The following is a 72,089-nucleotide window of genomic DNA, read 5'->3' on the forward strand; positions in this document are numbered from 1 at the left end:
GTTTTTGTTTGTTTGTTTGTTTGTTTCTGCCAAACTTAGTAATGTTTAGGCCATTAATTTTTCTGCCATTTTTCATCTGCTCTCAATCTGAGATAAAAATCACACGTATTTTAGACCACTTGATTTTTTCCCCAAGTTTTTCTTTTTTAAATGTTGTGTCCATTTACCATGTAGGATTATTTCTATTAATATATCTCTAACTTCATGAATCTTTTCTTCTGCTCTCTCCAACCTGCTGTTAAGCTAATAAAGTATTCTAAATTTTCAGTTATCATTTTCTGCTCTAGAATTTCTGATTTTCTTTTCCATTTTCATTTTCTGTTTAGTTTTCTATATTTTTATTCATTAAAATATTTTATCCTTCATGCTTTTGCATAATTTATCATAGTTGGTTTAAGGTCCTTCTCTACCAAGAACTTAATCTGGGTCATCTCAGTGTCAATTTTTGTGAATTGCTTTTTACCCTGACTATAGATTATATTTCCTCATTCCTTTGTATTTCTAAAAATCTTAGACTTTATATTAGATACTATGAATGATATTTTGCAGATACTCTGCATTTTGTTATCTTCCTCTGAAAATTGTTAATATTTTTCCAACATGCATGCAATTAACATCTGTGGACTTAAACACCAAAATCTGGCAATCGTGTGATGCACAGGAGCTACAATACTTCATTACTTCCAGAATTTCAGCTGTGATTTTCATGTGCATAAGCACTTTAGGGGAGATAATCCTGGGGTTTAGTGTAGGCACACACCAATTATGGAACTCACCTGTCTGTAAGTATGTCCTTTCTAAGATTCCCCCACCTTCACATTGCCACTATTCTAGTAGCAGTTAGATGGGGATTTTTGTTTGTTAATATGAGTCACCTTGCACTGTGAATGCTGGTGTGTATTTTAAGGCATTAAGTCATAAAAATGCAAAATTTTACCTGAGTTATCACCTTTTCATAAATGGTCAGTTCACTTCTAGTTCCTGTCCGCTTGTGTGCACTCTTGAATGCTTTCAAATATGTGTTTTTGTATTTTGCCCAGATTTTATAAGTTATCTATGAAAGTTAAGTTCACCACAAGGAACTCCATCTGAAAACCATTTTGATATTTTCATATTAACTTCAGCAACACAAAACCATAGCATTAATAATCACTATTCAAAAAATATGTATGATTAAAAAATTGATTGCAAAACTCTAAATGATTAAAAAACAGATTGCAAAACACTAAACTTAAGTATCTGGATTTCCTTTGGGAAGCTGTAAATATTTTAAAATACAGAGCAGAATGAAGCAATTGAAAAAATATTTTACACTCTAACTGAGATCATTCAGTTGGTCAATAGCATAAAAATTAGGTGAAATACTCACCTCGTGCAGGAAAGTGTGTTTACTGGAGGACCGTAAAGAAATATAAATATTAGTGGGCTGCTCTTCAGACTGTCTACATATGAAATATTCACTTGTCTTTGATTATTTCCTTAATTTAAAAGTTCCATTTTGGCAAATGAATCTCCTATGAACATTTCAGGTCACTATTAATATAATAATATAAACTGAAATTATGAAAACCAAATTTTGTGTTGCTCAAGTGAGTACTGCCTTATATTAACTGTAAAGTATTATAGCTCCTGAACTGTGAGGACTATAAGAATTATCACATTTGTACCTAACAGGTTTTGAGCTACTTACATTAGCTCATTACATAAGGTGCATTAGACTTAGAGTTTCTAACAAACCAAAGTACCTCTGAGAGTTGACTTATATTGCAACCTGATTTACCTTAGAATATGATCTGCAATGCTGGATTTAAAAAAAATATCAAATAATCTTACCAGGCACTATCATATTAAAACTAATTAACTATCATCTAGAGAGATATCATAGTATCTCACATGATAAACCACCAAGTGGATTAAATATGTATAAATTTAAATTGCTTAAATAAATCAGAGTATATATGCACCATTTTATTACATAATAATTTGCATTATTTTAAAATTTAGTATACTCTTGAAATGTTCTTTAACTTCTGAAGGTAGTATTATGAATGTGGAAATACACTGAAATGTGTTATGACTGATTTGTATTGATTTTCTGTGACCACACGTTGAAAAATTTACACTAACATTTTATTTAGAATTCAGATTTATTAAAATATGTCTAAGATCTTCTATTTCACAGTTTTGAAAGTATCTATGCAGAATACATACATTTCTATCACTGTTACTGTTTAACATGTTGATAGACTTCCCAGACAATCCAATGCCAAAGCGGGGGGAGGGAAACAGAAGGAAGGAAGGAGGGAAAGAAGGAAGGAAGGAAGGAAGGATGGAAGGAAGGAGGGAAAGAAGGAAGGAAGGAGGGAAGGAAGGAAGGAAGGAGGGAAGGAAGGAAAGAGGGAAGGAAGGAAGGAGGGAAGGAAGGAAGGAGGGAAAGAAGGAAGGAAGGAAGGGAAGGAGAGAAGGAAGGAAGGAGGGAGGGAAGGAAGGAAGGAAGGAAGGAAGGAAGGAAGGAAGGGAAGGAAGGAAATATGGTTATATTTAAAAAGACAAATCTCTTTTTATTTTTCAGACAATAAGATTTCCTCTTAGGAAAAAACAAACAAAGCAAGAACACAAAAAAAGAATAAACCCCAAACTGGATCAGGTAATTATCAAAATCAAGGCCATCTCCTCTAGCACACACATAAATTTTGGTTATTTATGTATTCTAAAATAAACTGTGAGGTGGAAATTTTAGGATACCATACAACCTAGGAACAAGGCAAAGGGTTATTCTACTACTACCTTTTTATTCATCAAACCACTTAAACAATAATCAGGCGTTACCACTCCAGTGTTTTTAACCCTTGGTTTGTATGTGTTTAACGCACTGTTTGTGTAGGTAGAGATTTTTGTTTTCCCCAATATCTAAGTAGGTTTTGATCCTGAATCTTTAGATCAAGAATCCACAAAGTTTTATAGGTGAAGGGACAAAGTGCAAATATTTGAATCTTCATAAGACATTAGGTCTCTGTTGCAACTACCCAACTCTGCTGTTAGAGCATGAAAGCAGTCATAGACAATATGTGAATAGTGGGCATGACTGTGTTACAATAAAAATGTGTTTATAAAAACAGGTGACTGGTCATAAAGTGTGCCCAATACTGCTTTAACGAATGAAATAAGAGAGATTTTTGATGCCAGTACAACATCTACTTCCAAAGGGTTCTGTGTATTTTCATCATCACATCTTCTGATGTAGATAAATTAACAGGAATCATATCCAATTGCTATTTCACTCTTATTCACTTATTTCACTTTTCTTTAAAGGCAAGGTTAATAAGAAAGGCTCTTGTTCTTTTTTAGTTCCAGCCCAAATCATCAAGATGGAATCATTTTGGGAAGGAGACTTCTCTCATAGTCTTGACAAATGCTGTAAGGATTCATCTGTACCAGACTGTGGTATGTATCTGAGTGAGAAATGTGTCCAAAGATCCTAGTGTATCTTACCTACAGACGATATTGAGTGGCAAAATTTGCCAACAAAATATATAGGCAATTACACAAATTGGGCTTCAGGTCATTAAGGAAGAATTTTACCAAGGGTCCATCTGAACAAAAACTAATAAGAAAAGCCATCAAGATGAATATCTCCAAATTAATACATTTTTTGAAATAGCAGCAGTTGTTATTACTGGGGAAATTTTAAAATTCATAGTAACAAAGTTATTTATAAAGGCTTTGAAGTAAACCTAGGATGTGCAAAAGTTATATCAATAAAAATATGAAAATTGACTAGTAGATGTAAGATGTAAATAATGGTAAGATATATTTTTTGGTTTTTTTTTTTTGGTAGCATTGTCTCAATATTGAAAACATTTAAATTCTTAAATGTATTACTTAGATTTAAACCACCAATAAAAATCTCATTCAGATTTTTATAAACAGTTGTCAAATTTACCTTAAATATTTGCATAAAGAATTTTGAGCATTTGGGGAAAAATGCAACAATAATGGCATCGGTCTAATCTAAAAGACAGCTAAACATACTACAAACATCAAAAATAGAAAAATATATACAAATGAAGTATCCACAACTCTGCCTTATATTTTCACAGTAAAATACCAATTTATTAATGAACAAAATAGAAAATCTTACATAAGAGGTTAATTAATTACATGGAGGTACTAGAAATCTCCACAAAACCAAACATATAAAGAAAAATGTTTATTCCCTCAAATATTATGATGCTAATATGATAAACTATTTCAGATATTGTTAAAATGCAAATATAAAACTTGGAGAAAATATTACAACATATATGAAAACAAAGAGCTAAACTTCAAATTATTTAAAGTATTTGCATAAATGAGTAAGGAAAAGAAAACTAATAGAACAAAAATGGACAAACGTGAAAAAACAATTTACATGGAAAAAATGGTCACAAAATTTTAAGGAAAAAATACTCAAACTTATCAATCATCATTTATAATAATGAGATAATATGCTTCACTGATTTGACCCATAAAATAGGAAAGAATGATAAACTCCAAACTTCTCTTACTTTTGAGATTTCAAATTAATATAATTGTGTGCAGGATAATTTGGCACTATCAATCAAATTAGAATTTATGTGAAACATTAAATAATTATTTCATTCCTCTAAATATCTGTTCTAAAAGTAATTAAAGGTATACAAAGAGATATGGCAAAGAGGATTGCTTCAGCATGGGATGTAACAACATCAACAGGGACATGGTTAAATGAATTTTACATCTATCCTGTGGACGGCTATGCAGCAGTTAAAACTATGTGTGGTGACATGTATTAACTAGACTTACATGGTGATCATTTTGCAGTATATACCAATAATGAATCGTTATGTTGTACACTGAAACTGATACTATGTTTCTTGCCAGTTATATCTCAATAAAAAGAGTAACATAAACTAGATCTTTTTTGTATTAACATGAAAACGTCTCTACAGCATAATATAATATGGAAAGCTAATCATCCTGAATATATATGACATAATTTCTTTGTTAAACAATACCTCTAAGGGCGCCTAAGTGACTCAGTTGATTAAGCGTCTGCCTCTTGATTTCTGCGCAGGTCATGATCCCAGGGATGTGGAATCGAACCCCTCACAGGGCTCCACACCCTCTGCCCCTACCTCGCTTTAAGATTCTTTTTCTTTATCTCTCTCCCTCTGCCCCTACCTCGCTTATACGTGTGTGTGCATGCATGTGCTCTCTTGCTCTCCCTCCCTTTCAAAATAAATAAACAAACACATAATATATCTAAAACATATTTCTGCAATTGTGTCAAGTTTTATGGAGTACTACGAATACTAATACAATCAGAACTGATTACATAATTCAGTTAAAAATAATACCATTTTAAAACTTGGAAAAAATCATGTAATATATCTTATTTGTATAATATCTTACAAAGACTTCATAGAAGAAATAAATATGCAGTCACTTCATACTGTCAAAGACACACAAGTCATTGTCATACATATTAGGCATTCTGAGGAAATGCATACACCTTGGTGTTATCATTCATATTTTACAATCATATTTGAGGCCTGAGTGTTCTGATCTTAATACAAGTTGCTAAAATTGCATTTACTGACTCCTGTGTTTATGGAGACACAACTCAGAAACTACAAGGCAACCAGAAGAACCTATGGTACCTTTTTTATATGTGGGTATACAACAACTTACAAAAAATTTTCAGAGCTACATCTGTCATGGTAATGAAATATATACCATTGGGTATTGAGTTGACAAGGTAAGACAGTGTCTGGCACTTAATATTAACACCACATAAACGTTTTTATCACTATTGTTGGAGGAAGTCATCAAGACGACAGGACCACTGGTTGACCTGCAAGCTGGACCCAGGCAATTGGAAGCTCCTCGCCCCCTCCCCTGTCCTTGAAAGGTACATTCTTCCTACTGTTTGCACAATTGGGGCTGTTTTCAAGGGTGCAGTCTTAAGAGAGCAACGTGTTGTTGAGACCATCTGTATGGTTTATGTGACTGAACCTAGTTAAAGCCTCTAGATAAACTCTTAAGATTCTGGTGGTGGGTGAGATGTACTCATCTTGCTGCTTTCCTTTCTTGTTAAACTACCACCTTCCAGTCTGGAGTGGCCTGTCTCTTTCTTCAGTCTTTCCTTCCCCTCATGTACAAGGGCCAAGTTTAGTTTGCACCCATGCAGTGCACAAGTTTGCAAGCTGACAGTTACCTATATTTGCATCATGATCATGATCATCAGTTACATTAATATTCCTAAAAAGCATCAAGCGAATTTGACTATATATCTGGATGAACTATTCAAATCAAGAAATAACCTTCGCTTTTTTTTACAGCAAAAATATTTAAGCATATAAATCCTGTTATTACCCATTAATTGTGGTTAATCTGCTGTGTTCATTTGATTTAAGCAAAGCCAGAAGTGACTTGAGATTTCCCATGCTTTGAACTCGACTCTGGTTTGAAAAATCCCGAGATGATTTTCTGCAGAAAAGTGCTTTTGATCAGTATCAGGAATGTTTCCACAAAATAATAGTATGTAAAATGAGGTCTCCTTCTATTGTGAAATTCTGGGGATTTGTTTGTTTGTTTGTTTGCTCATTTGCTTGTTTATCACAAAGAAGATACAGGTATTTACAGTGAGGAGGGACACTATGATGTTCTATTCTGAATTTATTAGTATATGACCAGAATCTTGAACAGATCGTTGTTTTGTTTTTTTTGTTTTTTGTTTTTTAAGTATTCCATATTTAGCCATTCAACAATCTGGTTTATCTCTTAGAGAGTTTCTATTAAGACTGCCAGTATGTTCACCCAACACATAAACGTCTGTAAAGTCACTAGCAATACAAATTCCTCATTTCACCTCCTTCTATATCTGTGGCAACTGCAAATTCCATTCTCATTGATCAAAGTCCAAAGCAAAGAATAATCCCTAGTAATTGCTTACTTATTCAATTTGCTTTCTAACTCAATGTTCTAGTGAGATTCATTTTGAAAGGTCAGCAACTTGTCTCCAATTCATTTCATTAAATATGAGAGGGAAAGAAAGGAGCTTTATATTATTTAGTAAGGACAAGGTGCGTAATCACAAAGTGAAAGGTGTTAATATCTATTCTTACCCAAAATGGATTATAGCAGTTTTCATCTTCCATCAGAACTTTAATTGGCATTTGAATGAGAATATCTTATAAAGCCACTGCATGGTAAGGCAGACAATAGTTAGCAAGAATCCCCATTATTGAAGAATTCTTTTCAACATCTGAAAGTGGAAAAGGCTTAAAATAGGTTATTAAATGGCTATGGTTATAGTTGTAGCAGACCAAGAAGTTACTAAAAATGTGGACTCTTATTAGCAAACTCTACTTAAATTTGATTGAGAGATTAATAAAAATTTTATTCATATATTGCTTTTTTTTTGAATGGGATACAAAATCTCATTTCTATTTTTATCTCAACACCAACCATATGCTCCAGCAAGCACTGGTTAGTGTTCAGAGGTTAAGATTTAGATCTTAGATCAGACCCTTTCTGGCCACAAGATCTTATCAAGTTGTGGGGAATAAATTTAGAAATTTCCTGGGCTTACACCAATGGGCTAACAAGGCATAAAGAAGTACAAAGCCATAGGTTGCTCACATCCAAGTTTGGGTAAATAAGACTAGGTGAATAAGGATTGAGGGGGGCGGCTAAAGCCCCCAGAATAGAGAGGGGGCAAAGGTCTCCAATACAAAGGTATATGAAGTAAGCAAGATTAGGTATTCAGGGCAAAAGTGCCCCCCCCCCCAATTTAGTACTATAGCAGAAAGCTGCTTTTACAGGAGGGAAGGACCAAGTTAGGTGAACAGGCGAATAAGGCTATAGACTACTGTGCTGCAGGTGAAGCTGCCCACAGTAGAGATGATTTACAAAAGAAAAGGTGCCTTGTTAAAGGTTATTACCCCTGTCTGTCTCATCCCCTAGGCTAGCTAAATGAAACAGACATTGGAGCCTCCTGTCTGCTGTTAACAACCATCTGCCCATCCGACTGGCACCAGGATTTTGTTTTATATTGACCCAAACCCCAAACACTGTATATCTTCAAAACCCCCTTTCCCTCATGCCCATGAGTTAATGTTCACATATTCATTGCCTCTTTGTGCATGCCCACCATTTATAAGCCTTCTGATCTTAATAAATACGGAGCAAGGATCCTTATTCGGGGCTCTTGTCTTTTCCCGGACTTTAGCCATCACTTGTTTTTCATCCTGCGTCCACTCTTTTGTTGGCCAAGAGAGAACTTTAGACTTAGAGCCTACAACATCAAGTTATTTATCCTCACTGAGCATGGATTTTCTTATACAGAAATAAGATAATGAAATGCACTCTTGTACCTGTTTCATAAAGTTGTAGTGAACACTAAATCATCCATGTAAACTGCTTTGCACAGGCTGGTGATGTAGTCATCATAAAGATGGAACTTATTAGCATTGTTATCCCATAAGCACATCTTTTTTCAAAACTTTCTTCTATGCTCATGATGATATAGAAATGGTTTCCTTGAATGCTCTGCCATGCCTCTCCTCTCACACAAATGTTTTCAGCTCCTTTAGTGAATACCTATCTGATTAACCCGCAGTGTTTGTATTATCAATATTACATTCTTTGCAGTCTTAAAAGTCTCTCTCTATTTGGATAGTTTCTCTTCCCATATATGTTTACCTATTTCTCTACAGTATAACTTTTAAAACTTTCACTCCTTGAAGCGGCCTGGGCGGCTCAGTTGGTTAAGCATCCAACTTCAACTCAGGTCATGATCTCGTAGTTTGTGAGTTCGAGTCCCAAGTCTGGCTCTGTGCTGACAGCTCAGAGCCTGGAGCCTGCTTCAGATTTTGTGTCTCCCTCTATTTCTGTGCCTCCCCTGCTCATGCTCTCTCTCTCTCTCTCTCTCTCTCTCTCTCTCTCTCTCTCTCAAAAATAAATAAACATTAAAAAATTTAAAAATAAAATAAAAATTTTATTCTCTTGAGTCTTAGTTTTTGTTGACAACTTGATGAAAGCTGTGAAATATTTTTTTTTGGAAAAATGTATCAAAAACATGTATATATGATATATATGTGTGATATATATGTATATATGTACGTTATATATATATGTATGTATATATATTTGTACAAGCACACATACATAACTTTTTGCACCCAATTTCATGGGAGTTCATAACCTGTATCACATCTCAAATCCATCTAGAAGTCATGTAGGGGTCCATGAGCTCAACCTTAAATATTGTTGTGAAATCTCTTGATTTCTAGAGTTCTTCCAATGGAATGCATCTGATTCTGGATTAGAAGGCTCCAGTTTCTTTTTGCTTAAAATTACAGAAAAATGCAGATATTGTATAAGATACTTGGAAATTCAATGCAAAGTCAATTTGAGACCAGAGTGGATATTGTCTTTAAAAGAGGGAACTAAAGTCTTACAAAGGAGCTGAGGGATGTGAAGATATAGCAAGTACAGACAATATTGTGGAAAGGTTTAAGGAAAGTGAAAAAAGACATACCAGTACCTTGTTCAGAATGGAGATACAAAAGGGTGCCTGGGTTAAACATCTGACTTCGGCTCAGGTCATGATCTCACAGTGCATGGGTTCAAGCCCCGCATCAGGCTGTGTGCTGACACCTCAGAGCCTGGAGCCTGCTTCAGATTCTGTGTCTCCCTCTCTCTCTAACCCTTCCACACTCATGCTCTGTCTCAAAAATAAATAAACATTAAAAAAAAAGGAATGGATATATAAAGAAAGAGGGGTCCACCGTGGATGCCCAGCAGAAGAGATGGACAGGTTTGGGGATGTTTGTGTGTAGGAGGGAAGCTATCGAAGGGTAGTGAAAGGTAAGCATATGCAATCACTTTTCTGTTTCTGTATGTTGGGCCAAGTCAACAAATTCCAACTGTAACTGTGGGCTAATGCATCAGTGGAGATTTACCAAGACTATTAACTCTTTGGCACATGAAAACATGTCTATTGGTGGAGATGTTTGCTGCAAGACATTAATTAAGCAAATATTATCCCTCATTTTACTTCTTTTTGTCTGTCCTAGCAACCAGTACATATGAATGCTCATTAACTATTTGTTGAGTGGTTTTACTAAATAGACATGTGCCTGTGCAAAAACCAGGCCGGCTCCACCATATATTAAAAGTTGTCCAGCTTATTTTTGCTTTACAAGAATCTTTCTCATCAAAGAGAGGCCCAGGGTTTTTGGAAATCAGTGTGGAAAGACAGTGAAGAGCCAGAGAGAGTGAAGGAGTAAAGTGCCCCTATGTCTAATGCACTCATGTGGAAAATTAACTGTTCACCATCTAGGTCATTAGAATGACTTGGGAAGACTCAGGTAGGCTTACTGATTAGGCCGCTGTAGTAGGAAATTCAGAAACCTCAATTTTGTTACTAGCTTTCTGCCTTTTGACCTTTTGAAAAAGTAATTTCAGATCTCATTTTCTCTGGCTCTTAAATAGAATCATACTTGTCCATAAGGCAATTTTAAGATACTCAGATGAATGATGTTACACATGTTTAAATGCAATTCTCTACTGATTCACTGGAAGACATATATTTCTTTATTTGGAAAGTGTCTTATATACTTTCTTAGCTCTTGCTATATAAAAACATCTGACATAGGCTACTGGTAGAATCCCCACTTTGCTGATATGTAAACTGAATTATCGGAGTACAGATAAAAGTCTCAAAAATCAGAATCTCAAAAATCATACTTTGTCATTTATCCCCAAAATGACAGTGAATAAAAAACTTTGATAAATCACAACATTAAACTCTGGATAAAATGTCGTCCTGTCCACTATACCTACTTAGGGTTAATAACAATAGTTAACACAAAGCAGTGATTATATATGCAGGCACTGCTCTGAGTATTTAACATATATTTAGTCAGGCACTCTCACAATATTTGACCCTGGGAAAAAGGATTCAGAATCTGGCCTCCTACTTTATGCATCTATGCATCTATGCATCTGGCTGGATTGCTTTCATAAATTGTTAGGTCACAAATCCAAAAGTTATTTCTATTTCAACATTGCCTACCAACTCACTTCAACTACTTTAAAACTTGGTTAAAAGTATTTTTTTAAACATGAAATAATTTAATTCCTACAGTGTGTAAGGGGATAAGTTGTATATTAACTGAATGAAAAGGTAAATAAGACAGTGTTGATTTCTTGATGTTTTCTACATCCTAACCAGAAACAAAAGACCCCACTATCAGCAGGAAGAGAAGATAATAGCAGAGTCAGATATTTACTATTAAAATGGACCAAATTACCCCATCGCCCAAGATTTATTGATTGATATAATAAGACTAGGGTGTGAAACTTATGAAGCATATTAACAGTTCCATGAATATTTTGTTTTGTTTTGCTTTGGCTTAAGACTAAGTGTTTCGGGGTGCCTGGGTGGTTCAGTTAAGCATCCGACTTCAACTCAGGTCATGATCTCGCGGTTCGTGAGTTCAAGCCCTGCGTGGGGCTCTGTACTGACAGCTCAGAGCCTGGAGCCTGCTTCAGATTCTGTGTCTCCTCCTCCTCTCTCTGCCCCTCCCACGCTTGCTCTCTGTCTCTCTCTGTCTTTCCAAAATAAATAAACGTTATAACAAACAAACAAAAAAACACTAAGTGTTTCAACGATTTTCCTAAGCTCCACTTACTTAAGGCTCACATACATTTTAAGGAAAACTATTGGAAGTGACACTTTGCATTTTAGAAATATGTGACAATAACCCCAATATTTTAATTGCTGGTGTGTTAATGGCTGATTCAAAACACAGGTGGCCCAAACATTTGTAACAAATGAGTGTATAATCAAGCTGACTTAGAGAAAGCATGTTTGGACTCACCGCTCTCAGCCTATAGCTCATCCACTGCCACAGGCCAACTCTACCTAATTAAAACTTGGTTTCAAATTCTGTAAGGTTTGCCAATAGATTTGAAGGAGTATTATTTATGTGAACACATCTCAACAAGTTCTTGTAAATTTGTTTCTTAAACGAGCCCATGACTATCCTTTATTAAAATGCTCATAGATTTTCTTTTTTTTTAATATTCTAATCATAATGGGTGGCTCAAATTGCTTCATAAACCATATTTTCTAAATCACTTCAGCAGCTGAGAGGTCCTGCTTATGTGTAAAACAGTGCATTATTTTCATGTGTTTACTTTTGTTCACAATAAAAAAGATTTTGAGGAAATAATTTCACCAAAATTGTTTTTTAGCTACCATACAAAGTGCATACATTATTTTAGTTTCCAAACTGTGCCAAACTATATTCCTTGGCTTTCCATTTTGAAATCTTGTGTGCACATAAAAATTATTCTACTTTTTTTTTTGTTGTTCTACTATACAAATTATGTGCAGCTATTTACTTGAAATTGTGTTCAACTTGTTAGGAATGAGGTATAATGAATATAATTAACTGAAATTATATGCATATTTTTTCTCTCAATGGCTACAATTTGTATTTAGGATACTACTTATGTAGTCTGGATATATTTATGTGTTGCTTCTTAGAGGAAAATGAGAGAGCGAGCACCACAATTTCTAAGCAACTTAGATTACAGTGTGAGACAGGTATTGGTCTTTCTAAGATAATGTGGTATATGGTGCATGACCAGTTAGTCTCTTACTTAAATTACAGACTAATCCATATTGCATAATGCAATGGAAGTAGAAGACTTTGATTCAAAAATGGTAATTGTGGAGTACAGGTTGTAGGGGTTACACTCAATAACATAAAGGCAAATATCAGCAGGGACACATTATTTCTGTTTTTCTTTAGTAATATCAGATGCAAAGAAATACAAAGCTTTGTGTAATAAACACTCAGTGCCTATATATAGAATAATGTAATAAGGCAGGTGCAATAGACATAGGTCTGTAATTTAAATAAATAGGAAAACCAATTTGGATATCTGTCATGGAATATAGGTCTGATTTTACAAAGATTGGAGGAATAAATCTTATGTTATAGCACAAAACCAAATAACCATAGAGTCTAAATTCTTAAGTGGATTCATAGTTGAAGCAAATTGTTACTTCCACACTGTGAATAAGGACATGTAAGAGTTTTCTATACTGAATCTGGGGAAAGTGGCACACCTTTTCCCTCCTATTAGATGTTACAGCCTCATACTAGTGGAACAGACAGATGTGCCTTTTGTGGCTTTCCTCTGACAGAATGAATACTATAATAAATACTAATAAAGGAGTTCAAACCAATTCTTTATGTTCCTTATGATTTCCACTATTACAGCTTATCAAGTCTCTTGTTCTTTCAAACTGGATACTACTAGACCCTCAGAGATAATACAGCAGTGTTCTCAATCTGCCCTTTGAATGGGTATATTGAGCAATGTTCCATCAACCACCCTTAGTTGTATGGGAAAAAAATTACCACTTCACACAACAGACAGGATTCTTCTTTTGAGACCAATGTATGGGGCTGCCAATAGACCTCATGCTTCTTTGCTACTTGTGCCATTTATTTTATTTCATTTTTTCTAAGATGCTTCTGCAATTATCCCATGGGCAGCTGCATTGCTGTGCTACAAATAAAGAGTGATGCTGCACAAACAATGGGCATGCTCAATACAACTGTGTTAAATGTGTTTGGTTAGCAGTTCAGAAGAGTTACTTGAACTTAAGGCAAGTGCATTCAAGTCCAGTTCTGCCACTTTAAGCAATATAACATGGGCTCATTTATCTCAACTGCACGAAAAGGATAATGATGCTTAAATATGTTGTTACGATGGTATGATGATAAATGTGGTAGTATACGAGAAAGAGGCCTTGTGACCTCTAACGTGGATCTGAATTTAGCTACTTAAGTGCCCATTTTAAATTCTACATGTAATTGTATTTTATAAAATACTTTGCATTCATACAAATTATTTCATCTATGAGCTGCTTTTATTCATGAACATCATAAAAAGTTTAATTTTTTAATATAGAAGCATCAGTCAACTCTTCCAAATTTTTACTAGGTCAGGAACCAATGAATTTATATTGATTCACTTTGTCTCCAATTTTGTATGTGCAAAAAACCAACAACATTAGTCAAGAGTATTTGTGATTGTAAAGAGCCCAAGTATTAAATGAATTGTTTTCAAAGTGTTAATTCGTTCTAATATAGCGTTATTAAGTTCTTCACTCAAAGAACAAATATGCATGAATAAAGAGACACAATTTTTTGAACCATTCTCTGTCACAGAGAATTAATTTTTCAAGACATAAAAACTATTAGCACAGTAAGAAGCAGTCAATAGTCATCCTAAGCCAGATAATACGGCATTCTAAAGAACAGGCAGAATCATTTACTTTACTTGTTTCTATGTTTCAAGTAAATGTGACATTGGCCATCAATGTCTTGTTTTGAAACTACAAAAGAAAATAGTGGGCATCACTTATTCTGCTCAATGGGTATTAACTGTAGAGATATCTGTATTTGAGAACAGGACTTGAATTGAACTATTCAATTATCTGGAGTTTAACTTTTGGTTTCATTTTAGTACTGAAGGAATGCATTCAGGCAGAAAGACAATTTATAGGTCTTATAGGTGTCTTGTTCTTAGGACTAGTAGACTTGTATCCAGAGGCAAACGTCTTTTTCTTTGTTTTAAAAAAAATATATTGCAATAACCCTGTATGGCGACAGATGGTAACTATACTTGAAGTGGTGAACATTTCATGACGTATATAAATGTTGAATCACTATGTTATACACCTGAAATAATATAATACTGTATGTCAACTATACTTCAGTTTAAAAAAACATATGCACATAGTATAAAGAAAAATAAACAAAAATATTTTATATTTTCACTACTATTCTTCTGACATTACACGCACACATAAGAGTAAATACTCTGCAAAATTATTATGTGGCAAGCATTTTTTCCCTCCTTCATGCTACTCCTGACTGCTTAGACTCTTCACTACAGTGATATCTTTAGTGTGTCGCTCTACAGAAATAATTCCTGAATCAGGTCCTTCCCACCTTGTAAGTACTTGTCAATCCTGTATCTCCTATTCTGTGCATGGAAAAGAAAAACGATAATATGACATGATTTTTTTTTTTTTTGAGGCAGAGAGAGACAGAGCATGAACGGGGGAGGGGCAGAGAGAGAGGGAGACACAGAATCGGAAGCAGGCTCCAGGCTCTGAGCCATCAGCCCAGCGCCCAAGGCGGGGCTCGAACTCTCCTACCGCGAGATCGTGACCTGAGCTAAAATAGGATGCTTAACCGACTGAGCCACCCAGGCGCCCCATAATATGACATGATTTTTAAGGAATGGATTCAAACATTATACTGCTCTGGCACGATTTTTTAGAGGATTTCAACCCTTTCTCCAGTGATCACCAATGTAAACGTGATAATTTGGCAGGAAAGTCAAGGAAATATTCTTGGGAAGGAGGATATATGCTTTTAAAATCTTAATGAAAACACTATCATATATGTACATATCAGTATCATATCTTCTTCTTTCCAATTAAATAATGAATCATTGATCTTAATTTATACTTATGAAGAACAAACAAAGGTTAATTGGCAAATAAACCTTCGCATTGTTAGCTACCCACTTTAATAATACTGGCACAGATTTTTATAAATCATAGATTTTAATTACCATGGAGAGGAGCTATCTAATATTTTGCACTACTGAATATCTTTCCTTTATGTTTCAGAGACACTTTCTCTTTTAGAAGACAAGATATTATGTTGTATTTTAAGTTAACCAGTATCTCACATGGCTCTGATTCATTTGGAATGATTGTACTGAATATGGACAGAAGAACTGCGTTAAGTACCCATTTTTCTCTCTGAGTAAATATAATTCAAAGAACTTTCTTTACTCTGTTATCTCTCACAAATTATTTTTGGTGGTTTACTATAAATATTATATGTATAGGAGCTATTATGGTAAAAATAAAAAAGCTATAGTCTGTAGGAAAAGCTAGGAGAAATATTTTAAAATTCATTTTTGAAATCATAGTCTGTGTCATTGATCATCATTGACAATGAAAATATTGAGGTGTAAAATGTGGGACTGGAAACTAATTTCTAAAGTTTCAATGAAATCCTGATATCTTTATGGAAACAACAGACAAATATTTGCCATAAGAAGTACATATGTGGCCATCTCAATAAGTATCTAAAAGAGAGATCTCAAATCTAAAAAGAGCAAAGGAAGCCTGTCTTTTTTTCCCACAATGTAGATGTTTTAATAAATACTATGGATAAAGTATTGTGGATAGAATAATGATCAAATTTTCAGGTATGAATCCTAGTTTGAAATTTCCTATGCACCCAGACATTTTATGGAAAGGGAAAAGCAAAGGGTGGATTAAGTAAACAAACATACAAAAAAACGAACAAAATCAAATGGAAAATAAACAATAATAAAAAATAAACAAATTACCTACCTAACTCAAATTCCTATCTTATTGTTCACTCCCCCTATCCCAGGAGATGTCGTAACAGAATTCTGGAGATTGGTCAAGTACAATAAGATTATTGCATATTATTAGATGCACGGAGGAGATGGTCATGCCAACTATTAGAAGATATAATCCCTGTTATATTGTAGATGAAATTGTTTTGGAACATCTGTTTCTCTCTGTTGTACCCTGGAAATGGCAGTGTGATGCAGAAAACACTGTACATGATCCTTCATAACTTCTATATGAATACACAAGAAAAAAATTGCAAACACAGAAATGTATTTCTCTACCTTTCTTTTATTCTATCATGCCAAAGAAGATATGCAATGAGTAGAAGAAAGTAGTTATAAATACCAGTTATAAATACCACCTATGACCATGTCATGAGTTACAGAAAGGTGGACTATAGTAGTTCTGATTTAAGTATGTTTGTATATTTATTAACCAAATATTTTTTTCTTCTCTCCCATTGTCCTCCTACCTAACATTGAATTTTTTAAATGGCATTTGTTTATATATCAGTATTTATGTTACAATATCAAAAAGGAAATGTGAATCAACTAAAAGAATGAATGAACATCACCCATCCACAAAACAAGGACTTTGTATACATTTCTCAGGGAGTTGTTATCATTTCCACATGGTAATTGAATCATGTTAGATGTAAGCATGACTTTGTTGTCTTTCTTTGGAAATAAAACATATTCTAAACATAGATGTATGAGTACAAATTTGATAATGGGTGTACTGCAGTGACTTTGTCATATATTCACTAGACTAGGTTGAATTACGTTTCTTAGATTAATTCTCTTTCCTTTATGTTTCCAATTAGGAAGAGAAACAAACAAAAAAATTGCCCGAGGCTTGGAAAATCGATAAGTCAGGGGCAGTTTATGTAGACCCAGTAGGGTAAAGCTAGCTGGGTTCCCAGTGGATTGGCTTATTTGAATAATATTCACAAGCTCCAGAGCATTCAGGCTAGCCATAGTTGTCTGAAATGTGGTCCCAAGGTGGTTAAGGCACAATGGCCCAGAATGTGAGAGTTCATTAATGGAAATGCTTGGAATATGGACCAAACTAGCTACCCAAGACGGGGAAAACATCTGCCTCTAGCCAGTGGCTCAACACGGAGTCAAGCCAGTATTAAAAACAAAACAAACCAAGTTACACTGCAGTTGAATCCTTGATGTCTTGAAATCGAATTTTAGCTTGAATATTTGGGATATTTGAGTGGCCAAAATAAGACAGGAGACTTTTAGAGAATAAGGTAGAAGTTGCCTTAAACACCATGGAGAACATCTTATTTTGAAAGTAAAAAGGAAGAACACAACATGTAGAAGTATAAAGAGTCTTTGTAGGCCAACCCATTGCCATGGAAACATTTATACAACACTAGCCAAAAATAAATAAATACCAGATTTAAATTTTGATGGCCTCAAACAGTATCTTGATGGAGTTGTAATGTGTTTAAAGTAGGAGTTACGCATTTATGATAATAACATATTGGTATATTCCTTAGATCGAGGTTGGAGGTCTTGCAACTTCATTTTTAGAAGGCATGAACTAAAAGTTCAGTAAAGTATATGTAAAAGCTAGTTGTATTCATAACCAAGAGTAAGGGGCACATGTAGGAAATAGGCAGAACCTCTTGATAGCAAGCAGGAGGGGAGTAGAAGATGGCACAAAGCAATGGGAGGTCCTCTCCTCAAGAGGCTGAGAGATATGCCTATATGAAGAGATTGTTGCCTCAGGAAAGCAATAATTTCCACTTAATTTTAGAATGGCTTAATTCCACTTAATTTTAGAATGGCTCAGGTAGTGGCAACCTGTGTAAGATTCTTCTCTTAGGCATGGGGCAGAGTGTAGGGGTATATGTTCTGGAAGAGTGCAAGGTTCATGGGCTAAGCAAACAATGAGCTCAAGAAACAGAATCCCTGATATCGAAAGAAGAGAAGCAGTAAATGCAGTAAATGTCTTGTGTCCAAATTTGTCAGTGTCTTAGAAGAAGCAGTTTTGGATTAAGAGAGATTAAGACCCAGTTGGTAGGTTATTTTGTTTGTTTCTTTGTCTTTTTGTTTTTTTGTCTTTTTTCTAAGTTGTTGGGAAGTCAAGTAGGCATCTCAATCAAACTGGATGCATGGGACCTACTGGAGAAATAAAAGTTCTATTGAATGCCTTTTCCAAGAGCGCAGCATTGTGTATTTTGAGAAGTGAAATGTGTGCATGGGCACTAAAGTTCATTGATGTCTGAAATGCTGAAGGAGATAGGTAGAGTCCTAGTGAGTCCTTGTTTTGTCATCTGACCATATGTGGAGACATTTGTGACTTTGATTTCTATTTTGGGCATTGTGAGACAAGAGATTCCCAGAATTCCTTAACCTGAAGGGGACACCTCTTCTCTTAAACTATAGTCAAGAGTTTGTACAAATGTGCAGATTGCACCATTTGCTCACAAAAGCCTTCAGTCTTAAGAAGAATTCCCAGATTTTCACCAGATGTGCTGATCTAGGGTCCCATCCTCTATCAGGGGCATCCCAGTTAAGGGATGGTAAGCTGCAATATTCTACTGAACTATATAAATTATGATGGCAGAAATATCATTGGTACAGTATATCGACTGATTGCTGTTCACTCAGTTTGTTCTAAGGCTTCCCAAGTAGCTAAGGGGTGTGGGGAAAAGTGATCTCCAGCACCATGATATTTGGCAAGGGACTGAGGACAGGGAAAGCCACTCCATCCTACAGGTGGAATATACCAGTAGCTTCAGATTTGGCTCTGTCCTATTTAAGAAGGCTTTGTTAACCTTGCCAAGCTTGTAAGGTGCAGTTTTAATGACCCAAGGAATAATGATGGAAAACTAGGTAAGGAGGGTTACAGTCTCAGAGTGTGTGGCAGCCTCTCTTTTCAGGAGAGCCCAGACTCTCCTGGGCTGTTGCCAGCAATCTGCACTCTAATGGTGCCAACAAGGGCAGTTGATTTTTGTTTGTTTTTTCTTTTGTTTTTTTCTTGTTTTTGTTTTTTTGCCTCAGAACCCCATATGCAATTTATGGCCATCATAGGTGGTCCAGAGACTCTAGGAAGCAGACAAGGAGGTTGCTAACGTCTTTACAGCGAAGAGTCTCTGAGAGCACTAATGGGAGTGCCTGTTGATTTTGATTTGGATGGATTCTAGAGCCTATTTTTCAAGGTAGGTTGATTTGTAAGTAGCACCATTAGTGAAATTAAGTAACATCTGTAAATGAGGAGTATAGTGCTTTCAGTACTCAAAGAGTTTTTAAGAATGTGCCAAATGCATTTCCTCAGTGGAGGATATCATCAATGTGACGTCATACCTGTGCTCCTGAAGAAAAGTGGATGCAGTTAAGATCTTGTCTGCAAAGATGGTGTGCACATACATTATAGGGAGGCTAGTAAAGGTGTGTGTGTCCTCTGGAGGTGAAGGTTAACTGCTGCTGAGAGGTTATTAAGTAAGGATGTAGTAGAACATAAAACATATTAGCCCAGTATGTAATAGCAAAATATTTACTGGCTACTGATGAATAGAGTTAGTAATTTCAATACTATTGGGTGTTGGGGACTTAATGGATATGACCACAGCCTTAAGGTTGTGGTAGTTTACCATGACAAGCCATTTAATCTTTCCTTGTTTAAGAACAGGCAAAACAAGGCTGTCAAATAAAGAAGCAATGGAGATAATCACCCATTCATTAATTAGGTCTTATATAATAAATTCTGATCCTTGAAGACCCCGTTTTGATTTATTTGGGGATGTATTAACCATTCTAACTAGGGGCTCATGGGGTCCCATTTTATCAAGCCAATTTGTAAGTGTCAAAGACTTAATTTAATTTAAATTTATTACTCAATATGTCAGAGTGTTTATGTCTAAGATGAGCTATTTCAGGGCAAAGGGTACTATGACTATGGGAAATTTAGCCAAGGTCGTAATTAAAATGAGCCATGGCTATTTTTTTGTCTAATTTATATTTAGTTATTTTCCCAAGATTATTTGGGATACCATGTTTAAATTTAGTGGGATTCCAGGTATAATTATAATTTAAGGCCCAGTATTGATTAAGTCCATGAATCCTTGTCATTGGTGCATTTTAGCAAATGCAGTTAATCTAGAATCTATGTAGTAGAAACACAAAAACCACTTCCTATTCTTATATATTATTGCTATATACATTTTTAAAATAAATTTTGGATTTTTAATTGGCTCACATTATGGATTTTTATTTTAATGAATTTTGTGCATGTGTATTCTGTTGTTAGTTCCCCCACAAGTATCTTGGGTTTTGGTTCTATTTAATCCCTCTCCCCTATTTTTTTTTTCCTGTTTTGAACTTCTAGCAGCCTAAAGCCACAGTGTTCAGTTTCTGTGTCTGTCTGCTAAGTCATAGTGAGGACTTTCTGTGTGATTACAAGAAAGGGGAAGGAGAACGGTAGCCTACCTCATAAGCAGCCATCTTTTGTTCTCACCCTTCCCAGTCCACCTCCCAGGGACTGGGGTCTATACTTAGAGAGGTGTAGCTGGCTATCCTTGGGACAACACAGCCCCTTATCCAAAGTGTCAGTCAATCCACATGTTGACATGGTGTGGCACTTTGTAAAGCACAAGTACACTGGACCATGCTTTTTTTTTTCATTATTTATGCAATTGGGTAACTTTGGCAGCTGTGGGAGGACAGAGGTAAGATATTCAACTCTGGTCTAAACATTGGGTCACTGACATAGATGCAACCCACAATACCCCTCAGGATCTGGGCAACATGAAGTTAGTTGGCAACAGCAAGGTGTGTAGCAGCACAGAAGATGGGCCATCTAAGCAACATCAACAAAAACAGAGTGTCATTCCTCCTACTCTGAGGAAGTCTGGTCGATATCTTCTTCCACAGGAGTCACCAGTGCATGGATAAACCAGAAATCTGCCTCAAATAACAATAAAATAAAACAAAAACAAAACAGCACTGGTGTTGAAAAAGTGACAAGACCCTGAAATAAGCCTCTGCTAAATGTAGGAAATGACCAGAAAGATACTGGAAAACTGCCCCCAGAAGTGCAGCTCAAGTGATCCATCATTCCTCCTGCCCTAAGGGAGGACCTCACTTTGGCCGGTATGCAACCAGTCCCCTGAGTTTAGTCAGTATTTTGAATATTCCATCACCAAGGACATTTGGGTAAAGAGAGACGTGGAAACCACCAATAGACACAGATTAGGTTTTTGATGGCAGGACACGACACTGACACCAAGATAAATGACAGGCAGGACTCTATTATAGACATGTCCAAATGAGAAAATGGTGTCAGTCAGGGTCATACAGAGGGTGTGCCTGGGGGTGGGGTAAGAGAAAGGTGGAGCTGTAAGCGGCAGCTTATGTACAGTAAGTGGGGTGGGGTGGCTAGGTTTCTCTGCCTCTTCTGAATTGGTTTTTTTGAATAAATTTTCAGTTTCTGGGTGTCAAGGCTGTCCCTAGTCATCTGACACCTGGCCCTAGGTCAATGAGCTCAGGTACATAATGACCCAGAGTGTGAAAGCCTATGAATGCAGGTGGTTGGAGTGTGGACTTAACTAGAGAAACTGGCTGGCTTCTAGCTAGGACCTCAGAACTAGGTCAAAACATATTTAAAACAAACAAACAAACAAACAAAAAATTATATTACAGGCCTCATCCAGTCCTACTGAATCACAATCTGCATTTTGATATCTCCAGAAGATGCCAATGCACATTCAAGTTTTAGAAACATTGCTGTATACCATGCCTTTTCAGGAACAGTTGAAACACTGGAAGTATTTAACTTGGAAAAGAACAAGTTTGAGTTGGATACTGAAGAGTGAGTCAAACCACTTTAAAAATTTAAATATATAAGGGCTCTCATGATATGAAGGATCCCTTAGTAAAGAAGGGATATTAATGATCAGTTCAAAAACATAAATTTGTTAGGGTAAGATCATGGTTAACTGACTGTATTATTTGGTGACCCTGTCTATGGAAAAATTATACACCCTCATTCTGTTTAACTTATGGCCATATAACTTGTTCTGGCTAACGAGATGTGGAGGAAAAAGACATTTGTTATTTCTAAACTTTAAGAAGTAGTGAATATTTCACCATTTTTTTTCCTTCCTTGCTTCTGGGAGCATGGTTAGCATATGCCAAGATAGAACTTCTCACAACCTATGTACCTCAGGGAATGTCATAAGCAGTGTCTTGTCATCCTGCAATGGGTACATAGGGTGAACAAGAAATGTTTTCATTTTAAAGGCCTACTTTCCTCCCCTATTTTTAAGCCTCTGAAATTTGGACAGTATTTGCAATTGGTATAGTGTAAGTTAGGATGACCTGACTGATACAATGAGGAACTTTCTAAAACAAGAATTATACAAAAATGCAATGCACTTTCTTCAGAGGAATGAGAATAAGGCTGGGCAATCAATTAGATGTGGATTTAAATCTCAGCTCTTTTGTTCCCAGCGAATTACATGTATATGGTCGGGCATCTCATGGATAGTTGATAAATGTTATTTTCTCTCCATTAATGCAATAGTTTCCAAATAATCCTATGGAGTTCCATATTTCCAAAGTAGTGCCTGAGGGATCATAGCTCTGAGGGGATGCTAAAGGTACAGAGTTTCGGGTCTTCTGTCACCTATTTAATCAGTGTGACCCTACTTGAATATTTTTACATACCATAGTGGTATTTAAATTTAGCTGACTAAAAAATCCCTAAGGGAGCATAGAATGTAAACACTGCTACTCTAGAGAATTCCTTGTGAATGGAAATGTTCTAGGCATTTCAGGTGACTGTAGTTGAGCATAGCTAGAGTGGCCAGATGTCCTAGTTTTCCCAGAACAGGCCTGATTACTTCATTAGTAATCACTCCCTAATTTAATTTCAAAGGTTGCCCGGTTTGGATGATAAAATTATATGGCCACCCTAATAAAAAAGTTGAGTATAATGATATGAGTAGATGAGGAGGAGGACAACAAATAGTTAACATTAACATACAAGTTTACAATATACTACAGATTTATTTTTAAAAAGTGATTTTTGTGGACCCTGGGTGGATTGGTCAGATAAGCATCCGACTCTTGATTTTAGCTCACGGTCTGATTGAGCCCCTGGTGAAATGGAGTCCACGTTGGGCTCCACACTGGAAGGTTGGAGCCTGCTTGGGATTCTCCCTGTCCCTTTCTCTCTGCCTCCCACCACTTCCACGTGATCTCTCTCTCTCTCTCTCTCTCAAAATACACTTAAAAAAAATTAAAATGTGATTTATTTTAAAAAAGCAATTCTTTTCTATCTGATGAATAAGTGGGCTAGATGTACTTTAAAACGTTTCAAACTTGGAGATTCTCTCATATTATACATATTAGAAATAACCTAGAATAATCCAATCTCTTTAGAGGATGAAGCAATTCATTGCTAAAAATAACACATTTTGATAACACCAAATAAGCAGAAGCCCTGAGAGACATGAAAATTTCAACTGGACATCATTTTCATACTTGAAAGTACTACTTGGTTCTAAAAGAAGATGTGTCTTACAAGGTTGCAGGATTTCATCAAGGTCCAATATCTTTAGAGTTGCAGAAGAGAGTCAATTACATAAGAGCAACAGAAACAATATCCTAACAAAGAGCCAGAGCCATCAGGCACTAAACACGGGTCCCAAATCTAAGGGGCATGTTTAACTTCACCGCTTCCATCTTTTTGTGATGGAGTCACCAACAATTTTAAATAGCGTTCATATGTATCCTTAGTATTGCAGTCAAGGGTTCAGCTTCATCCTAACCAATAGTTCTAGTTCTTAAATACTCAGGAAATCAAAAGGGCAGTTCCAAAAATATTGCTTTAGGAAAGCAGCCCTCCAAGTTGTGTAGGTTGGTATAATTGCGGTGTCAGTGGTAAGCATTTAAAATTTTATGAAAGTTTAGAATCACACAAAATGTAATTGACTCTATATTATTATATCAGATTAGAAAATCTAAGCTTGTACATTTATATTGATATTTTGACTGTTTAGGACAATGTGATCTTTAGAAAAATGTTTTCGATATGTAACTCCAATTTCAAATGTAGAAGCGGGAGCTTAGATTTCAAGTTAAAGTCTTGCTAAATTTAAAATCAATGTTGGAGTGTTTAAGGTAACTTTGAATCACTCCATTAAAGACCTAATGTATTGCAATTTTAAGGATCACCTAAGTGTTTGCCAACCAAATAATGGAGGAAGTTAGAAAGGAAATCAAGTATTTCAAAGTATCTGATTAGTAGAGGGACTATATGTAGAACCTATCATAGTTTGTTTAAGTAACTCACATTGCCACTTAAATCCTGTGGCTATTATAAATGGAATTTAGAAAATTCATTCTTTTGTAAGCAGCTTTGTTAGTGGAAGAAAAGGCAATAATCAAAAGTAGTTCAAGAGATATCAGTGTGCATTCTTCTAAGTAGCCATGCATCAATTTTGTTTCCTGATAACTTCCAGTCTTACTTTACAGGTGTAAAAATAATGGCATGTGGCCCACATAATAAAGTTTAAGTATTTAAATATCATCATAAAATTGACAGAATAGTAGCCTCTTGTGAGCAATAGGGATTTGGGAATAAATCTAATCTTCTCCATGTAGAACATTATCTCTATATTTTATTAATGGAAATAGACAATTTTCAAGGATTTTCAAATCATAAATGCAACCCAGTATGAAAAGTCTAAAGCTCAGACCTTGAGTTTTTATCCAACGGAAAGTTTAATCATGAAATCAATATTTTTTGAACAAAAATTCTGGTGAGCTGTGTGTGCCTGGGGAGAATATTTTCATGGCTCAGTGATGCTACTTAGTAAGTGAAAATCATTGAGGCATAACCAGAGAAAGAAATTTGTGAAATAAAACATTCAGCTGTTTTTACAAGATATTGGGCAATGCAAATTATTTTGTCTAACCACAGTGATTTTTTAAAGCTTGCTGATGCCTATATAATGGCCCATCAGGGCACTATAACTCATAGTAGTGTGCTTTTCATTCCCTTGAGTTTATTGGTACCTAATGCTCCATTGTAAGTCATTCTGCATCACCATTGCATAAGCTTAAAGTTCTTAGAAGAAGAGATTTGGGGTGGAGAATAATAGTGCATCATTTTCTCTTCTCTCCTCTTCTCTTCTCTTCTTTCTTTTCTCTTCTCTTCTCTTTCCTTCTTTCTCTTTTTTCAAAGAGGAAGAGACTAAAAGAAGTTGCTCTGTGTGGGGTCATATAAGCACCTACAAAGCACTGGGGAATCTATGGGGAAAGAATGGGAAATGTAACCAACACTTTCCCATCCGCCATAAAGCTGTACAGTGATGACTCATTTGGTTGTGCTCAATGTACTTGAATGGTGATTTCCTTAATTCTAGAAAACTAAACAGAGCAAGCAACAGAAAGATGTTTCTTTCCTTGTAAGAGTGAAAATGATGAGGTTAAAAAAATGAAGGAATGAATATGAATATAAGTAAGCAATATAAATGTAAATGTAAATAATAAATATAAATATAAATAAATATAAATACAAAAAATACAAATATAAATATAAGGGGAAGTCTGGTGAGACAAGATGCAACTTACACAGGGGAAGAAAAAATAATTAAAAATTTGGTTGATGCTTTCTACATAAATCAATGGGTATGCTGATCTGTCACAAGCTTCATTCATCTTTTTGTTTTGGGGTTTTCTCTTTTCTCTAATTGTCCTCACTGTCGATGAATTCATGGTTTAGGTTTCACTGGTGGGGAAGTAGCACAAACATGTGATGTAACTCACCAGAAACAGAATCTGCATCAAGTCCCCCAGCAGTGTGTGTTATCATTATCTCATAGAACCTAAGCCCAATTCACTTCTTTTCAAATACAGCTGGTTAATCTAAGTGTGATGGACAGGGGTGTGAGCCACCCAGATCTCCTGCAGAAAGGACAGCAACCTGTCCCTAGTGACCTCAAGGATATATCAAAAACAGGAGGAACCAGAAAACCAGGTAAGCAGAGGCACAGAGACAATATTTTTGAATAATCAGAGGCAATAGAAATATAATGTATTAAGATGACTTAAGAGTCTTTCTCAAGTCTATGTGAAAAACGAAACAAAACAAACAAACAAACAAATAGAAACCTTAATTTTGACCTTGTGACCCACAAGTATTTGGAGAACTGCTCACAAGTACGTATACTGTTTTCTCATTTTTCATATAGAATTCCCTGTACGTAACAAACTTCAGAGCAGTTCTTCAAAGCAAGCTGAAAGACTGTCTCCCAGGCTGTAGTCCTCAGTAAGACAAGGAATAAAGCATTTACTCACCTACTTTGCCATTGACTTTCTTTCAGTCCACACTCCTGAAAACACAAAGACTTACCCAAAACAAACATTCTAAAATGCAAAGATCCTCATAGCTTGGTAGGCTAGAAATCTTTGCAAATGTTTGGAGGGCAGGAAAGTTTCCCTAGAATCATTTTAACACCCCCTTAGGAGGCCACTCATTCTATTTTTTTTAAGTTTATTTTTACTTATTTTGAGATACAGAGCAAGCTGGGTGGAGCAGAGAGAGAGAGAGAGAGAGAGAGAGAGAGGAAGAATATCAATCAGGCTCTGTGCTGTTAGCACAGAACCCAATGTGGGGCTCAAACCACAAGATCATGAGCTGAGCACAAGTCAAGAGTCCAATCCTTAACTGACTGAGCTACCCAGGTACCCCACTGTTCATTCTTTATCAACCATTTTATCAATACAAACAGAAAGAAAACATCAAATAAATCCCTATGAAAAGACAAATGGCTCATTTTTGATAATATATATAATTATTTTAAAACCAACAATGTGTCAGATACTTTATTAACTTATGTATATTCATTATCACTAATCCATTCATGGATCAATCTGTAACTTTATATAGATAAGGAAACTGAGGCTCAAAAGAAAATGAATGAATGAAGAATATAGCAAAGGAAAGACATAAGCCAAAATATATATCTGAATTCCAAAGCCTATGATTCTGGCTTTTGGGCAAGGGGTGGGGGAATAGGATAAAATTAGAGAAGTCGAAATAATGCTGATACAATTACTCGTTTACCCAGTGGCTGAGAGCAGAGGTAGGCTAGAAAGAAGGAGAAATGAAGTTTAGAGGCCTAAAAGAATTTCACAACTGTTTTCCTTCGAAGTTGCCGCAACCAATGTCAAAACTCCATCAAATTACTTTTGCGTGAAGTTTGACATAAAATAATATAAATAAAATATTTTAAATTGGGCTCCCTATTTATAAACTAAAACTTTTAAAAATGTAAGGAAAGATTAATATAGTCCTATCAAGACCTTTGATAATCACTGACTAAACGTATGAATAGAAGCTCAGCATTATCACATATTTTTGTGAGTCTCTGGAAAATACCACGTGAAACACAAAGGCACATTACCTTGATAGCTTTTATTATTTACATGCAGTCAAGGTTTTCATGTATCTAATGATAAACTCCTAAAGGCAACACACAACAGGATGGTTACCTTGGCAACTGAGCCTGGCCAACCACAGAAACATTTTAATAAGGCAGCCGCACCATCAGGGATAAAACAGTCCCAGTTTGACAGGGGAGTAAAATTGGCACACTGAACCTGAACGGGGCAGGAACACACATAACATGGGCACAAGCAGATGCTGTAATATGATGTGTTCTAAAATTCCACTTGCAACAAAAATCATTACTGCTCAAAAGCTACACTAGTTACTGAGGAAAGCTTAATATTCTGCTGTGCACTGAGTTCTCCAAGGTTGAGATTTTGGTCTGCCAAAATCTTTAACATCATCCTGGATGGTCTCAGTCAATTGAGTCTAAGCACACAGATGATATTTTGAATGGGGCTTGCAAGGACACTGAAAAAATTGGTACTGTGCTCCATGAATGCCTTTGAAATAAATAGATTTAGAGATAACTCTAAATGATCTAGAGATAACTCTAAAAGATCAAAGCTTGGGATACCTGGGTGGCTCAGTTGATTAAGCATCTGACTCTTGATTTCAGCTCAGGTTCATGATCTCATGGTCATGAGACCAAGCCCTGCATCAGGCTCTTCTGCACTGGGCATGCAGCCTGCTTAACATTCTCTCTCTTCCTCTCCTCCTGCCCCTCTCCTGTTTCCATGTGCTCTCATGAGCTTTCTCTCTCTCTCTCTCTCTCTCTCTCTCTCTCTCTTTCAAAAATAAAAAAAAATAAAGGGTCAAAGCTTAATGCGCTGATCTCACCTATTAAGTAAGTAGGTGTGGAGCACTACTGGGAAGTGAGAACTGTGCTCTTCCTCAGTCCCTTCAAGCATATCACAGGGGCATTTCCAACACTCTTCCTTTGTAAGTCTGAGTTTTAGTTGATGGTCTTCTGAGAAAGCTAATTGGAATGTTATTTTTTATAGACCTGACTAATACCCTATAAATTCGCTTTGGCACCATAGGATAAGGTAATTCAATACATAGGTAATACGCCAAACAGAGGAACCCAAATCCTACACTATCATTTCAGTATGTACAGGCAGCTGGGTTGCAAACACCACATTGTAATTAACATATTCACTCAAAAATATTTCAACTGTTTAGGCTGAATGAATATGTGCATAATATCCTCCAAAAAATGTGCTCTATATTCCTTGCATTGAATCAGTGGGCCCTGTTAGAGGTAGTGAGACTTCCAGTGTGTTCTCTGACCTAACTCCCAAGGCTGCATTGGGTACCCATTTTCCACCTGCTTAAAGAACCCTATAAATAATACTATTTATCACATTATTTTGAATTTTTGTATGCTGGCTCGTGTCTTCTTTTAACTGAAAACTCTTGGAGAATAGTAATCCTATTTGTATAAACGTATATCCCCAGGACTTTATCGGTATCTGGCTCAGCATAAGTGTAAAGTAAATGTATTTTGACTGAATCAGAAAAATAGGAGAGAACACATGTGAATATAATTCTCCTTGCTAGTGGAACCCCTGTTGACTTCTGATCTTTCCCGGGATGCAGTTTCCTCACACAGTCACTTGGTAACTTGGGTTTTCCTGATTTACATGGAAATAAATGCAGAGTGAGAGGACAGCTACTATTTCCCCCCTCTTTGTTAGATTAGACTTACTCTGCATTATCGGTTATCTAGTCTTACCTGCTGGAATTTTTCCCTGCCTGAGTACCCCAGATATAAATCTCAGCGTTAAGACCTTACTTTTCAATGTGTCACATATACTGGTGTCTCCTCGTGCTCCCTGTCGACTGGCTGCTTCCCTAAGAAGCAGCTGACTAAGCCCACTTAGGCTGTCTAATCATAGCCCCTGAACTGTGTCTGCCTCCAGAGCTGTTTAACAAATTATTAACATGATGAACAAGGGTTTTGCTTTTTACATTTTGTGCATTGTCTTTTTGCCAGGAAATGCCTAAATATTACATTTTGCCCTCATGAAAAGCCAATCACATGTAAATGAGATCATACAGTATTTGTTGGTCTGTGACTGGCTTATTTCACTTCTATTGCTCTCCAAGTTCATCCATGTTACCACAGGCTCCTAATGCTATAATCCGTATGAGCGTGCAAGATGTCTCCCTGAGATAGTGATTTCATTTTACTTGGATATATACTTCACTGTGGGCTGAATGTTTATTTCCTCCCCCAAATACACATGTTGAGATCCTAGCCATTAGCGTGATGATATTTGGAGGTGGGATCACTGGGGGTAATAAGGTCATGAGCATGGGGCACTCATGAATGGGATTAGTGGCTTTATAAAAGAGACCCTTAGCTCCTTCATTTTATGTGAGGATAAATCGAGAGGAGTGCTACCTGGAAGAAGTCACTCCATAATGGCATCCATCCTGATCTCAGACTTCTGGCTTCTGGGATTGTAAGAAATAAACGCTGTTTGTAAATCATCCAGTTGGTGACATTTTGTTATAGCAGCCCAAACAGACGGAGACATACACAGAAGTGGGATTGATGTGTCATATGATAGCTCTATTTTCATTTTTTGAGAAACCCCCGTACTGTTTTCCATCATGGCTGTGCCACTTTCATTCCCCCCGACAGTGTGTAAGGATTCCCTTTCCTCTACCTCCTCACCAACACCTGTCATTTTTTTTTTTTTTTGTCTTTTGATAGTAGCCATTCTAACAGATGTGAGGTGATATCACATTTTGGTGTCAGTTTTGCATTTCCCTCATGATTGGCGATACTGGGTACCTTTTCACAGACCTGCTGGCCATCTTTATGTCTTCTTTGGAAAAATGTTTATTCAGGTCTTTTTCCCACTCATAGAAGCAGAGAGTAGAATAGGCACTGCCAAGGGTTTGGGGTGGGGAAAATAGTGAAATATTGGTCAAAGATTACAAGTTCAGATACGCAAGGTGAATAAGTTCTGGAGATCGAACGCACAGTGTAGTGACTATAGTTAATGATATTGAACTGTACACCTGAAATTTGCAGAATAAGAGAATAAATCTTAATTCTTCTCACCAAAGGAAACAAAGCTAACTTTGTAAAAAGTATATGAAATGGTGGATATTTAATTTGATTGTGGTGATCAGTTCACATTATATATGTATGCCAAACATTGTATCGAAACATCATGTGTGCACCTTAAATGCGCACAAATTTGTTCATCAATTATACCTCAGTAAAACAGGGGCAACAGGCCTGCCAATCATCTGTTCGAAAACAGAGTGTATAGGCTCACTATTCCATCTTGATCTTTTAAATTTTTTTCAGAGAGTAATATTTACCTGAAAGATATCATTCAATCTTTACATTAAAGTTGTTGCACATAAGATTAATATTATATCTATTTTTCAGGTAAACAAACTGAGACTGAATGGAAGTTGTGTGTGATCTAGAACTACATAGAGTCTGGACAAAAACCCAGGTTTGCTTTCTCTCTGAGAGTCCTCCAGGCTCTGCAAATAATATCCCATCTCAGAAAAAGAACTTAACATGTTTACGAATTCCATTTGAGTCACAAGAAATGTTGTATTATTCATATTGTTCTTAAAAGGAATGTTATGATAATTTGAGAGGATTTAAATATAGTGGTGAAAACTTAGGTGCACGATAAGAAACAAAAAGACTTTTGTATATAATTTGTCAAGCTATTGTGTTGTGGAAAAGTAGAAAAGGCTTTCAGGAATATTTATTTTTTTTAAAATGTGGCATATATAACTTTGTCCCTGTTGTATATGGCATGGTTTGTATGTGGGAAAGGCCTCCTATTAGACATCTAATAGCTCATTTGGGGGCCACTGTTATATTAGAAGAGCTTATCTTTATATTTTTATCCATTGTCTCATTTCCCTTAGAAATCTGTGCAGTTTCCTTTCCAGGAAAAATATAATCTGATTGGATGAGCTAAGAAGCTATTTCATAATAAGCTTCTTGATAGATAGACTTAATAAACATTTATTTAGACTTACATCATAAAGACCAAACAAATGTCATATTTTTAGAAAAAAATACAAGATGACCTTTTGAAACAAGGCTAACAATCTCCTACCAAGATGCCTAAGCGATATAGCTAATGTTACATCTCATTTGTCATGATTTACAGCCACACAAATGACATTTATATTTGAAAAGGTCAGGATGGATGATGTTATTGCTCAGTAAGAGTAACACCCACTACAATTTAAATTAGATATTTTACAATTGCATTACTGGAAATTTTTAATGGCTGCTGGGGACAATTGATGATACTTGCATCTGAAATTTCCCCATTTGAAAATTATCACGGCAGTGTGCAATTATCTGTGATCGAGAGTGGTGAAGATGTTAGGTCTCAGAACTTTTCTTCTGGGTCGTATCTTGGGTCTACATAAAAATCTCTTTGGGTCCACCTCTGCAGAACTTGCATGGCCCGTGCTTTAAGTGTGTGTCTTAACTTTTAAAGTATCATCACAAACTCGTCTTCCAGTCGATTGTTAAAAATTTAGGATCGATGGTGGGCAAACTTTTCCTGTAAAGCACTAGTTAGTACATTTCGTACGTTTTGTGTAATTCATCTCTAGAGTTGTACTGTGAAATACACAAACAAATGTGTGTCTGTGTTCCAGGAGAACTTTATTTGCAAAACCAATGGTGGCTGCATGATCTGTGTTCTGACTCCTGATGGACTATCAGAGTTCTACAGTTTTGATACATAAAAGTTATTCTGAAATCTTAATGTGCAAATTTCCAAATAATCTACCATGAACAAAATTATTCTTAGGGCTTTTTTTTTTTTTTTTAAGGAAAGACAGTCCCTCGTTCCTCTTTACCCAAGCTTTTTCTGAAGAGCATAGTATTTCTGTGAAATATCGTTAAGTAGTTTTATGGTAAGTTTGTGATAGTTTCATGGTGAATTTGGGAAATATCGAATTAAAAAAGCATAACAGGTTTCTCTGGAGGAGAATGTGCAGGAACTTTTAATATAACGAAATGGACCATAGAGCAAAAGGAGAAAGGAAAATTTTTTTAAAACTTATCTGGTGTGTGAGCCTTTTTCTTTTTTTGTTTTTAACAAAACATTTTTCACTGAATCATCAGTGGGACACAGTTTTCAAGAAAATTAACTTCAGTTTAATTTGTGAGGGAGTAGGTAGTAATTTAATTATTTAAAATGTTACCTTAAGATTTTTTGGCTGATGTTTCTTTATAGAATTGGCAATTATCCATGTTAGTTCATAAGAAAATTGTGAGGTAACTCACGATATCTGTCATATAAATCTTTGCCTTTAAAGAAGGTTTGGAAATAAGAGAAAATAAAAGAATTGAAAGGAAAATTGACATTGTTGTCTTCATACTAATGATAACTTCACAAGTAAAAGCACCCTACTGGTTCAAAGGACCCCTCACAATTACACTTCCATGTTATAATGTTTGGGGACATTTAGGTAATGGAATCTCTTTATACCTTTTTCATTGCAGCCTGTTAGTGAAAACAATTTTAATAATATTAAAAATAATGTGATTTAATGAAAGTATACCCAGAAATATTTAAGTAAATTTTTCTTTTGTTAACTCAATCTCTAAACTTTTAATTTTTTAAAAATGTCATTTTTATTAACAACACAGTAAAAAATAGATGTTGACAAGGATGTGAAGAAAGGGGAATCCTCTTACACTGTTGATGGGAAAGCAAACTGGTGCAGCCGCTCTGGAAAACAGTATGGAGGTTTCTCAAAAAGTTAAAAGTAGAACTACCCGGTGACCCAGTAATTACACTACTAGGTTTTTTTTTTTAAATATATGAAATTTATTGTCTAATTGGTTTCCATACAACACCCAGTGCTCATCCCAACAGGTGCCTCAATACCCATCACCCACCTTCCCCTCCCTCCCACCCCCATCAGCCCTCAGTTTATTCTCAGTTTTTAAGAGTCTCTTATGCTTTGGTTCTCTCCCACTCTAACCTCTTTTTTTTCCTTCCCCTTCCCCATGGACTTCTGTTAAGTTTCTCAGAATCCACATAAGAGTGAAAACATATGGTGTCTGTCTTTCTCTGTATGGCTTATTTCACTTAGCATCACACTCTCCAGTTCCATCCACGTTGCTACAAAGGGCCATATTTCATTCTTTCTCATTGCCACGTAGTACTCCATTGTGTATATAAACCACAATTTCTTTATCCATTCATCAGTTGATGGACATTTAGGCTCTTTCCATCATTTGGCTATTGTTGAGAGTGCTGCTATGAACATTGGGGTACAAGTGCCCCTATGCATCAGTACTCCTGTATCCCTTGGGTAAATTCCTAGCATGCACTACTAGGTATTTATCCAAGGGATACAGGTGTTCTGTTTAAAGGGGCATATTAAGTACATATTAAGTATAACCAAAGGTCCTAAAAAATTGAAAAAATTAACGAACTTGAGAAAAAATATGATTGCACTTTCTTACAAATGATTCTTTCATATCTCTTGTCCACCACCCATCACACACTGTCAGCTTCTTTCTTCCTTGCTGGTGATTATAGCATAATGCTATCATATTCCATATTATGCACAAATTATATGTTCATGTTCAAATGGCTCTTTACTTATACATACTTACTTTTTTTAGTTCTGCTGATATTTTTTATTTGTAATAATTGTTTGACTTATTTTTTGTTTAGGATGAGATGTATTCTATTTTTCCATAAAATTAATAAAAGTATATTTCTATTAATGATTTTTATTCAATATATTTCTATTAATGGCCTTTATCCATTGGCAGAAGAAAATATCAGAATCGTTGGACTGAGGGATAGATGTGATATGTTTCGTTTTTATCAGTGTTTGTCAAATATTCCTAGTTAAATTGAAAAGTCTAAAATGCGGCTCTTACATCTTCCCAAAGACATAGTATTATGCTGGGTATTTGGTAGACTGATGAGATGAATCCTCCTCAAGGAACAGCTCATGAGGCTTTCCTGGGGATCACAATTCTTGAGGAATTTCATTTAGAAAAAAACAATCTCAATGAAAAGGCTTCTTTATAATGAAGCATTGTTGGAAATTACAGCAACAGAAACAATGTGCAGAATGCACAAGGACTTGACTTTAAGTTCTCGCCATTGTGGTTATACTAGTGATATCACCATTCTCAATTTAGTTAACTTTCCCAAGCCTCATTTAGCTAATCTTCTAAACGATAATAATAGGACCAATTTTTCAATATCACTGAGAAACTTAAGTGAGACAATGAAATTACACAGGTAGAGGAAAAATGTGGCATGTTTCTATGTCCCAGATGGACAAAACAAGCACAAGTCAACAAATAAATACATGAAAAAATTAACTAGTAAATAAATAGCAAAGTGTCAAAGACCTTAGAAGAGAGAAAATTGTCTTTAACTAATGGATGTCAATAAAGAAGGAGGTGGTGTAAGAAGTGGGTATCCCTTACTGACTGTTTTAAATAGAAAACAATGGAATATATATCAAGTATAAAAGAAAATATCTGAATAAATGCAGGTGGGCATGTGATAGGTAGAGAGAAAGACACATTAAGGAAGAGAAATTAGGTATGTATGGCAAATCAGGAGAGAGTGTTTTGAAGAAAGTTGTAAAGGTAAATTTACATAGATCTGAGCTGATCATGCTATCATAATTATTTTAAATTTCATTTAATAACGATAAAAACTGGATGGTATCAGCTTCTAGTAGCAGAAGCTCTAGGATATCATGATTAACTGGATGTGCATTAAAAGAAGGTAAAATTGGGGCACCTGAATGGCTCAGTCGGTTGAGCATCTGACTTTGGCTCAGGTCATGATCCTATGGTTTGCGGGTTCAAGCCCCACGTCGGACTCTGTGCTGACAGCTCAGAGCCTGGACCCTGCTTCAGATTCTGTGTCTCCCTCTCTCTCTCTACCCCTCCCCTGCTCATGCTCTCTCTCTCTCTCTGTCTCTATTTCTCTCTCAAAAATAAATACTAAAAAGCATTAATTTTTTTTTAAAAGAAGGTAAAATTGGAGTAAAGTTTTCTTCAGTGTTGCCTGGGATATATGTGATAGTAATAACAGAAAAGGGAGAACAGTAAGAGGTGCAGATTTTAGTCCCAGAACTGGAAAAATAAAGATTAATATAGAATAGCATAAATATATGTATGAAACCAAATAGTTTAAAAACACATAGAAATGGTGTAAAGTCATATATTGGGACTTGCTTATTTTTGAATTGGCTAAGATCCTTTAATTATAAACACATTTTGTAATTTCAAGTTTATTTACCCAATGAGATAGCATTTAAAAAGCAAAATAAAGCCTTGGTTAGTTGACCCAAGTGATGTGTGATGGTAATCCACTGTGTGGAATGGCTGACTCCACCGTATTCTGTTTTGTTAATTACAATAAGATAAGAGCAGCTTTTAAATTTCTGTCTCTGAAAGAAGTTAAACAATCACAAAACTGTACAGATGAATTCTCAATCATTCAGTCCAAATTCTTTATTTCACAGATGCCCAGATGACTTACTGAAGGAATCAGAGCATGCTCTCCAAAATGTGAGTTGATAATCTTTTCAAAACATGATTTAAAACTATTTCATTTTCTTGTAGAAAACATCACAGTATATGGTGATAAAGTGCATAAAATCTGTTAGCATTAAGAGAATTCAGAAATCCTTCCTACCTCCCCAGTGATCCCTTAGGCAGGTTTTCAATGCTATACCCAGGGTTTATGAAGTTTATGCACTTACTAAAAGACTGAAGTTATGAATGTGTCAGTCTCTCAAAAAAAAAAAAAAAAGCATCAGTCTCTCTTTAGAGAGTAAAAATCCAAGAAAGAAAATTGGGAAGAATCTTAATGATAAAAACAACAGTGTATATTATTACTGTATGCAAAATATATATGCAAAAATGAAAAAAAAAGAAAAAAAATCTGAGTTATCAAATAAACTCCATGGCAAAAAAAAAACCCACAAAAAAAACAAAAAACAACATGCTCACACATACACGCACAAAACAAACAACAACAACAAAAAAAACCCCTGTTAACCTGATTTTAAAATGGGCAAGGAATTTGAATAGGTATTTCTCCATAGAAAACAAACAGGTATAAAAAAATCTGCTCAACATAATCATCCAGGAAATGGATATCAAAACCACAATGAGATATCACCTCACCCTGTTAGGAGGGCTACTATCAAACAAAAAAACATGAAAGACAAGTGTGCACTAGAATGTAAGGAAATTGGAATCCTCTACACCTTATTGGTAGGAATCCAAAATGGTATAGTCACTAAGGAAAACAATATGGAGCTTCCTCAAAAAAATAAAAAATAAAGCTACCATATGATTCAATAATCCTACTTCTGGGCATTTATCCAAACAATTTAAAGAGATATTAGCACTTCCATGTTCACTGTAGTACTATTCACAATGGCCAAGATGTGGAAACAACCTAAATATCCATCGATGGATGAAAGGAGAAAGAAAATGCAGCATATACCTATAATAGAACATTATTCAACCTAAAAAAGTAAAAAGGAAATCCTACCATTGTGACAGTATGGAGCCATCTTGAAAACATTATGTTAGGGGCACCTGGGTGGCTCAGGTCATGATCTCGCGGTTTGTGGGTTTGAGTCTTACATAGAGCTCTGTGCTGACAACTCAGAGCCTGGAGGCTGCTTCAGATTCTATGTCTCCCCCTCTCTCTGCCCCTCCCTGACTCATGCTCAGTCTCTGTTTCTCAAAAATAAATAAACATTGAAAGAAAAAAAAAAGAAAACATTATGCTAGGTGAAATCAGCCAGTCTTAGAAAGAAAAATAATGTGGATTCCCCTTGTAAGAGGTATCTACCATAGGCAAATGCATAGACTCAAATAGTGTGATGTTAGTTACCAGAGGTGGGGGGAGGGGGATGTGGGAAGTTGCTAATGACAGGTATACAGTTTCAGTTATAACAAGATAAATCAACTCTAAAGATCTTCTGTACAACATTGTACCTACAGTCAATAACACTTATTGTATACTTAAAAATGTGGTAAAGGGCAGGGGCACCTGTGTGGCTCAGTCAAACATCTGACTTTGGCTCAGGTTATAATCTCATGGTTTGTGGGTTTGAGAATGGCATCCTGCTCTCTGCTGTCAGCATAGGGTCCACCTGGAATCCTGTCCCCCTCTTTCTCTGCCCCTCCCCCATTCTTGCTCTCTCTCTGAATAAATAAACATTAAAAAGAAAAGATTTATAAAATGTGCTAAAAGGGCAGATCTCATGTTAAATGTTCTTACCAAAATGAAATTAAAAAAATTAAAAAGGAGTTACCAAATAAATATCTCCATTTTGCAATGAATACTATGTAGAACGTTCACTCTCTTAAAATGGCTAAAATTTGGAGCTATTTAAATGTACTTAAAAAATAAAATGATGCGTAAGAGTAGATCCAAAATTTTCAGTGTAATACCAGCAATGATAAGTAAAATATGTTATCTGTTATACAATGTCAAATATTTCTTCTAGCTTCATGTTTATCAAATTTTTTTCAATTCATGTCCTTGGAAATATATAGACATTTTATTACTAACCTCAATTTTATATTGAAACAATAACCTATTTAAAATTCCATACAGTTTTGAGGTGCCTGGGTGACTCAATCAGTGTGTGTCTGACTCTTGATTTCAGCTCGGGTCATGCTCTCATGGTGGTGAGATTGAGCCCCACATTCAGCTCTGAGTCGGGCTCTGCAGTGGGCATGAATCCTGCCTAAGATTCTCCCTCTCAATCTCTCTCTGCCCCTCCCCCATCTCTCTTTCTCTTTCAAAATAAATAAACTTAAAAAAAATTCTTTACTGTTTTCCAAAGTGGCTATAACAACTTACATTCCTATCAACAGCGCATGAGGGTTCCTTTTTTCCAAATCCTCACCGACACTTATTATTTCTTTTCATTCTGGTTTTAGTCATGCTTACAGATATAAAGTGATATTTCATTGTGGTTTTGATTTGCATTTCTATGATGATTAATAATGTTGAGCATCTTTTCATGTGTCTGTTTGGCCATCTGCATATCTTCTCTGGAAAAATGTCCATCAGGTCCTCTGCTCATTTTTTAATCATATTTGTGTGTGTGTGTGTGTGTGTGTGTGTTGAGTTGTATAAGTTCTTTATGTATTTTGGATATTAACGCCTCACCAGATACATCATTTGCAAATATCTTCTCCCATTCAGCAGGTTGCCTTTATGTTTTGCTGATAGTTTCCTTTGTTATGCAAAAGCTTTTAACTTTGACATAGTCCCACGAGTTTATTTTTGTTTTTGTTTCTCTTGCCTCAGGAGACATATCCAGAAAAACGTTGCTATAGCCAATGTCAGGGAAATTACTGCCTGTATTCTTTTCTAAGATTTCCGGTTACAAAATGAACACAACACAAGAATAAAAGGCACAGCACAAGGAATATGGGCAGTGATAATATCATAGCATTGTATGGTGACAGATGGTAGCTGCACTTGTGATGACCATAGCTTAATGTATAGAGAAGTTGAATCACTATATCGCACACCTGAAACTAACATAACATTGTGTTTCAATGATACTCAGATAAGAAAAATAAATAAATAAAATTCCTTAAATATTATTTTCTTTCCAACCAAATATTCATTCCTCTCTGGATCTTTTCTGCACTTGAGATATATGGATATAACTATGTAGGAGAAGATTTCCTCAGGGATGAAATTCACTGACTTAGTTGATGGGACAATAACTAAATTAAAGAAAACCTCAGGATATAAGGTAATTTACAAAATTCAATGATATTTCTGTGGGTCAGCAGCAAAAATTGAGATGATATACCATTATTGGAAAATAATTTAAAAAATGTTTAACATAAGATACTCAGGAACAAATTTAATAAAGAATATTCAGTATTCCTACACTAAGAAAAACAAAATATTACTAAAAGAATTTGAAGAAGATCCAAATAAAATATACACACATAATATGTTCAGTGATTAGAAGACTCAAGGATTTGAGAGATGCATTCTCCTCAGTAAGGATACAAAGAAAGTGCCATCAAAATCCCAGTGGTTGTGTAAAGGTACACGTGTGTGTTGGTGTGCGTGCACTTGCACACATCTAAAAATTTGGGCGGTAATTAAAAAACGCACTTGGAAATGCAAAGGATATAAAATAGGGAAGAGTAAAGATGGAGAACTTAAACTACTTTACTTCAAGACATAGAGTAATTAAAAACATGTGATCAAAAGAACAGAACATAAAGAAATAGACCCACACATATGTAGTCATTTAATCTTCAACAAAGGCACAAATGTCATTAAATATTTAATGTTTAGTATTTTCAATACATGACGCTGAACAACTGGATATATATCTATGGAAAGACACTAAGCTTGACCCCTGCCTAACACCATGCTCAAAAACAACAGCAACAGCAACAAACACTTGGAATATATTGTAGACCTAAAAGAAAAGTAAATTACATTGAAATTTAAATCTACTCCTCAAAAATACTATAAAAAAGAAAAAGAGCAAGTCACAGACTAGGAAAATACATTAATAGTTCATATACCAAACAATAGAATTTTAAACATAATATATAAATAACTCCAATAACTCAATAGTAAAATCAACAAGCTTTCAGACGACTGAAAAAGACTTGAGAAGACATTTCATTGAAGATTTATGAATATCCAATAAGCTCTTTGAAGTAAGCTTAACATAATTTGTAATCAGAGAAGTGGAGATTTCAAACACTTTGATATATCACTAAAAACTCACTGCATGGGCTACATTTAGGAAGATTGACAATATCAGGTATTGGTGAGGATGTGAAACATTTAAGACTCTCTTGCATTGCTGCTCAAACTATAAAATGGTACAAACACTTTGGAAATGAAGTTTGGCAAGTTGTGCATAGCTAAAGCACTTATCATGGGAGCTACCAATTCCACGCCTAGGTGTTTTCCCAAGAGAAAGAAAGTATTTTTCATACAAGTATTTCATGTGAATTTCAATAAATCTTTATTTACAATAACCATTAGTTGGGAATAGAAATGTTTATCGTCAACAATATTTTAAAAGAATGTCAGATACTCTCATCACTGATGAACACCAAAGACATCAGTCTAGATAAAATGTGGTTAGGTGGTTGCCTATAGTATAAAATGGTTGAGAGATTGTAAAATGCTGCAGTGGAGCTTTCTGGAATGATGGAATGGTTATAATGTCAAATGGAATAGTGGTTAAGCGTTTCATTTGTCAAAACTCATCAGATTATACATTTAAAATAGTGTGCAATTTTATAGGTATAAATTATATCCATACAAATGCTAGAGAAAATATAAATTGAATGCTGTATTACTTTTATATAAAGAAGGTTTTATAATTATGAGTTAAAATTTAGATATCAAAAAGAAAGAAGTGATAATTTGGACTTAGTGATGCTGAAAAAAAGCATTGCAGACAGGAGCATCATAAGCAAATAAAATAATAACTAAAGAAAAATAATTAAATTTGTAATAGTTAATAACTTTTTGTCTATGTATCCACTTATCCATTCATCACTTTCTATCATCTACTTAAAATAGTTATAAATGTTACATACATGTAATCAGAGTGGTCACAAATAAATATAAGTGAAGTGGCTCCTGATCACATAAAAGATGCTCAACTGTACTTGAAAAGAATTTCAAAATAAACTATGAAGAGATATGTATGTATCACATTGGCAGAAATCACAAAACTTGAAAACATATTTATGTTCCTATGGAGAATAGACACTCTACAGATTGCTGTGAGGAATGCAAAATCACACAGCACCCATGAAAATGAATCACACAGTACCTAATAAAATTACCTATACATTCAAGCTTTGATACAGTGATCCCACATACAAGAAATCTCTCCTGTAGATATACCCAGAAAAAGTTGGAAAGACTTTTCCAGAAAGCTCTCCATTGTAGTTTTTCTGTGCTACCAAAAAGACCACAAGTAGCATAAATGTTTGCCAGTAAGAAACAGTGTAAACATAGTGCTATCCAAATTCTATGGAGTAATCTCCAAAATATATTGTAAGAAAACCAAAGAGGTGTGCCTGGGTGGCTCAGTCGGTTAGATGTCCAACTTTGGCTCAGATCATGATCTCATGGTTCATGGGTTTGAGCCCCATGGGTTTGGGCTGACAGCTCAGAGCCTGGAGTCTGCTTCAGATTCTGTGTCTTCCTCTCTGCTTCTCCCCTACTGACGCTCTCTCTCTCTCTCTCTCTCAAAAATAACATTAAAAAAAATTAAAAGAAATATTGTGCCCATGGTTATTAAAAAAAAGAGAAAGGAAAAAAATAGGAAAAACAGTAGAAGCCAAAGAGAGCCTATATTTCTCTAACTATACCTTAATTTGTGAAGTTGACTTTATAACTTGTAAATACATATATGTATGGATAGATAAAATTATGTGGAACATTTATGACCTCAAAGTCAAATACAGATATAAAAATTAACATATATTTCAAAAAATTAATTGAATTTTAAAATTAAAGCCAAAATGAAATAAATATCCTGTGTATGAAGATGGCAAAAAATCCCAGAAAAGAATATTTCAAATGATTTTACAAAATAGTAATTTGTACTCCTCCTACTATGCACTATTTTAAGAACAAATAACTGGAAAAAAGTTTTTTTTTCTTTCTTAAACATTTGCTTAGCTATTTAAAATCCTTTGTACTTCCAAACAAATGTTTTAATTATTTCACATGCACACGCATGCAGACACACACACAGGAATACACACTGCTGTTGGGATTTTTATGACATTTCATATTATCTTTATCTTTCACTTTATTAACGTCTCTTTACATAATTAAATTTTAAATGTTTCAGTTATTATGTCATATATTGTTTCACTAATTATCATAAATTTCATAATTTGATGCAATATTATCATCATTAGAGAAAATAGTTGCAAACTAAATCAAACATATCAAATAAAAAACCCTATTCTCCCAAATTTAATCTTGAGATATAAGTATGAATTTAGGGTAAATTTTCTCCAAAACAAACACAAATAGTAGCAAAGAACGCCCATAAACCAGACTACGGTATCTGAAAAACTACTTCCCAATAAAAATTACAAAGATGTATGAAAAAAATGGCTGATTCCAAGAATGGGGGAAGCACGCAGGATAAGCCTGATTCCCATAACATGGTGGATCAGAATGCAAAGTAGTTATGAAAATCGACTGAGGGTCCAGGAACAAAGGTAAAGAGACTACTATTGCCCAAAAATAGGACTACTTAAGAAGCAGTGAAAGTAATAGTCTTAGAGTGAATTGTATCAAATACATTTAAATCTAAGTATTTGTAATAGTTTGCAGATCAAAACAAAAAACAAAAAACAAAAACAAACAAACAAAAAAACACCTCGTTGGCTATTTTCCTAAAAAATAGTACTTATGGGAGGAAAAGTCGAATTTTTACCCTATCTGTGTTGTATGACCTCTGACCTCAGGGTGTTCAAATAGTTAAGGGAGATTTTTTTTTTTTACAAAAAATATTCATATAATAAATTAAGAAAAATAGTTGAATTAATATGTCACAATTTTGTAAACCCCAACAAAATAATGTAATGGCAACATGGTTTCTTAATGACAACAACAAAAAAGTACAGGGAAAACAAAAAGGTAGGGAGTAAAAATGAGATTAAAAAATATTTAAAGTGAGAAAATCTTAATTAGTTCCTGATTCAAAGAATCCATTTTTGAGATTTCAGGGGAAACTTGAATCTTCACTGTTAGTGATAATTGTTTAGTGTGTTTTTAAGGATATGGTTATGGTATCATTTTTATGTTGTTGTTAAAGTCTAATCTTTTATTGATACTACTGAACTATTCTCAGGTGAAATGGAATGGAAGCCTAGAACACCTTGCCAGGGAGAAGTTGGTATGGGATGGCCATGGGATAGTAGTTGTTGAAACTGGATGATGTGTCCACGGAGAAGAAAGGCTCTATTGCATTCTTTCTCTATTTTTATGTATTTGAAATCTCTCAAAATATTTCTTACAGTATTCTCTCTCCTTTAAGATAAGATAGTCTGTCCACCCTAGTGCCAAACTCCATAGATAAGCATGTAGCTTCAATGTGCTAGTTTTCTATGATGACATGTAATTTGATTCATTGTTATTGATTTTATACAATTTAATGGCAACATTATTTATATTTTTGGCTCTATTCCAGTTTGTTATTTTTTGAGAGAAAAAGCGCAAGTAGGGGAGAGGCAGAGAGAGAGAGAGAGAGAGGGAGAGAGAAAATCCCAAACAGGTTCTGTGCGTGGTCAGCGTTCAGAGCCCAATGGCAGGGCTCGAACCCATGAAACCATGCGTTCGTGACCTGAACCAAAATCAAGAGTCAATCGCTTAACCAACTAGGCCACCCTGGTGCCCCAGCTATATTCCAGTTTTTACAAAGAATGTAGTATACTAGAAAGAACAAGTGCTTTGGCTTCAGACAGTTCTGGGTATGAATCACGGCTCTAACACTTACCAGCTATGTGATTGATTTTTCAGAGTTTACTTAATCCCTGAGCCTCTGTGTGCCATCTGTGTAACAAAAATATAATAAATGGAATGCTATATGTATTTTGGCAAGATTTCCTAGCTTAACTTCACCTCTGGTTTCAGAAAAATCTGAGAACATATGCGTCTGTCAGTTTGGGTTGCTGTTACCAAAATACCATAGACTGGCTGGCTTCAACAATACACAATTTTTTCTCATACTTCCAGAGGCTAGGAAGTTTGACATCCAGGTGCCAGTTGATTTGATTCAAGGTGAAGGCCCTCTTTCCATATTGCGGATGCTGATGGTCACCTTCTTCTATAGCCTCACGTGCTGGAGAAAGGAAATCCCGGTATTTTCTTCTCTTTTTCTAAAGGCTCCACCCTAGTGATGGCATAAAAACTTAATTACTTCCCAAAGGCTCCACATCCTATATCACCACTTTGGAGATTAGTGCTTCAACATATGAATTTCAGAGGGACACAATAATTGTGCATAAAACTATGAAAAATAGAACAGTAGTACATCCAATTTCCTTGCAATGGAGGGTTTGGAGCCGCTGCTAAAAGAACATGTTCTTTGGGGAGAAAGAAGTAGACATGCCAATAAGGCCACTTCGGGTGGCTGGTTGTTGAAGAGGATGGAATTCGTGATGCAGGGAATAGTGGCAGTATATTGAGAGGTCTAAACCTCCACCATTCACCTGGCACATGTGTAAGTAATAACATGATCACAGAAAGAACTATTTAACGGAAATACTCTCTGACCTTGAGAGCACAAGATGTGATCTTTGAGAGCTCCTCTGCAAAACTGTAACACTAAATGAGCAAGAGAGGAAATTCTGCCCACTTTGAAACAAGGTAACTGGCAGTCAGATGTCTTGAGGATATTGATGCGATTATAAAGTGTGATGGTAGAAAGGGGTTGCTAAATGGACCTCATGGTTTTTGTCATTTATTTCACTAAAAGTTATATTTTTATACCTATTGTATACCATTATATTTGTAGTCATAGTGGTGATTTTGGTAGGCTAGAAATATGAAGACAAAAGGTGGCTTCAACCTGCAAAAGCTTACTATTTTACTTGTTATTTTAAAATATTATATCACATTTGAGAAATATTTCTTTTAATGTTAAGGACAAGGATACTATTATACCGCAGGTACTAGTCAAGCAATTAAGAAAGAGACAACATAATGGGTAAACATTTTAAAAAGTTGGCATAAAATTATCATTAGTTTTCAATATTTTTGTACGCTTGAAATTCTAAAAATAATTATATGTAAAATTAGTACAAAAAGTGAGATAATTTTGTGAAGTGGCTAGGTATGAAATTAATATGCAGAAAAAAAGAGCCTGCATGATTGTAAATAATAATCAGGAGTTACGATGGATGGAAAACAAGACATTTCAAGTATTTAAGAATAAATTTAAGAAGAAAAGCAGAAAATCTGTATGAAGAAGAATGTAAAATACCGATCAAGGGCAAGAAAAAATATCATCATAGGAATGGAAGAGCTTGGAGAAGACATAAAGCTCCATGCATGTGGAGCCCCATTCATTGACTCCATTCATATGACTCTCATATTATTCCAGTTCTCCAGAGAAACAGAAACAATACAATACATGCCTAAATAGGAGATTTATTGTAAGTAGTTGGATCATATGATTACACAAGTTAATGAGTACAAAATACACAGTGTGAGTGAGCAGACCGGAGATCTAGGAGAACTGATGAAGTCAACCAGCTGTTTTCTGGAGAATTGGGAGGCTGGCCGTTTTGTTACATGCAAGACTTCAACTGATTGGATGAGGCCCATCCACACTATGGAGAACAATCTGCTATACTCAGAGTTCACCAAATTAAACATTAATGTCATCCAAAAAACACCTACTAGGTGGACAAATAAAATTAATCATAACTTTGCTCTCTCTCTCTCTCTCTCTCTCTCCCTCTCTTGAGAGAGGGGAGGGGCAGAAGAAGAAGAGAGAGAATCTCAAGCAGGCTCCACACCCAACACAGAGCCCAATGCCAGCCTCAATCTCAGGACCATGAGATCTTTCATGACCTTAGTGGAAATCAAGTGTCAGATGCTTAACTGACTGAGCCACCCACGTGCCCCTCTCAGTTTTTGAGTAGTTTCCTTTTTTTCAGTGTTTATGAGATATATAATATTGCATAAATTTAAAGTGTACAAAATGTGCTGAATTGATGCACTTAAATGTTGTGAAATGATTACAACAGTTGTAATTGCATCAACTCACACAATAACCTTTTTTTCTAATGATGAGATATTTAAGATTTACTCTCGTAGCAACTTGCGAGTGTATGATACAGTATGGTTAAGTATAGTCATCTGACTTTATATTAGATCCCTGAAAGTTATTCACCTTATAACTAAATGTTTTACCCTTTGACCAGCATCTCCCCCTTTCCTCCACCCCCAGCTTGGCAACTATATTGTGCCCTCTGCATGTAGGAGTTTGGTTATATATATTTTTTTTTAATTCATGAAAAAAGATCTGTTTACCAACATGATTCAGTACATCTTATTTCACAATTGTAATAGTTCTTTCAAAAGGTGGGCACAAAGACGTCTGCTGTAATATAATCTTGTGAAAAATAAGATGAGAGTAGAAGTCATTGGAAGAGCCTTCTAGGAAAGTCCTTTGTTAGAGAAGGGCCTCTCACTGGCATGCCCTTTCACTTTTTCCTAAAATGAAGATGGTGGTGGTAAAGCAGCTGTTACGTAACCATGAGGTGACAAGATGGAGGATATAAACCACCATCCCAAGATGACTGAGTGGAAGTTTTGACAGCACTGTGCCACTGACCACATTCTCAAACCACCATATTGGCCCCAGATGAAATACTTTTCAGTTCTTGTTACATGAGAAAAATTAAAATCAATTTAGATATGATCATTACTTAGATCTTCTCATACATTCAGACAGGTTGATGTCTAATATAGAAAAGTGCATTGCCTTGTTTTAGTTACCTTATTTAGTTAGGTCAATTGTCCTCAACTATCCCTTCTCCATCCTCACCAAGGTTGTCCCTTAGGACGGTCTCAGACAGTCCAAGTCATGGTGACTCATGGTCACGTGGTAAATAAGGGAAAGACTTCAGAGTGTGTGCCCCTGCATGTTCAAGGCAAACCTAGACTTATTTCAGCAGTATCCATTTGAAAAAAAAAAAAAAAAAGATTTGTAAAAATCATACAAATTTTTACAGCTTATACCAGGATACTACTCTGTCCTTTTTTTAGAGTCTGGAATGATGACTATTGTTCTCATCCCTTCTCCTGTTAAAATTTTCTCCTGGCTATAATTCAGCTAAACCAACATAGCATAGCTATTTTTAGTTGGGATCGCTTTTATGTGATTCCCCCCCTTCTTTTCACAATGAACACATTAGTGTCCAAAGACACTAATATTTAGGAAGTTTTTCTAAACATTTCACAGATTTTTCTCTCAGCTTTAGAATAGATGGGAGCCATTCAGAGATTGAGAGAAACCAAAGTTTTGCACATTTTCCAACAAAAGAAATTATAATAAAAAATTAGTTACGAGCAGAAACATCGTTTCTTGCCTGTTAATTATCCATGTTCAAATCCAGTTAAAAATACCTCACCCACTGTATTCTTTATTCCTTATTTTTATCCAGAGAATAATTAATGTTGTAATATGCTGTAAAGAAAGGCTGCTGTCCTATACCTTTTTGAAGGAATGAAAGCTGAAAAGAGGGGGTGAAAATGATTTGTTTACCTCGGTTCGAGGTGAAATTGCTTTAATTTTTCCAGCTGCATTGCTGCAGTAATTTAAAAGCCTGAGCACGTCTCTCTGTATCATTAAAACAAAACTGGAATTAATACACAGCCCACTCAATCCATACCATAAAGCAGTCAAGGAAATGCTGATGGTGGTTGAGCTATTGATACCTGGTTAGGTTTTATAAACTAATAGAGTATATATCGTCAACAATAATGCTGATAATGAATTGATGATGTTACGCTTAAACAAAGAAAATGGCTTGCCTGAAACATTTGCTATTTGAGAAATCACTGTTTCTTTCACTTCATGCCTAAAGCATGGATATGGGCGGGGAAAATAGTACCCACGAGAGGAGATACTATCACATCAGTAACCTCAAATGCGAAATGTGTCAGCCAGATAGAACATTTGGGTTCTACAAAAGCATTGTTAGAACATACCATTTTCTAGTGGGGATGTGTTAATTTTAAGTTCTCGGCATTACAGACAAAGCTCCCTCTCTACAAAACTATCTCTGTTTTGAATAGTGTAAGGAGCCTCATATTGTTTTGTACACCTCTCCTTTAAGGTGTGTGTGTGTGTGTGTGTGTGTGTGTACAACCCAACAATTTCAATTCTATAGACATCTATAGATCTGGCATGGGTGCATAGAAGACATATATAAGAATGTTTGTTGTAATATCTAAAAAAAGTGGAAACAGCCTAATGTCATCAATAACAGAATGATTATATGAATAATCATACATTCATTCAATGAATAGTATGCACAGTGAAAATAAATCAACAAGCCACGCGTGTCAACCATGATGAATCCTAAAAATGTGATATTAAGAAAAGGAAGCAAATTATGTTTGAAACTTTATGGTATTTTCACAAATGCATAAAGTTCAAAAGCAGTTAATACAGCTCAAAAGAATGCTCGACATGAATTTAAGGAGAACAGCTGCTTGTAGGGAGCAACTGTAAGGGATATGATGAAAGGGGTAGAAAAAGGCTTCCAAAATATAGTAAATATTCAAATTTTGTAAATTTTTTTGGTGGAAACAGAAATGTTTCTTACGTACAAAATGGAAATCATATATAAAATGTAAAACACTGCTATTGGCTCTCTTTTCCTCTCTTTTCATGATATCATGAAATAAATTTTCACAAAGTGCCATATATTACTATTATTCCATTTTCTGTAAAGCCAAGCTTAGGCACATATTAATATTGCCAAGGTCACAGAGAGTGAATTACTTAAGGTAACACAGCTGGCAGGTTTCAGAACCCTGATCCAGACCTTCCTAATTTGAGGGCAGAGCAAATGCCTTTAATGCCATGATTATAGACATTCTGCCCTCATTGCCACATCTAAGCACATGCGTGATTTTAATGTGGTTGCAATCATTTTACATCCCGAATTTTAGGTAACATTGCATTCAAGAAAGTAGTGTGCATCATGAATAGCTTTTGAAAATATCCATAATATTGGTTACACATTATTTAATCCTGTCCTGCCATACTTTATTTAAATAACTTGTTTATTTCCAATGCCTCAATATAATATTGTTTGGGGGACATCCTTAAACATATCCTCTATTTTTACAGCGTAATTTGTAGAAATGTAATTACAGTAAAAAATACATAATTTTAAAATTCTAATTGTTCTTTAAAGAATCTTTTATCAGTCAGTATTCTCACTAGCAGTTTATGAGAGAACAAGCATTTTGAAAATTTGAGGAGCCTCTGGGTGGCTCAGTTGGTTGAGTGCCCAACTTAGGCTCAGGTCATGATGTCACTGTTTCTGAGTTCAGCCTTGCGTCTGGCTCTCTGCTGTCAGCACAGAGCCTGCTTCAGATCCTCTGTCCCCTCCACCCAGCCCTCCCCGGTGCGTGCGCGCGTGTGTACACACATGCGGACTTTCTCTCTGTCTTAAAAATATTTAGAAAAGAGAAAATTTGACACCTCATGATCACATAGTATTTGTTTTCATTTCATCTGCATACATTTAATAAACAACGATTTGGAATTTTTATATTCTTACTGATCTTCCTTTCTTTTGATGATCTTGGACTTCTTTTCTGTAGATGTATTACCATTTGCATTTGTGTTTGATAAGACAATTTTCCTTAAAAAAGATACTAATTCTTTTTCATGGTTGTCTAACTGTTTTGCTATTGTACATATATCATTTAATTTTACTTTTGACTTTGTGTTTTTATAATCTTTGAAAATCTATGTCGCTTTAAAAGAATTTTAGTATGTTTAGGAAATACTTTCCTTCACAAAATTCCATATATAGACACATCTTTTTCTTTATATTTTTTAAACTATAAGTTCAGATATAAGATGTGAATGACATTTTTTATATTATTTCTTAATTTTTTGACAATGTTTTGTGCTTTTTTTTAAATTTTATTTTAGAGAGAGAGAAAGTATGAGCCACAGAGAAGTACAGAGGGAGAGAGAGAGAGGGAGAGGAAGAGAATCTTAAGAAGGCTCCCCGCTCAGCATGGAGCCTGACTTGGGTTTAATCCCATGGCCGTGGGATCATGACCTGAGCCAAAATTAAGATCCGGATGGTCAACAGACTGAGCCATGCAGGTGGCCCAAATTTTCAGCAATGTTTGACTATTACTGAATTTAATTAATTTGGGTATTTTAAAACTTATGCATATATATATATATATATATACATATAAAATGTACACATTGGTCAATTTCTGAACTGTCATTCTTTTCCACTGTTTTCTCTGTCAACTTTTGCCCCAAGGACCTTTAAATCGTCAACTCATCTATCAATTTTTGTATCAATACTATATTGTTTTTTAACATATTGGTAGACCAAATCATAATTCTTTTGGTAGAAGATTCTGTATTTCTAGAATATTCAGCATTATAAATTTAGTAGCATCATCAATTTGCACTGCACTCCATTTTCAATTCTTCACCTAGCAGCCAGGGTGATCCTTGAATAAGTTGATCACATTTCTCAGTGTAAATATTCTAGCATGTTTTACCTCATTTTACAATTTAAACTATGTGTAGGTTACACATCTTCATGGGATATGACCACTCCACTTTGGCCCCATTTTTGGACCTAATTCTCCTTTCTCTCATTTTGCTATAGTCACTCTGGCCTTCTTTGTATTCTAGTGACAAACTAAGTAGATGTCTTTCCATACAAAATACAGTTGAAATTTCATGGTTTTCAGTGTGTCTGTGCTTATGGCAAGAGTAATTTGGAGGAGAATAAACCAGCTAGCTCTTTCAGTACATTTTAATCAGAAAATACTTCACAAAATTTATAGATCTTAAACTGATGTTGGCATTAATTTAAAATAATACTACTGTTGTTTTCCAGTATTCCATGAACTAAATGTGAAACAAATTTGTAAACAGATAATAACTGAAGTCCCTGGGTCAAAAACTGATCACAAAAATGCTATGGAATTTGGGAGTGACTATATGCCCAGTTGATAATCAGGGACAGGAGAAGCTCAGAAATATGTCTTAGCCCAAGAACTTTGGAGATATTAGCTATATCACACAGGTCTCACCCTCAATTTTGTTATGGCAAAACCTATAATGCAAACACATCCAATAGTCATATTCTATCTGTGAATGGCTTTGTGTGGATTAAGCAGAAGTCACTAGCTAGCCCAAACAGTTAGAATTTGGTTTTTCTTATTAATCTTCAAAACAAATGGAAAAGGAAATTATTATCAGGCTTTGTTTATGGATGAAAAGCGTAACAAACAAATTTTCTATGCCTCAAGTATCTTTATTAGGCATAAATTTTCCTAAGCAAAACTTCAGTTCTTTAAAAAAAAAAAGTTGTTTAAAGTTTATTTTTGAGAGAGGGTGAGCAAGCATGAGTAGGGGAATGGCAGAGACAGCGGGAGACAATCCAAAGCAGGCTCCAGGCCCTGAGCTGTCAGCACAGAGCCCGAAGCAGGGCTGGAGCTCAGTGTCTGTGAGATCATGACCTGTGCCGAAGTCCGACATTTAATCGACTGAGCCACCCAGGAACCCAGCAAAACCTCAGCTTTTAAGAGACATTCTCTCTTTTTTTTTTTCATTTTGATTAACTAAAATTCATTTGTAATTCAGGCTGTTATTCCACCAGAAGAAAGTAATTGAATCTAAGTTAGTTGAGGTATTTTTTGTGTGTATCCAAGGATCCACTCTCACAATATCTCCTTTCCTCAGGGCTCATATGTACTTCATGGTAGGAGTAGATTACAAAAAGGGCATTTTATCATCATTATCCATGTGGATATGGGCTAGGCATCCAAGTCCACATCGGTTCTGAATTCATGAGGCCAGGCAGATCAAAGCCGTGATTATTTGGTCTTAATTACGTGGCCACTTTACAGCCTGCGATTTTTCAGTTATTTTGATGGTCCAGTAGAGGACATGAAGATGATATGTGACATCAAAAGCTAACATTAAGTGTTGCCATTGGTTGCAGCCAGAGCAGCTAGAGGGGTCACGGCCAACAGCGAACATACCTTCATTGCCATCAAGCCCAATGGGGTCCAGCACAGCCTTGTTGGGGAGATCAAGCGTTTTCAGCAAAAAGGATTCCATTTCATTCCTATGAGATTAATTCAGGCTTTTTAAGGAACACTGCATTGACCTAAAGAACTGACCATTCTTTCCTGGCCTGGTGAAGTCCATGCAATCAGGACCTGTGGTTGCCATGATCTTAGAGGGGCTGGATGTGGCAGAGACAGGCTGAGTGATGCTCAGGGAGACCAATCCTGTGGGCTCCATGCCTAGCATCATCTGTTGAAACTTGTGCATCCAAGCTGGCAGGAGAAGCTTATCCATGCAGCAATTCCATGGAGATTACAGAGAAGGAGATTGGCTTGCGGTTTCAGCCTGAGGAGCTGGTAGATTACAAAATCTGAGCTCAGAACTGGATCTATGAGTGGCAAGAAAGCAGACCTCAGTGCTTTGCCCATTCCGTTCCCTGTCCCTTCCAGGGGCAGGGGACCAGGCTCTAGCAAATCTGGTTATTTTTGATAACTTCCTTATAAACTGGAAGGGGACTCTTGGAGCTAGAAGTACTGCCTGTATGGTATTATGTGCTACTGTCAGATTAAAATGTTCATCCCAATGTTAAAAAAAAAAAAAGCTAATGCTTGATAAATTTTGTTTCTGAATTTTTACAAAGTAGGGTTCCATTTTGGGAGATGGGAAACAAGTAAAAGGCAAGAAAAATTATTGAGAACGAAAAGGAAATTCATCAGTCTCCGTTTGAAATGAAACTACTGAAAAAAATAAAATCAAAGATGAAAGCTATTGTTTTTCCAATTTGTGGTTTATGGCATTGAATAAAACTAGCCTGATTGTAATACAAGTGGCCAGAATGTCAACTGAACTGTAGTTGTACTTGCCACCTTTTGAATTTATCTACCTATGTAATCTCAACCAAGAATCATCTTGGATATACGATATAATATATGGTTTCATATGTGGATATATTAATAACCAACAAATATCTACATACAAAACTAACGGATCTGAAAATCAAATGAGCTGAAAAAGTAGCTCTCAATACTCAAGTGCCCTTTGAATCCTACTGTCTTTCCTCTAATATCAAGTGCATTTCTGAATTTTGTGCTTATGACTCTTCTGCTTTTAAAAATAGTATTACTGGGGCACCTGGGTGGCTCAGTTCAAGTGTCAACTTTTGGTTTCAGCTCAGGTCATGATCTCATGGTTTTGTGAGTTCAGCCCCACATCGACCTGCTTGGGGTTCACTCTCCCTTTGTCTCGCTCTCTCTGCCCCTCCCCTGCTCATGCTGTCTCTGTATCTCTCAAAAAATAAATGAATATAAATGATAAAAGTATTAAAAATAGTATTACTATAAATGAGTGTTTTTAAATATAATACTGTTACATTTTGTATGTGTTGAATTTTGTATCACTAATATTATACTAAATGGATTATTACCTTTTTTCACTCAACACTGAAAATTATTTTCAAGTTTTATTTTTTAATTTATTTTTAGAGAAAGCGAGCATGTGAGAGGGGAGGGGCAGAGAGAGAAGGAGAGAGAGATTCCAAGCAGGCTCCATGCTCACAGGGCAGGGCTCAATCTCATGAACCACAAGATTATGACCTGAGCCAAAATCAAGAGTCGGCTGTGTAACTGACTGAGCCACCCAGCAGCCCAACATTGGATTTTTTTTTGACATTTATCTGTTATTTTACACATATCTACTCGATCGTTCTCAATGCCATAAATATTTCATTGGATGGATATTGTACAATTTTTAAATCTATTCTAACATGTTCTGCATGATATTACTTTGGAACTTTTTTGAGATATGCTTTTTATCTAAATGCAAAAAAAATCATAATTTAGTTCATAAGCAGGGGTACTCTTGGGCAAAAAATGACTGAATTGACTATTACGGATCAATGATTCTATGAATTATAACCTACTCATCTTCCCTCTCTGATTTCATGTTCTGGAAGCAACCTTATCTCTTTTCTTCCTAGGTAGATGTGACTATGGGGAGGCATCAGTCCTGCCGTCATGAGGATCCCAACCTGTTTGTCAGAATTACTTTTCTCCTTGTAACCAACAAATGGAACTTGTACTTTATATGTCAGTCTCTTGCGAATCTCATGATTTGGGGCTGGTATAAGCTTGCTCCAGAGATATCAAATCCATTTTCTGGAATGGCAAACCCAAGGATCAAAACCCTGGGTCTAAAGTAATTTTGTTTCTGTAGTAATCCGTCCATCTCCCTTGTTACTTTGCCGCACAATTTGTCAGTTTTCCTTCCCTGAAAATTACAGGAACACTGACGCTAGCTTTATGCACAGAACTCAATTGCATAATTAATAAAGTGGTATATATGACCAAAACAAATAAATAAAAGTCTTCATTAGGTAATGCATTGCACTATTTTTATTCTTACAAGATTTAGGTCAGCTTCAATATGCATTAACACACAATGAAAATTTCTTTTCTTCTATTTATTTTTTTTGTTTCTTACTTCTTTTTTGTTTGTTATTTTCCTCTCTCATTTACTGTTACTTTAATTGGCTTTCTGTGTTGATAATTGAGAAAAGTTAGTAAGATTTACATTTACATTGTGAAGGGAAAGCAGTAGAAAATAATCATATGCTATTTTAAAAATTAATATGTATTGTGCTAATTCATCAGATAAAGAGTGGCAAAAATCTGTTGAAACCTGAGAAATAATTAATGTCATTCAAAGATAATTGGTGGGAGCCAAGATAATTCCTAATTAATAATTGACAGTTAAGTAGAACCAGATAAAGTAAAAAAGTATGTTGTTAGTTCAAATTCTGAAATAGGATTTTACCCAAAAGAAGCATACTTTGACTTCCAAAGCTTAGATTTTGTCAGAATTTTTTTTTTATCTTTGAACAAAAGTTGAACTTCCTTGTAGATTTAAGGAAAACAATTACATAAATCTGATGCTAGTTCTTAATGAAACTACTTTTCAATGGATTGCTTTACACTATCTTATGTTTGCCTAAAGATTATATTTGGATGTTATCACAGTAGCCTTGCTTATTCTGATACTCATATCAAGTCTATTTATTCATGCATATTAATGCTGTATATCAAATAAATTGTGTCATTGCCATAGGCAAAATTGTATGAACAATGGAAATCTCAAAGGAGACTGTCTCAGATCACATTAATATTGTTTTGTGTCTGTCTCATCTTCCTTTTGTCTGTAAGTAAATATTGAGAATGTAACTTTGAGGGTGATTTCTCCCCCACAGAATTATTTCCCAACAATTATGAAATCAAGTGTTGTAGAAATTCATATTTCTCCTTTTTTGCTAACCTCTCCGTATTTGCACACTTTCCTTTGTGAAATAATACATAACAAAATGTGACTATTATTTAGTATGCCCAGACTTTGATCACTCAAAGTCATTTCATGTTCATTGAGAGTAATAGTCTATAGTAATATACTTTATAGATGAAAAGTAACTATTGCTTAATTATTACTAGTGACTAGTTATGGCTTTTTCTATTGCTGTTCTCTTTGTTACACTTAAACTAAAGCTAATAAATCATATGCAGGTGATGTTTAAATTTGGAAGCTTATCTTTATCATAAATTATAAACTCAAGTATTTAAACATGTATTCTCCAGTACTAATATTGTCAGATTCACTGTTGGTTTACAATGTATATGTCAGACTCATGTCATACATGAGGTAATTTTAAAATAAAAAATGGTGAGCGTTAAGATAATGTTATGTCAATGAGCAACATCTTTACAAAGCCTGAAGCAAAAAATATAAAAAAGAATTGAATATATAGTTGACTTCTTTTATTTTTGAACAGGCAAGATACAGAAATTATACTGTTTATGGACAGTATTTTTTTTTACTTGCATGAGACCAAAAGCATACATAAGACAGCATAGTAAAAGTAAGAGCATGACTTGGTAAATCCTAACTTTGATGGTCTTGAATCTTTGATGATAGGTTTCCTAAAGACATTTCTTTTCTTGAGCCAGAACATTCATAGAAGCACGGCTGTCATTACCATTCCATCTTATATGAGGACCTCTGAAAGGCTCATGCATGAAATATAAAATATTGTTGGATTTAAATAAATTTAACTTAAAGATTATTATTGGGTGGACTCCTGGTGGCTCAGTCAGTTGAGCATCCAACTTGTGATCTCTGTTCAGGTCATGATCTCATGGTTCGTGAGTTTGTGCCCCACGTCAGGCTCTGCATTGACAGTGCAGAGCCTGCTTGGGATTCGCTTTCTTCCTCTCTCTCTTCCTCTCCTTCCCCCTATCAAGAGAAGTATATAAACTTTAAAAAAAAAGATTCTTATTTGATAAGGGAGAAATATGAATGCTTCATCTATGATGAACAAGGTGTGTCAAATGTACCAAACTATCACTTCATTAGTAAAAATGTCAATTTATTACTGGTTGGGTTGAATAGAGAGATTCAGAAATAGCCATCGGAAAAAATTCTAAAGATATGCAACTCTTTCAAAGAATAACTATGGTTATTCATCACTGTAAAACAAATTTGACTATTTCTGTGGAATTGACAGCTAATAGAATCACAATGTTCAACTGCAGACAATTTAATATACATGTAGTATCAAATCAGTCATTCTCTAAAGTCACATATGTGTGTGTGAAAGTGTGTAATTATACATATTCCTTTTAAAAAATATAACACTGCTTTTGTGGCACCAAATTAATATTCCACTTTTTTAAGCTCTTTTACAATTATATTTCTATTGTTCAAATTTTGCTAATTAGAAATGTTTTCCAAGTCGTATATAGCATGGCATGATATTTAGAGTACATTCAATATTTATTAAAGTTATTATTTAAAGATCATTAGATTTTTAAAGGTAATCAATATGTTTAAATTGTAAACAAGTGTGGTAAAATATCAGGTCTAAAATAACAGGTAAAAAATGTCTTGTGAGTCATGCCATAAAGTCTGGGCTTTGTCCTAAGAACAATGTAAAGGGACAAACATGTTTTAAGTAGGGAAAATGTAGCATGTTTAGATTGCATTGTTCAATAATGATTCCTTCTAGAATGAGGAGATGAAGTTAAAGAAGGCAATGGTTTTAGTGGGAAAAACATTGAATGAAGTCAGCCTGGGATCACTGGGGTGGATGGAGAATTTGAGGATAGGAGAGGTGAAATTGACAAAGCTCGGTGACTAATTGTATGAAGCTGGGTGAAAAGAAAGGAGATGTTGAGGATAACTTAGGTGTTTCTGGAATGAATGAGTGGGTAAATGATGGTACCCCTCAATGAGACAGAGAATATTGGAATGACAAACCATTTTAGGGGAATATTATGCATCAGGTATGTTAAGTTCAGAGCACCTAGTATGCAGTTTAATTGTGGGTTTGGTATTCAAAAATTAATCAAAGCTGGAATTAAAAACTTCGAACTTGTTCGCCTATAGCTGAAAATGGAAATCACCGGAGTGAATGAATTTGTTTAAGGGTGATATAGAGTGAGAAAAGGAACTTATTGAAATTCGAGGATTCGGAACCTCAAGCACTTGATTATTATGCAAAGAAAGAAGAATAAGCAAAACGGATGGAAAAGAAGTTGTCAAAGAAGTAGAGGAAAACACGAGATTATGGAGAAAAAGAGAACTCAAGAGGATTTTTTAGAAATCAAATGGTGTCTGAATTGCAGTAAAAGTTGTTTAAAAATTATTCTTAGGAATCTTTAGATATGAAGCCAGAGAGGCATGTTGAGAATATGTTGAGGTGAGAAATGTGTAGACGATGAATAAACAGGTAACTGAAAAGTTTGTAAGAGTTTTAAAAGGGGGAAGAAATAGAAAAGATAGTAACTAGAGAAAGGTGTATTGAAAGTATGTGGAAAAAATAATTTTTTAAAGTTTAATGTTTTTTAAAATTTAAAGAGATCACGCATGCACGTGCACGAGCAAGTGGGGGAGGGACAGAGAAAGAGAAAGACAGAATCCCAAGCAGGTTCTGTGCTGTCAGTGCAGAGCCCCACGTGGGGCTCAAACCCAAAACCATGAGATCATGAGCTGAGCTAAAGTCAGACATTTAACCAACTAAGCCACTCAGGTTCCCCAATAATTTTTTTAAATATGGGTTTCATTTAAGCCTGTGCAAGTGCTGCACAGAGTAGTAAATAGAGAGGGTCTTGGGGGCCTAGAAGGAAGACATGACGGTACTCAGGGAATATTTCATGGGAAGGTACGAGAACTAGGCAGTGAGAGTGCGGGTGCAAGGCTGTTCTTCCTGGGAGCAGAACACAAGTGAGAGACTCATCTCACGATCTGTGTGAAACTATCTCAAATAGATAAAATGATTAAATGTCATCTGGGAACTTGTTAGTTCTCAGGTTTCACCTCGGAATTAGCAACTCAGACTCTTCAGATGTGGGCCCTTCAATCTCTGTCTTAGTGAGACTCCCGGTGGTTCTGCATACACTAGAGTTCAGAATCCACTGGAATACACCATTGAAGTGGCCACACAGAGATCTGGAAACATTCTGTTACCACAATTCAAAAGAGAGAATCTTAATTTGAAGGCAGCAGAAAATTGTTATCAACTTCTGTCCTTGACTACATTATAAATAAAAATACAATGACATCCTGAAGATGTAACTTGATCTCAACTACATGGCTCTAAAATCAGGTTCTTTCTTTCTTTTACTGCTGCTAGAGTTCTCAGGAGATAACCCCCTATAAAGATTTAGATTGTAGAGAGGTTTAGTCAATCACACATAGTAACATACCACGTGAGCAATAATGCAATGTGTCACATGCACACTTAAAACCCATGCTTATGCACAAACATTAAGTCTTTACTGAGGTTACGTGATGGCAGGTATTGCCTCAGACTAGTAAGTTCAAAATTATGTATTTGTGCTTATGCTACAATAAAATATAGAAGGTATTTTAAAAACTACTTACCTCAAGGAAAAAACATATAAACATATTAATATAGCATTCTTTGCTTTCTGAGATTCTTTGTAGATGATATAAAGTTCCTTTATATTCTACAAATATTATTAATATGAGCTCTAGAACAGGGAAATTATAATAACTGTAAATACTCATAAAAAATTCAGATGCTTAAAACAATAACGGAACAATATCTGGAGGTATAGAAAACAAAACTACATCTTGGAGACTTTAATAAGAATATCATTTTTGTGTGTTGGAATTTTCCCCAAAGAACACTGTCTTCAGAATGAAACACAAAAGAACCTGCTTAGGTAAATCTGTTCTAGATATCATCCACCACTGCCAATAACTTATTTTTTTAATATTGTATTTGTTTTTCACAATCTCCATCATGCCACCAGAAACTTACGTGATGAAGCCAAACCTTAGCAATCTCTTGGACAATAAGCCAGGTTTTCTTGTGACTTTATCCAGGTTTTAAAAATGTCTGGTGCAATATTATCAGCCTCAAGTCTGGATACTCTAAGTGACTTCTTGAATGTCCTCACATAGACCTCAAGGTAGAAAGAAGACCTGAAATAAATGAAAGATAGTGGAGTTAAGCCAGGAAAGTCTAAGGTTGCAGAAAGCATGATGATAACCTTGTCTTTTTTTTTTTTTCCAAGCTAATTGCCTTTCTCTCATGGAGCTATTTCATAGGCAAGGCAATAAAGACTAGTTTGAAGGAGATGCATTTTCTCCATTTTTCTTTTTTTTTTTTTTTTTTTTATAAATTTTTTTTCAACGTTTATTTATTTTTGGGACAGAGAGAGACAGAGCATGAACGGGGGAGGGGCAGAGAGAGAGGGAGACACAGAATCGGAAACAGGCTCCAGGCTCTGAGCCATCAGCCCAGAGCCCCACGCGGGGCTCGAACTCATGAACTGCGAGATCGTGACCTAGCTGAAGTCGGACGCTTAACCGACTGCGCCACCTAGGCGCCCCGTCCATTTTTCTCAAAGGATTTAACACAGCCCAAAATTTAGAATTGGAGGAAGCAGAGCTACATAGTGTGTTTACAGAACAAGCAGCTGTGATTTTGACCAAGTTTTAATAATTCCAGTTTGAAAAATATTGAAAATTTGCGTTCACAAATGAAGTGCAAATTCCACTGTACTTTTGAGATGTCTTAGCTTTTTGATTCTGAAATGGACCACTCTGATCCAGTTTAAGGAATCATCTTCTATGATTGTACTGTTTTTGATTCTCTATCATCAAGTTTTGTCCAGAGCTTGAGATCTGCCTAAAATGTTAGTGAACCTATATCCCGAGTGATCATAATTCAAACATAGTAGTAATTCTTAAAGCCTCCCAGAATTGCTCTCTCAACTAATCCAACCCTGAACCTTGTTGTATATATAAAGGACAGACTCATGACATGAGAAGACAACAAAATTGTTATCTTCAGATGGTGAGCATGAACACATTTTAATAGATTTGAAGGAAACTTCCTGTTAGAGCAAAACTAAGAGCACATGGTTGAAGCAAAATTACCTATTTGTTTAGGTACAGTGCATTGACTAGTTCAGGACACTAGGAGACATCCAAATAAATTCTGTTATGGAAAATTCCATGGCCAGAGAAAGCAACTATCCTAATTAAAATGGCCCAGTAAATATAATGGGCCCAAAGCTAGGAACCTATTGGTAAGTGTTGCTTCTTTAGTAGAACACGAAGCAACACTACTTTCTAGGATATCACTAATTTAATCAGGTTTTTCATATATTTTAGGGCAATGCAAGAGCAGGTAAGAATGGAGAGAAGGGGGACAAGGGATGAAAACATCTTCAAACATGAAAACATATAATTTAAATTTATTTTTAGAGCTTCTAAAATATTAGAATATATTTTAATAAGATGACTAGACCCATTAAGGGTATTAGTAGCAATGAGTGGTAGATAAAAATGCTTAGATCACTTCCTGTAAGTTTTTGAAGTTGTAAGATGTCCTCCATGTTTCCATGTTTGCATATATATATATATATATATATATATATATATTTCTTCTTTGAAAACAGATTCTTCTGGCTCACTGGCTGATTTTGTTTCTTTTGCTTTGGGGTTTGTTCTGTTTTGTGTTTAGTAAAATACACAAAAGAACATTTATCATTAGCTATATTTAGTCACAATGTCATATGACAAGGACCCCCCTAGGTTCAAGAACAGTTTCATCACCTCAAGGGGAGCCTCATATTCATTATGTAGCCACTTTCCCTTCCTCCCTCCTACTTGCTCCCAGATGCCACTACTTTGCTGTTTGTTTCTATGGCTCATTCTATTCAGACATTTCATATAAATGAAATCACGTAATGTGTGACTTTTGTGTCTGGCTTCTTTCACTTAGCATGTTTATAAACTTTATTCATGTAGTAGTATGTACGTGAATTTCTTTGATTTGTATCACCAAATAATAGTGCATTATATTTATCATTTCATCAATTGATGGATATTTGAGTTATTTCCAACTTTTGACTATTAGGAATAGTGCTGCTATGAACACTTGTATATAGGTTTTGTTTGAGTACCTGTTTATAATTTATGGCTATCCAGTAATTCTATGTTTATTTTTTTAATGTTTATTTATTTTTGAGAGAGACAGAGACAATGCAAGTGGGTTGGGGGCATAGGGAGAGGGAGACATAGAATCCGAAGCAGGCTCTAGGCTCTGAGCTGTCAGCACAGAGCCTGACGTGGGGCTCGAACTCACAAGCTGTGAGATCATGACCTGAGCTGAAGTCGGACGCTCAACCAACTGAGCCACCCAGCGGCTCTAATTCTATGTTTAAGTTTTGAGGAACTGCCTATTTTCCAAAGTGGTTATACCATTTTGCATTCCCATCAGTAGTATGCAAGGGCTCCAATCTTTCCATAATTTTGGTCAGCACTTTTTTATTTTTCTTATGATATAACAAATCTTAATGGGTATGAATTGGTATTTCAGTGTGGTTTGATTTGTATTTCCCTAATAGCTAATGGTATTGAAAATGTTTTCATGTGTTTCTTTTTAATTTGTAAATCTTCTCTGGAGAAATATTTATTCAGGTGTTTTGTCCATTTTTTAATTAGGTTGCTTTTCTTTTTGTTGTTGCATTGTAGTAAGTCTTTTTGTATTCTGGATGCTAATTCTTTATCACATAAGTGATTTGCAAATACATTCTTCCACTTTGGATTGTCTTTTTATTTTGTTAGTAATGTCCTTTAGCGCAAAAAAATATTTATTTTAATGAAGTCTATGTTTCTTTTTATTTTTTTTGCTTGTGCTTTTGCTGTCATGTGTAATTAATCATTGCCAAATCCAAAGTTACAAATATTTACCCCGATGTTTTCTTCTACGTGGTTTATTATTATAGCTATTATATTCAAGCCTTTGATCCATTTTAACTTTTATATATGGTTTGAAGAATCCAGCACCATTCTCTTGAAGGCAGATGCACATTTATCTCAGCACCATTTGTTGATAAGACAATTTTTCCCCACTGACTAGTCTTGACACCCTTTCCAGATTTACTTGATTGTAACTGTATGAGTTTATTTCTAGACACTCAGTTCTTTTTCACTGATGTATATGGGTGATGCAAACATCAAACTGCTATGATTATTGTAGCTTTATAGGAAATTTTGCAAATTGTTTTGGCTGTTAGAAACACTTAAAATTCTACACAGATTTTAGAGTAGTCTTTTCCATTCCTGGAAAAAAAGAAAAAAAGGTTGTTGAGATTTTGATGGCAAGTTCATTGGAAGTATAGAAAGCTTTGAGTGGTATTGGCATTTTAACAATATTACGTCTTCCAGTTTATTAATAGAGATTCCTTTTTATTTATTTCTGTTTACTGGGGCTCCTGGGTGGCTCAGTCAGTCAGCATCTGACTCTTGATTTGAGCTCAGGTTTGTGAGATCCATCTCCCCTACCACTCGGTGCTTACGACACAGAGCCTACTTGGGATTCTCTGTCCCCCTCGTCCTCTGCTATGCTCCTGCTTGCATGCACATGCACACTCTCTCTCTCAAAATAAATAAATAGGGGCACGTGGGTGGCTCAGTCTAAGTGTCCGACTTTAGCTCAGGTCATGATCTCTCAGTTTGTGGGTTCGAGGCCCATGTTCGGGCTCTGTGCTGGCAGCTCGGAGCCTGGAGCCTGCTTCAGATTCTGTGTCTCCCTCTCTCTCTGCCCCTTCCCTGCTCGTACTCTATCTATGTCTCTCAAAAATAAATAAACATGGAAAAAATTTTTAAATAAACATTAAAAAAATATTATGTCTTTCAGTCTATCAATACAGACTCCCCTTTATTTCCATTTATTTACTTTCATTTCCTTCAATAGTATTTTGTAGTTTTTGGTGTGTTATGTTTGTACTTCCACAGATAACTGTATCCTAAGTATTTTATAGTGTCTGATGCTGTTACAAATGGAATTGTTTTTACTTCCACCGAGAGTGTATAGAAATACAACTAAATTTTTCATCTTGGTCTTGTACTCAGTACCTTTCCTGAATCCTTCTGTATATAGGATTTTTTTTACTTCTTTCTTTCCAATTTGAATGCTGTTTATTTCTTTTTCTTGCCTTATTTCTCTTGAATTTCTAGTATAACTTTAAATAACAGTGGTTAAAGTGGGATGCTTGTCTTGTTCCTGATCTTAGGGGTAAAACTTTCAGTCTTTCAATATTTAGTATTTTGTTAAGTATCAGTTATTTATTATTATTTATTTTATTTTTTTAATGTTTATTTATTTTTAAGAGAGAGAGATACAGAGCGTGAGCAGGGGAGGGGCAGAGAGAGAGGAAAACAGAATCTGAAGCAGACTCCAGGCTCTAAGCTGTCAGCACAGAGCCTGATGCAGGGCTTATACTCATGAACCATAAGATGATGACCTGAGCCTAAGCCGGATGCTTAACTGACTGAGCCACCCAGACACCCCCAGTTGTGGGTTACTCATAAACACTCTTTATCATGTTCATGACATTTCTGTATATATCTACTATTCTCTGTTTTTATAATGAGCAGATACCAGATTTTGTCAAATGTGTTTTCCATGTCAATTGATACAATTATTTCAGTCTTCCCTTCATTATGTCAATGTGGTATATTATCTTGATTTTCATATGTTAAACCACTCTTGCAATCATGAAAAAATCCATTTATTCGTGGTGAGTATTTTTATTATTCTATAAATTTAGTAAGTTACTACTTTGGTGAGGATTTTCACAGCTATCTTCATGTGTGGTCTACTGTTTACTTTTCTTGTGGTATCTTTGTCTACTTTGGGATGATGTTAATCTTATAGAATAATTTTCAATTTTTGCAAGAATTCAAGAAGCGTTGATGCTTTCTTTTGTTTTGTTTTCAATCTCTGGTAGAATTCACCAGTGAAGTTGAGGTGTCTGGGACTGTTAAGCATCCAACTCTTGACTTTGGCTCAGGTCATGATCTCACTGTTTGGCCCTGTGTCCCTGTGTCAGGTTCTAAACTGACAGTGTGGAATCTTCTTGGGATTCTCTCTTTCTCTCTCCTTCTCTCTCTCTCTCTCTCTCTCTCTCTCTCTCTCTGCCCATCCTATACTCTATCTCTCAAAATGAATAAATAAATAAATAAGAAAGAAAGAAAGAAAGAAAGAGAAAGAATCAGAGAAGTAACCTTGACCTGGTCTTTTCTTTGTTGTTGTTTTTTTAAATTAATGAATCCGTCATTTATTTTTATTAATAAATCCATAAGTGGTTGGATTTTCTGTTAATTCTTGAGTTCATTTCAGTAATTTGTATGTCTCTAGAAATTTGTCCATTCTATCTAGTTTTTCTAACTTGTTAGCATACATTGTTGATGGTATTTTCTTATATTTCTTTTCAATTTGTGGGATCATTAATCATAGCTCTACTTTCATTTAGATTTCAGTTATTTCTGTCTTCTTTCTTTTTTTTATAGTCAGCCTACCTAAATATTTTGTCATTTTTGTTGCTTTTTCCAAAGAACCATCTGTTGATTTCATTGATTCTATCACTTTTTATTCTCTATTTAATTTATATCCACTACAGTTTTTATTATATCTTTCCTCCTGCTAGCTTTAGTTTAGTTTGCTCTTCTTTTTCTAGTTATTTGAGGTACAAAGCTAAATTATTGATTTGACATCTTTCTTCTTTTTTAATGTAGGCATTTATAGCTATAAATTTCCCTCTGAGCACTTCACAGAGTATAAGAAAGTGTTCTATAGTGTTATGATTAAACCTCAGCCTTTTAGTAGGCCGCTTTCCAAAGGCTGTGACCTTCAGAAGTCACTTTTCTTTTCTTTCCTCTTTCACAAGTACTTCTCTCTCTCTCTCTCTCTCTCTCTCCTTTTTCCCCTCTTCTCCACATCTTAGATGAGACAGGAAGGTAAGAGCTGGGTAATTTTGGCACCTGTCAGCTCTGTGAGCCTGACTCCATACTGTGTTGTTTCTAGATTCTCACAGATTTGCTTATGGCTTTCAGGAAACTGACTCCTGCCTTACTCTGTGTTTCAGCCCAAGTGCCCTGAATCTCAAATGATGCATGTCAGGCAGGCAGAACAACATCCATAGAAGATACTGTCCAATAATTGGGGAAAGAGAAGTTTTGGAAAATAGGAAATATCGACATTGCCAAATGTGATGGAAATAGAAAGAAATCATTTCCAAGAGGTTTGGTTACACACACACACACACACACACACACACACACAGCAAATGGTTTTTACAAAGTGTGAGAGACTATAATACTGGATACACAGATGGTGGTGTCATTGCTATTTAATTAGATTTATTTGATATGTCTAACTTTATTTTTTGTTTTAGACCTGAAGAAATTAGTTTCTCCTCCTTTGAATGTGTCTGTACCTACAGTATTCACTCATTTATCCCCAATTTCAAAAGTAAAAAGATTAAAAAAATAATGTCTCAGCAAAGCAAAGGAATAGATAGATATCATATCGTAATTCAAAGTAAATGACTGCTATCATTTTCCTTTTTAAAAAAAAGAAGCTAAAAATCTTATGAAAGATGGTATCTTTGCATTGAAAAGTGACTTTGTCCATTTTCTCCCCAAAGCAGCATCAGTTCAATTGAGAATACATTATAGAAAACTGTATAAATACAGTCAGAATGCACTTTATAGAAATTCTCTTAAAAGAACATCGTCAAAAAAAAACACATTAAATTACACTTTCCATTAGAGCTGGCACATTTCTAAACCTTTACAGGTGCTCACAAATGTAATATCACATATATATTTTTCAATGTCATAAGTTGAAAAGTTAGTGGTAAAAGGAATTTTAGAAAACATCATGATCTGTTAAAAGTCTTAATTTGCACAGCCCTCATTTAACCTTTATGTTCACTGAATGACTGGGTTCAAGCTCAAATAACAATGAAATCCCTCAATCCCAAGGCATATAAAGAAGCAAAGTTCTGTAGCTATTTTCACAAGGATGCAGGGTGACAGGTAAGATAGGTTATAATTGATGCTAATTGGTGCTCCTGATTGCTGTGGCATATCATCTTTATAATAGTATGTGCAGAATAGCTTGGTACTTTTCAAAGCATTAAAAACATGTCTTGTATGGAATAAAACCACAGATATCTGTAACTGAATAGCAAACATTGTAGCAGAAAATGGAGGTGAAATTCTGAAAAATGCATTATTGCTTTAGAGAAATATTCAGAGGTAATGTAGGAATGCTATAGATTATATATAATGTATTCTTTTTAAAGTAACTTTTTCATTATAATATTCGTTAAAAGGCAAACATATATGTTAAAAACTATTCTATCTGAAATATAAATATTCAGTCATGTCTACTCTTCCTGATGTATGTAGTCAAGTTTTTTTTTTCATAGTGATAGTTAAACAATTGAACTATTACATATGATTTTATATCTGCTTTTTATTCCTAATGCCTTCAACTAATAAGCATTTTCCTGGTGCACTCCATAATGTCACCTAATCACAATAAGCATTTTCAATGGCTGCATACAGTTTTATTAAGTAGATTCATCACCATATTCATACTTTCCCCCTATGTTTGGAAATGTAAGCTATCCCTAAATCCTGCTTTATAAAAACACTACATTTAAGATTTTTGTGTGTATCAATGCTCCCAATTAATAATTTCTAGAGTAAACAGCTGTATAATTTCTTGGATAGGCACAGAAACATTTTAAAATGCCTTGATACATGGATTTATGTTGACAAACTGCTTTATAAAAAGATAAATATGTGGGGGCATCTGGGTGGCTTAGTTGGTTAAGCACCCAACTCCTGATTTCAGCTCAGGTCATGATCTCACCGTTTCGTGAGTTCAAGCCCCACATCAGGTTCTGTGCTGACAGTGTGGAGTCTGCTTGGAGTCCTCTCTCTCTCTCTCTCTCTCTCTCTCTCTGCTCTCCCCTGCTTGCTCTCTCTTTCAAATTTGATAAATAACACTTAAAATGATAAATCTATGTACCACCCTCAAAATTAGGTCATATGAACAGTTACCTACCTAGGTAATTTTTTCCTAATTTTTATATCCACTTGTTACACCTATACCTAAGGAATTACCAGCTCATTGCCTTTACTTTGTAATCAGAGTCACAGTGTTTGCATCTTATTGCTGTGTAAGTGACCCTTGTTTAATAAAATATAAATATATCAATAAATGTATTCCCTATTTTTGATGGACATAGTTTGGTTACTATTTTAGATATGCCAGTTTTAAATTTTTATAAAGTGAAAATGTGTCCACCTTCTGCTTAATAATATTTTCCATTGTTTGAATAAAAATTAATCTACCTAAAGCAATTCCATTTTTATTCATTTATAATACTTTGCTATGTGTTGTAAGATAGGGCTCTATTTGTATTATTTTTCCAAGTAGTTAACCAATTATCTCAACACTATTTAATATAAATTCCTTTCTGACTTGATTTGTGCTTTTTCTTTTATCTTAAAATAGGCAGATATGTAATTGGTCTTAGTTCCTAGCTGTCAATTCTGTTTCACTGCTCTGTTCCTCTAATTTTATGTCAATTTTTTTATTCGGTTAAATTAGGTCTGGGATGGCTAGTGCCCTCTCATTGACCTTCTAGAGTAAAATTCTTTTTGCTAGTCTTGTCTGCTTATTTTTCCTGATAAGCTTTAGAATAATTTGATTGAGATTCAAAACAAACTTTATTGGGGTTCCTAATAGAATTAAATCCATTAATGGATAGGATGTAAAATTTGTCTAAGAGTGGTTTCAACCCAAATTAAGGAAGCTAATATGGACCTATCACTGAAACTCCAGGGATTAGCAGTCAAAACCACCTTGGTCAATATTTCTTCATCATTGTGCTCTAAGATTTTTAAATATCACTGCTAATGCATAGAATTCAGCATTTCTAATTTATTCAATGTTACCATTCAGTGTCCGAGGTTAGTTAAATATGCAGGAATTATGGAATTTTAGGAGTCATCTCATGATTTCACTAGTCAGGACCCTGGGCATGGGGGGCAAGTAGGCACCGAGATGTTGTACTGAATGTTGAAGCAGACTGAGAGCCCTGCAAAATATTAATGAGCAAAATGCAAGGGTCACAGTCCAATGCTTACTGCTCCTGTTACAAGAATGTTACATATTTTCCCAGCAAAGCGGTAGTAGGAGAACACTGAATATTTGCAAGGGGAGGAAATATTGTCTCCTCTTTCTATACAAACACTAGTAAGAATGTCGATTTCTGAGCTAACTGGAGACTGCACCAATATGCTATATTCCAAGGTCCTTCTCCACAGAGTAACACTTGGGTTCTACACAATATTCAGGTTCTTCAAAAGTAGCTTTAGTAGTAGAAATATTGTCCATAATATTTATGTGCATTTTCCCATGAGAGGTTTTATTCACAGATTCTTATTTCTGCAAGAAAAAGTAGTTTTCTATCTTATTTATTCAATTATAGTCCACTTGACTTCACTCAAGACATGAGCGATCTTGAAAGGAATAAAGCAATTTTGCAGGAAAAAAACCAATTTGATAAAAATCAGAGTCAGGAAAAAATACGAAAAGAAGACATGGTCAAAGGTGAGTAGCAGGGGCGCCTGGGTGGCGCAGTCGGTTAAGCATCCGACTTCAGCTAGGTCACGATCTCGCGGCCCGTGAGTTCGAGCCCCGCGTCGGGCTCTGGGCTGATGGCTCAGAGCCTGGAGCCTGTTTCCGATTCTGTGTCTCCCTCTCTCTCTGCCCCTCCCCCGTTCATGCTTTGTCTCTCTCTGTCCCAAAAATAAATAAACGTTGAAAAAAAAATTAAAAAAAAAAAAAGGTGAGTAGCAATATAAGGTTTGTACATATTAAGTCAAAGTTCTACAGGATTAAAGTTGAACTGCAAATCTGGATTAAATAGAATAGATAAAGTTTCAGCTATGATTCACCTCATCCATCACACCCACACATAATGATTTCGCAGAGTCATTTTCTGGGCTTTTGTTAAGGAAGAAATTTCAGATGTGCATCTCATAATGGAGGAAAATTGATGATGTGAAAAGTGCTGGCAGTGATTTTCATTCACTAAACAGAATAAGAGATTGTATATAGTGTTGTTTTTTTAATATTTCCTTTTTACAGTTATCTTCAATATTAGTCAATGCGGTGGTGCTAAAGTACTTATAATATAGGTTTACTGTCACCATTTGGTATGGGGAGGAAAACAAAGTGGCCAAAGTTCCTAGCCTTCTGGTCTTTTGGCTTGATTTGAGAAAATAAGAAGATATGAGGTAGTTCAATTGTAAATTGCAGGCTGCCTTCCTTATAAATACATCAATTCTTTCAGCCTGACCTTTAACAAAAGTTAACATCAAACATTTTGAAATCACGATCTTTGGTCTGGTTTTATGTTGTTTATCACAGGGAATTTATATACTTTACCAATTATCTGGGAGAACAGTACAGTCTGTGTCCTCTCGTGAGAGTATAGAAGCTGACTCCAGCCACCGTGTGTCTAGTCATTCTTCCTCTGAGAAGGAAAGCCGAGGATATTTTAAAAGAATGAGCTCGTTCCTCCATTTGTTACAATTGTAGTTGATGTTGTGCATTGGAATTCTGCTACGTTTTCTTATTTCTTAGTTTGTTTCTAATATTGATAACTTTATTGTTTTCGGGTTCCATTGGATGGAGATCTTATCCCGATATGAAATTACCAGTGGGCATTTGCTCACCTTGTATTTGTTTATTATCAGAAAATGCTACCTGCACTGGTGTTGACATAATCTCATCTGTAAGCATCTTCAGTTATAAGATGCTCCACTCTTCAACATTTGGTCATTATCCAGGTGTTTGCTTAACTTTCAATTTCTGAGACAGAAATCATAGACCCCTTTGGCCAATGAATCTTCCCACTCACTCTCTAACCTATCACTCACTGGCTTTCATATTCTTCACAGCACTTACTATAACATTTCTCTCCCCAGTAGAATGCAAAACACAACAGGAAGAACTTTTAGAACTTAAAACAGACTCTAATACACAGTAGTGTATCAATGCATATTTGTAGATCAATGAAATAAGGAAAGATGAATGAACACATGCATAAAATGTTAATGTATTAACATTTACGTTAATGTTATGCTAATGTTATGTATAAATGTTAATGTATTAACCTTTCTAATGCTGAGGAATGTTCCTTCTATCCCTACTTTCTTGAGGGTTTTTACTAAGAAAGGATGCTGTATTTTGTCAAATGTTTCTTCTGCATTTGTTGAAAGGATCATATGGTTCTTATCCTTTCTTTTATTATTGTGGTGTATCACATTGATTGACTTGTGAATATTGAACCAACCCTGCAGCCCAGGAATAAAGCCCACTTGGTCATGTGAATAATTCTTTTAATGTACTGTTGAACTTTACCTGCTAGTATCTTGTTGAGAATTTTTGCATCCAGATTCATCAGGGATATTGGCCTGTAATTCTCCTTTTAGTAAGTTGGGGGTCTTTGGTTTTGAATTAAGGTAATGGTGGCTTCATAGAATGAGTTTGGAAGCTTTACTTCCATTTCTATGTTTTGGAACAGTTTGAGGAGAATAGATATTAACTCTTCTTTAAATGGCTGGTAGAATTCCCCTGGGAAGCCATCTGGTTCAGGACTCCTATTTGTTGCGAGAATTTAAAACTTTTTTCAATGTTTATTTTTGAGAGACAGAGAGACAGAGTGACAGCAAGGAAGGGACAGAGAAAGAGGGAGACACAGAATACGAAGCAGGCTCCAGGCTCTGAGCTGTCAGCACGCAGCCCTATGTGGGGATCTAACTCATAAACTGTGAGATCATGACCTGAGCTGAAGTCGGATGCTTAACTAACTTAGCCACC

At 35.3% G+C, this 72,089-nt stretch overlaps 1 pseudogene; it reads left to right on the top strand.

The window, feature by feature from the left end:
• Positions 1 to 21,285: 21,285 nt before the first annotated feature.
• Positions 21,286 to 53,283, top strand: LOC122492611 (annotated as a pseudogene).
• Positions 53,284 to 72,089: the final 18,806 nt, after the last annotated feature.

Source organism: Prionailurus bengalensis, chromosome D2 (genome assembly GCF_016509475.1).
Source record: "Prionailurus bengalensis isolate Pbe53 chromosome D2, Fcat_Pben_1.1_paternal_pri, whole genome shotgun sequence".
NCBI lineage: Eukaryota > Metazoa > Chordata > Mammalia > Carnivora > Felidae > Prionailurus > Prionailurus bengalensis.